We start from the raw sequence: 72,089 nt of genomic DNA, 5'->3' as shown, positions 1-72,089 counted from the left end.
TTTCTTACCACCTATAACACCCAACTTGTAGGTTACCTTTATGGAAGCTTGATGTTCTTTTCAAAATGACTAAGTGAACCGAATGGTGCACCAGTTATATTTGGAAAATATTTCAAAACTTACCTTACATATCTTCTTGTTAAAACATTTAAACATTATAATGAGTTTGACAGAAATAAACATAAATTATACCATATGAAAATTGGTTGGAATAAATTGTGAGAAACACACATTGTATGAACTTCATACATTGGAAACCAAGAGGCATTCTATGAGGAAAACATTAGCCAGAGAGTTATGCTATAGAGTGTATATATCCTGTGTTTATTTTAACTTCTAAAAACCTTAAACATATTTTCCTTATTCATGTAAGGAAACTGAAGTAAAAGAGGATTAAAATATTAATGATTATAAGAGTCCATATACACACAAATACACATGTATACACATAAATCTATAATGGTAAAAGTTTATATAATCTTCTTATACAAATGGTATAAATGATTACATGATCAAGTAAATATTTACTGAATTTTATAAAAATTGGATTCCTTGAATATTAAAAATCAATGATCATAAAATATGCTAATGTAATAATATTTTTCTAGAGGCCAGCATTCAATAGGGGGGTCTCATTATTTGGAAATTAATTTATAAAGTCTATAGTCTGCTGTTTTTGAAATAATATTTCAATAACCCAGATTTTCATATTTTCAAATGTGAAACAACTTATTTATGCATTTTCAAATGATAGCTTGGGGGCACCTGAGTGGCTTAGTCAGTTGAGCATCTGACCTTTGATCTCAGCTCAGGTCATGATCATGGCTGGTGAGATGGAGACCCACATCGGGCTCTGCACTGACAGCACAAAGCCTGCTTGGGATTCTCTCTCTCCCTCTGTCTCTGCCCCTCCCCCTGCTCTCTCTCTCTCTCTCTCTCTCTCTCTGTCAAAATAAATAAATAAACTTAAATAAAATGATAACTTGGAAATAATCTGAACTCTTTTATAAATAGTAAAAACATGATTTCATTAAGATTGTTAAAATAGAGGTGAAGAGATTAAGTTTACTTTTACAGATACTGTGCCAAGTTGTTTACATACATTATATTATTTAATTCTTATAACAACCTGGTGAAGTAAATATTATTACAAATATTACAGAAAATAACAAAGAAAAATAAAAAGAAAATAAAACAATTAAGTTTCAAGTCAAGATGGAGGGGAAAAAAGGACCAGATTTACCTTTCTGCTGTAAACAACTAAAAGCATGGAAAAAATATAAAACATTTGTTTTCAGATGTTGGACAACACCAAGCACAGGAAAATGATCTGTGAAAGAGGGGAAAGAAATGAAGTGAGTTTTATGATCGTCCAGAATAATACCTGGAGAGAGTTTTCAGACTGGAGCACAGAGTAGTGAAAGCCAAGGTGAGTGCAGCAGTGTCCCTGAATTGAAGAGATGAACTTGGGAATTTGGGAAGATCAAAGTATCTAGAGTTCACAGGGAAGAGTAAAGGAGAAAGAGAGTTGCAGAGAGAGACAGAGCTGAAATCTGCAGAAGTCCCCTCTCTCTGAGTCTTCATCTGAGTATTTATCAGAACAGTCATGTGAGGAAGCTACCTGAAGCCAAGGAAAGAATATCCTGAAAGAAACAGGCATAAATATCTCCAGGGCTCAAATGGAGCAGTAATTATTGGTGGCCTCACCAACCTAAGTAGAAAACAATAATGTGTGAAGAATCAGGTGCATTGTGCAGAAGGGTATTGGCTCACATTAGAAGCAAGTACTGAAATAACAATCAACCTTGAATGGTATAACCAGTAAAAATATATTTCAATAATAAAAGTGAAACATTTATTCAAATATTTACAAAAAGTGAAGTAATTCGTCACCAGCAGATACGCAATTTTAAAAGAAGTCCTTCAGGTAGAGTGAAGTAAACCACATAGAAATTTCCGTCTATATGAAGGAATGAAACACCAGAAATGAGGAATAGGTGAATAAATACAAAATGATTTTCTCATATGTTCTAAATTACATTAGAAGATAATTGAAGGTTTAAATAAAAATAGTAACTGTTTTGTGATATTTATAACAGATGTAAAAATAAACTGTATGACAACAATACACAAAGAACAGAAGGGAAGTAAATTGTACTATTTTAAGGTTCTACTATAAGTGAAGATATAATATTACTTGAGAGTAGACTGTTAGAAGTTATCTATACTAGAAACAAAGCAATATTTGACCAAAGAAGGTATATGGTTTGCAAATAGGTACATGAGTAGATATCAACATCATTAATCATCAGAGAAATTTAAATTAAAACAACAGTGAAATACCATTATACACTTATTAAAATGGCTAAAATAAAAATAATAAACTGACAATATTAAATGCTGGCAAAGATGTGTAGCAACTAGAATTCTTATTCATTGCTGTGGGAATGCAAAATGGTACAGCCACCTTTGAAAAGAGTTTGGCAGTTTCTCATAAAGTTGAATATACATTTGTCATATGACCCACAAACTCCACTTTTAGATATTTGCCTAAGTGAAATGATTATATTTCTGAATGTGTACAGGAACTTTATTTATCCTCCCCAAATTTGGAAATGATGAAAATGTCCTTAACCTGGTGAATGGATAAACATAATGTGGTGTATGCATACAATGGGATACTACTCAGCAGTACAAATTAATGAAATACTGACATTTGCAAGAAGGTGGATAAATGTCAAACGCATGTTGGGAAGTGAAAGGAGCCAGGCCACAAATTCTACACACACTATATTGATTCATTTATATAACCTTCTGGAAAAGGTAAAACTATAGGGACAGAAGTTGATGAGGGATTGCCAATGGCCAGGAGCGTGGGAGGTGATGAATCCAGAAAAACAAAAAGAAAAAAAAAGCCCAAGAATTCCTATCTCAAACCTAGGCATAAACCTATGCTTGTTCAGTATATAAGCTCCTGTATTCTTAATCATAATCCTATGGTTACACATTCAAAGTTAATTAAAGAGAGGAAAGTATGAGAGCAATTATTTAGGTAACTCATATTCTAAAAATCTGCCTTTCTGCTATTACTTTTTTGGTTCTCCAAGTGTGTTACTCAGACCAGCAACATCAGCTGCACCTGGGAGCTTGTTAGAAATACAAATTCTCAGGCTCCCTTCCCAGACCTACTGAATCAGAAACTCTGGGGGTTGGAGTGGATCCAGTAACTTGTGTCTAAACAAGCCTTGCAGATGATTCTGACGTGCGCTAAAGTTTGAAAACTAGAGATATACATTAACTCATTAGCCCTCATTACGTCAAGCAATAAATGCAAATGAATTGGGTTACTCTCAGTTAATCTGCATAGGAACACTAATCACCTATAAAGTCCCTTATGAAATGCCAACTCTTTGTGAAATCTCCCATTCCTCCCTACCCCTACACAATACATTGTTTACACCTTTATCAAACACTCATTTCCTTTCACCTTGTGTTATATTTCATTGCTGACATGTCTACAACCTTCACTAGAGTGCCAGTTCCATGGGGCATGGATTCTCATTTTTCAAGATTTATAAAACTCATTGCCAGTATAATCAGAGTAAGGGCAAATTCAGTTGGTCATGAAGGTTAAAATAATTGGGAGGTGTCAGTTTCCAAGGTACATAAAGTTTCAGGCTCAGTTCAAGTAAATCATTTACATTTAGTAGTCATCCTATTTTCAGACTGATCAAAATAAGGGTGGAGGTGTGGCAGCCATGAAAACATTGCTTACAGATCTCTTACTGCAGGGAGTATAACTGATCAGTGGCCCAGCTGTTGAGTTCTGAATCCATCACTGTGCTTCCCACAGGTTGCTTCTAGCCAATGATGGCCTATAGCAGGGATACTAGGGATATTCCTGCAAGGTATGGGACATATGTAATGAGCCACTTTGGCTCAAGGACTACCCATCGGCCTTGCTGAAAGTTTCTTTAAATTGAAATGCATCCAAGATTTTTCCTACTCAATCTTCCATCCTTCCATCTCTCCTCCAGAGGAGTTGAAATTGCATAGTGGTCTGATAGTTCTCCAAGCCTCTTTCTAAATTTTTTTTAACGTTTTTTATTTATTTTTGAGACAGGGAGAGACAGAGCATGAACAGGGGAGGGTCAGAGAGAGGGAGACACAGAATCTGTAACAGGCTCCAGGCTCTGAGCTATCAGCACAGAGCCCGACACGGGGCTCGAACCCACGGACCGAGAGATCAAGACCTGAGCCGAAGTCGGCCGCCTAACTGACTGAGCCACCCAGGTGCCCCTCCAAGCCTCTTTCAATTCTCTCCCCAAATAGATCTCTGCCCCAAAGAGATCATTTTCCCCAAATAGATCTCTGCCTTGTTTAATCTGTCTCAGTCTCTGTTTGTCTCAGGATATGAACGAACAATGCAGGGATCATGTCTAGTTTGAGTTCCATGAAGTTTTGCTTCCTATAAGCAATTGTTTTGGTTTTAATACATGGACATTGTTGCCTGGGTAAATGACCACTTCCCCTTTGCAGATTGGGTGCTAGAAAACTGAGAACAAAATAATTACTCTATTTGATGGAGCTAATCATCTTTTCTTTAAATTGTGAGTCTATTTTATTCACAGGGTTTTTTTTTTAATTTAATTTTGAATTAAATTAGATAAATATTTGTAAACAACCTGAAATAATTTATAAAGAACCATGTAGAAATAATTCAAATAGTGATTGAATATTAAGGGCTGGTGTCAGGATCGCCATGTTCAGCTAGTCTCATAGGCCATGTACTTTATGGGTTGTAATTGAATGCTCAGTGTGATTGGTGCCGTCTGAAGTTGTGAGTTGGTCCTGGGTGGCTTATGCCCAAAGATGGAAAGAACTTGCTAGTGGCAAACCCAGACAATGACATGGGGAAATCCAGTGAAGCAGACAATTTTACTGGGTACCAATATATAGCTGGATAATGATATTCTGATAAAATATTAAAAGTGGAGCCCCATTCCTCAAAGTTAAGCTAGAGTGCTCTTTAGACCTCTGGAATAGGGACCCCATAATGGAGAAAATTTAGAAACCCTGAATGCTAATAAGAACTCTTTAGGTCAAAATCAACAGATTTATTTGAAACAAACTGGCTTAGGCCAAAAGGTCAATCTAATAAGTCATGTAATCACACTGTTCAGAAGAAAACAGCTTTAGGTGAGGCTGTACATGTGTCTTATCAGGAAGGAAAATTTTTTTCCTCTACTCTGTTAGGTTCTGCACCTGGCGCCTTATTAATCAAACCAATAAAAGACTAATAGAATAAAAGGTGCATAATTTTTATTAATATTTACATGCACAGGAGTTCAGAGAAAAGAAGTAAAATGCAGAGAAGCAGACTTGGGGGCTTACATATCCTTTTAACAATGGAAAGATGGTTAGATTTCAAGGGAAAATGAATTATGGGGAAGTTACTAGGAAATATATGAGTGATATAATGGATGATAAAGACTATTCTAGTAAGGTCTGTTTATGTAAACTCATCTTAATGTCAACTCCAGTCTTTGATGATAAGAGTCCCTCTTCTTTCCCCAACCCTGGGGCTGTAGGAGGAAATGCCTTCATCCAAGGGAAATTCGTGTCTTGCTTTTAGGGAGATAAAGGGAGGGTAGAGAACTCTTCCTGTATTTGTTGATCGTGAGTTCCCCTCAGCTCAAAATAATCTTTATGCCAAAGTGGCATATTTGGGGGCAAGATATTCTGATAGCCTTCAGTTTCAAACAGTATGAATGGGACCTTGCAGAATGTACATTTGCCATTCGTCATTTTTGGCTCCTCAGAAAGTGAAGAGCCTTTCTAATTTTGGGGAACCCTACTCTGCTTTTCAGGAGGTGATAGAGCATCTCTCAATAACAGAGGCTTAGAGGCAAAATCTACTGTCTTCCCACCTCCTAGTGGCCAGAGGACAGGAATCAACACTCAGATTCTGTCATCCAGGATTATGTATCTTGAGCTAGTGACCTGAAGTGAAAAAGTTTCATTATTTATTTGTCTACATCTAGCTAGGGTGGCTGTGCATTGTGAAGGAGATGGTAAACAGTATCATCGGATACATTTGAAGATCAGATTTTTTTTTCCGCAGTATTCCTCAACTCTTTCCTTCCTATTCTTATTCCTTCTTATTTCCTGAGCATGGTTCTCCAGTTCTCCCTTTAATTCTTTGAACTATTAATATTCTTCCAATTATTTTCTCCTCTATTTAATTTCATAGAAGTGATTTTAGGCACATGCGGCCCACCTGATCTAGCTGGTATCTCTGTACCTATTTGTCAGTTCCTTTTCTTTAATCTGAGGACCAGAATAGCTGCCAGCACCTCTTGGGGCTACATGCTTCCTCATTCAGGTTCAGCAGGAGAACGTGTCTGATTTTCCAAGGAGTTACATTAATGAATGAATAAACATGCCATGCCACTTTTCTTTTTTTATATCTTTGGATTATTTTGAGATAATTTTCTAGTAGCTAAATGTTAGTAATTAAGTTGCAATAGTAGTGGCTTTTTGGTTATAATAAAATGGGGTTAATAATAAATTATCTTTATAAAATAAAATCTTTAAGGGTCAAAGGAACATGTTTTCTTAACATGGAGAATGGACCATGAACACAGATGAGGTGTAAGGCCCCAGCTGTCTAAATTAATTTATTTCAGGATTAGTGTTTTCATGCAACACAGTTCATTAGGAAAATAAAATATCTCAAACACCCCGTGTTTCCACTGACATTAATAGAAGTTGCTTGCATACATCAGGTGTTGACTATTATCCAGAAATATTAAGATAATACTTCAAAAAGTATCACTTTCAGTATGAAACATTGCTGATAGAAGAATTTTATTTTTCTAGTGTTAAATGTGAAAGTAGATTGGCCAGTTGAATGAATGAATGTGGAATTTCCAGGAAACAAGGTGTTTGTTACATTCTTGAGTTTCTCAATGCCAGTGAAAAAACTACTTGACTCTTCTGTGTCTCAGCTTCCTCATGTCCTACTAGCATCTATTTCATAGGGTTGGTTTACAAGAAAACATTATATTGAGTAGAGCGACTAGCACAGCTCTTGAAACTGATGAAAGATGACTATCAACACAGCTCCTTAAGCATGATACTTTCAGGTTATCATGAATTCCTGGGCATGTACTAGGAGGCAATCATTAGAGATGTTGATTGTTTCATTAAAAAGATAATTCAGGGGGCGCCTGGGTGGCGCAGTCGGTTAAGCGTCCGACTTCAGCCAGGTCACGATCTCGCGGTCCGTGAGTTCGAGCCCCGCGTCGGGCTCTGGGCTGATGGCTCAGAGCCTAGAGCCTGTTTCCGATTCTGTGTCTCCCTCTCTCTCTGCCCCTCCCCCGTTCATGCTCTGTCTCTCTCTGTCCCAAAAATAAACGTTGAAAAAAAAATTAAAAAAAAAAAGATAATTCAGTTTATGTATTCAGTCATTGTAAAAAACATTTACTGTGCTCTTTTGAATATTCAGCACTGTTGTAGATCCAGCTGATGACTGAGTGAAAGTGTCTGATCTCAGTGAGTTCATGGTTTGGTCAAGAGGCAAAAATAATTAAAAATCTGTGTTGATGAGGGCACCTGTTGGGATGAGCACTGGGTGTTGTATGGAAACCAATTTGACAATAAATTTCATATATTAAAATAAATAAATAAATAAAACACTTATGACTATTTTAAAAAAATCTGTGTTAAAAATCTAAAAAACAAAAACAAAAACACACCCCAAAACCCGAACTCACAGATGGAACAGGTTGGAGTTGCCAGAGGCAGAGCGTAGGAGGTGGGCAAAATGAGTGAGGGTGATGAAAAGGTACAGACTTCCAGTTATAAAATAAATAAGCCCCAGGGATGTAATGTGGTGACTGTAATTAATAATACTGTATTGTATATTTGAAACTTGCTAAGAGAGTAGACCTTAAAACTCATCGCAAGAAAAAGATTGATTTGTAATTGTGTGTGGTGATGGATGTTAACTAGACGTACTGTGGTGATCCTTTCACAAATATATACATACATAATATCTATGTTGTACACTTAAAACTAATATGTTATATGACAATTATATCTTAATAAATCAATGTTAAACAGCAATAAAAATTATGTACTAATCTCTGCTGAAGGGAACAATGCCAGCATACCTACTATACTGCTAATAAAATCTGACATCTATGTACTACTTGTAATGAGACAGGTACTATTCTAAACTCTTTACATGTATTAATTTATTTAGTCCTTACAACCCTATGAAATAGATGCTATTATTTTGTTTACTTTACAGTTGAGGAAACTGAGGTGCAGAGAGGTTAAAAAAACTTTCCTTAGGTTATGCAACTAGTAAAGAGGCAAAATTAACCAATGCCAGCCATCTGATTTCAGAGTCTGAGCTCTTAACCATGAAGTTACAGTCCCACTCTGAGGCATCAGAGGGGCCTTTGTAGAGGAGCTAATGCATGAATTGAATCTGGAAGGATGTGCAGGAGTGAGCCAGGCAGATATGGGTGAAAGGCATTCCAGGGATAGGAAATAGCATATATGTTGGTAGGTAGGACAGGTTATATTCATGCTAGTTACAAGTAATTTGCTGTCTGTAGCTGAAGTCAGTTAATGCAGAAACCATGAGGTGAGGAGACTAGAGAAGAAGAATATAGCTCTAGTCCAGGTAAGAGATATTGAGGGATGAGGCTGTGTTGGTGCTACCTGGAATGGAGCACCCGTTGTGTGCTAAATTCTGTAGGGAATACAAAAATGAAGGTGACATAACCTTGTCCTCAAAAGGTTTATACTCATCTGAGAGTAGAGATGAGATATAGTAGATAGTAAATTTTGCTGGAAATAGCAGCTTTGACAAAGTTTGTGAAATAGCCTTTCCAACAAGAAGGAGAATTGACCTTCACAAGTAGAAGGAGAGAAAAACATGCTAATTTTAACATTGATAAGTATAGGATAATTTTAAGGATAAAACATGATTTCCATGACTACACAATCAGAAATAACCAGCTCTGAAGCAGTTGCCAGAAAAATATTCCAAGGCTTATTATGGGCTCAAAGTTAAATTTGTCAGTAATAGAATTCTTTTAAGAAAGGAGGGATGAAAATGGGATGTGTACACTGAAGCAGAGTCTCTAAAAACAGCAAGTTTTTCTCCCAGAGCTGTCAGCAGTGGTCAAGTTTTATGAGAATACTAGATCTGCTTTGGCGTTTTGAAATCAATATCAGCAACTTAGGGTGCAGAATGTGATAATGGGTTTAGGAAATAGGCACGCCGAGCAAAGGTTAAAGGTGTTCTGACTGTGTATTCTGAGCAACATCGACCCATGCAAGTGTGCCAAGAGCAGTCTCACATCTAGAAAAGGAATAGTCTCTTTTTAAAAAGACACAGGCTGACATTTTAATTTTTTTTTCCAACGTTTATTTATTTTTGGGACAGAGAGAGATAGAGCATGAACGGGGGAGGGGCAGAGAGAGAGGGAGACACAGAATCGGAAACAGGCTCCAGGCTCCCAGCCATCAGCCCAGAGCCCGACGCGGGGCTCGAACTCACCGACCGCGAGATCGTGACCTGGCTGAAGTCTGACGCTTAACCGACTGCGCCACCCAGGCGCCCCCAGGCTAACATTTTAAAAGTTTCAACTAGTTTAACTGGAAATTGCTTTGAATACACATACTTCTTTTATGCTCTGAAATTTCCTGGAAAATTAAATATAACATGCATTTTAAGGAAGTGCTGTAAGTATTAAAATTAAAGATGTAAGGACTTGGGCATCAAGAAAATTAGAATTTTCTCTAATAACATTATCTCAGCCCAATTGAACACATGTAGGATTTTCTATCACGATTAAAGCACTCTAAAACAAATTAACATTTACTAAAGAAACTTTATGACCTTTCATTTAAGAAATTATGACATGACAATTTTCATGTTACATCGACAAATATATTTACTCACAAAAGTTTAATTCTTTAAAATCATTCCATATATATTAGCCATAGATACATACTGTGATCAATAAACATTTGCTAATATATTTAATATACTTTTATAAGTATTTATTGTATGTTAGGCACTTGTCCAGATGTTTGGGGTTATTAGTGAACAAAACAGGCAACATTTGCTGCCTTCCTGGAGTTTATATTCTACTGGAGGAAAGTAAACAGTGAAAAATAAACTAGTAAATAAGTAAATGCTCTAGTATGTTAAGGCTGATGAGTAGAAAAAGGGAAACCAGGAAGAACAAGTTTAGGGAAATCAGGAGTTCTGGGAGGTACTGAGGACAGGGGACAGAATTAAATAGAGTAGTCAGAGGAAGAGGAAGGAGACAGTCATGGAGAATATAGACAGTATTTACGCTGAAGAATGTTGGAGGCAAAGGAAACAGCACATGCAAAGGCCCGAAGGCCAGAGGGTGCCTCATGTTTGTGAGTAACAGCAAAGAATGTGGCTCCGGCAGAGTGAACAGGGGGAGGAAAATGAAGGTAAGATCAGAGAAATGGCAAGCAGAGACCATGTAGGGCCTCAAAGTCCATTGCAAACTTTGACTTTAACTCTGATTAAAATAGAGTCGCTAGCAAAATGACACGATCTAACTCTTGGTTTTGTTGTTGATTCAATTTTATTTTATTTTAGAGAGAGAGAGAGCACGCTAGTGGAGGAGAAGGGCAGAGGGGGAGACAGGTTGAGAGAGAGAGGAGAGAGAGAGAGAGATGGAGGGAGAGAGAGAATCTTAAGCAGGCTCCACACTCAACGCAGAGCCCATCGCAGGGCTTGATCCCACAACCCTGAGATCATGACCTGAGCTGAAATCAAGAGTCAGATGCTCAACCAACTGAGCCACCCAGATGCCCCCTAACTTATGTTTTAAAATATCACACTAGCCACAGTGTTGAGAAGAGACTATAAGGAGGGAAGGATAGAAACAGAACACCAGTTCAGGGATAATTGCAATAATCCAGGCAAGAAATGATGATTCCAAAATGGCAGCAGTGGACATGGTGAGAAGTGGCTGAGCCTGAATGAATGAAAATGAATGGAATGAATGGAAAAAGCAACTTCTATATTTTAGTTTCATTTTGCTTTGAGTTTCCCACTATAGGTTTTAATGGAGTGTTCTGGATTCTTCGAAATGCTGTTAGAATAGTAAGTGCCGTTTATTTAGTCCCCAGTTTTTATCATAGCTTCCTAGCAGACACTAAAGGAAATATAATAGCTAACAATTGCCCATCTTAGCCCTAGAGGTGTCTGCTCTATAATTCTAAGTAGAATTCTAAATAAAATAACTATCAATTTAGAGGTTCAAAAATATGTGGAAAATTTGGGTGTGAACTCACCAGGGATAATTTAGCTATTCTGATTGGTAGAAAAGAATCGCTCATTGCTCCCAAACTGTCCTTCTTGAAGTTACTCATTGTGGAGGGAAAACATTTTTCCATCAAGTTTGAACAATGACATTTCTCTGTGCTGCCCCAAAATTTACTCATTTGTTCTTTGTGCTATTTAAATTTAAATGAAAAGTAATTAAATTTAAACCACAGTTGAAATTTAGGTCCTCAGTCATGATAGCCACATTTCAAGTGCTTAATAGCCACACGTGGCCAGTGGCTACTGTGCTGGAACAGATACAGAATTACTCTGTAATCCCATAAAGTTCTATTGGATAGCCCTGGCTAGGTACTTGTAAGGAAAATTATGTATAAAATGTATGCCAGATGTTTCTGATATCCCCCCTCTTTCTAGATTTTATCAGTATGGATAATAACGAAAAAAGGATAAGAAAACAAACTTTGTATCACTTATGTATACTAATGAAATACCAGCCCCATATTTTCCCCATTTTTTTTTCATTTGTCTTTCACAGCTTCTTTCTTTTTTTTATTTTTTTTGTCTTGAATTTCCTGATGCTATCTATTTTTTTCTACCACCTAGAATTAGAAATCAATTCTTTTGTTTCAAATGTGAATTCCCCCCTCTAATTATAAGCTGCTACTTTATATAACAAAAGAATTGATTTCTGAAAGCACTATTGAGACAGTAGCAAAACCAACAATTGGAATTATCATTCAAATCAATGTCCCTTGTGAACATTAACAGGCAATGCTAAGATATAGCCTTATTTTTAGACTCTTCTCATTCGTCTACTTCATGCCTTTTAATCAATCCTGTGTGATAGTAGGCATCTTTCTTTGCTTGTTACATTTCAACTTGCTTTATCATTCCTTTTTGTGCAGTGCTATTTAGATTTCTTACTAACTGAAACAGCAAGTGTGGATGTATTCAAGTAACAAGATGATTTATTTTCTTGGGAAACAGAATACATATTGCATATTAAATTAATTATTCTAACAGAAGCCTGTTTGGCTACTTTAGGTAATTTCTATTCACAATCTCCTCTTGGGGCTTGGTTAATTTGAGGTAAGCTAGAAAGCTAACCTTGTGATGTGACAATTTACCTCCTTATTCAGACCACCTCTCCCATTTTTCTCTGCTCTCCTCTATATCACACATCACAACCAAAGACTTCTGCAAACTACATTTTCTACATTCTTGCCAAATTGGTTCTTTTTAGTCTCCACCAATGGGAGGCAGTGGCTAGAGACTGGAGGTGAGAAGCCAAGTTTTGTCTTCCTGTCTCTCTTTGCTTCTGGATGTATCTTTTTTTTTTTAAGTTTATTTATTTATTTTGAGAGAGACAGAGACAGAGACAGAAAGGGAGATAGAGAATCCCAAGCAGGCTGTGTGCTGTCAGTGCAGAGCCCGACACAGGGCTCATTCCCACAACCCTGAGATCATGACCTGAGCAGAAACCAAGAGTCGGACATTCAACTGACTGAGTCACCCAGGTACCCTGCTTCTGGAGGTATCTTTATCAGTGTCTATAGCAACTCTGTGGTTGCAGCTCCTTCAAGGCCACACTTTCCTCTGCAGTCCCAGCTCCCACTTTGCACCTCATTCTATGACTCCAGCTCTGCTGGGTGAGCATTCTTCCAGGTTGCCAGATTCCGCTTGGTAGCCAGCTGTGCGGCTCTTCAGACAGCCCCTTCCCCAGCTTCTGTCAAAGGAAGTCAGATCCTGGGCTCTGGTAACCTCAGCTCCTTCTATTGTCCCTCTAGCCCTAGTAATTGTAGCAGCTTCTTGTATCTGATAACCTCTGGGCAATCTCCCCTTTCCCCTTTGTTTTGTCAGCATTTCTAACAACCTGAGGCTAGCTTCCCATATAAAACTACATTTTTGCACTAAATGACAGGACTTCTGTTTTCCTAATTCTACTGTGACTGATAAACCCTGATAACACGGTATCTAAAGGTGGCAGGTAGATGCAAAAACAAATGGTCTTAGGGTTAAAAGAACTGTTTACAATCTGAACTTTCCAATTCCTTAGTGTACAAGAAGAAACTTGTACTTTGAGTTTCAATATCTTCAACTGTAAGGTTTAGAAAATAATTCTAATTCCACTGGTTGATTATAAATATTGAATGAGATAACTTAAGTGGATGCACATAGAAAACAGTTAGCAGAAGATGCTTCAATATTCAAATTACTGTAAAAGCGTTTTCTTCATTTTAGGAAGCTATTTCACCCTTGTAACTTTAGCTTTTGATTTTTATCTAATTGGCAGACCTCAAACAAGATTGGTCTGAGAGAAAATCTAATTCTCTCAGGTTCATGTATGTTTAAATCAGCATTGCTATTTTCTCAGAGGTTGTGTAAGAGATGTATGTATTCTTAGTATTAAAAGCAAGACTGCGACTAATTCATCATAAAAGAAATCATACTCAGACTGCTGTGCAATCTTTTACACTACAACGTATATTCTAGGGTTCCTGAGTTTTTCTGTCCCTGAAGGTCAATGGGAGAAATCTGTCCACAGTTTTATTAAAACCCTCCCTTCCTATTGGCACTAAGATATCCATTTCTGGCAGCCCAAAACAAAACTAAGTAATGTGAAATGTAGACCATAATATGAGCAAAAATATTCTAGCAGTGATCATAATTTTCAGCCACCAGTCACTGAGGCCTATCTCTTGTCATTGGCAAATACTTCCTTATTCTAGGCAGAAGTGTTTCCCTATAATTAGAGCAATTCCAAATATTAGAGGATTATGCTTTAACCATCTATTTTGCATTTTAATCACATTTTATTGTGAACTATAATATACATAGAGGAAAACGTATAAACTAGGAATTTACAGCTCAATTTTTTTCTTATATAGTGAACTGTTCAATGACCTTCAAGATCAAGGGATAAAATCAAGCCATCAACCTAAAAACCTCATTCAGACACTGTCATGATCTCTACTTCTCTTCTCCAAAGATAATCTCAATTTTACAGTAGCTATTTCCTTCTTTCCTTTATAGTTTTACCACCTAACAATGTATCCTTAAGCAGTATGATTTATGTGTACCTGATGTTTTTATGTTATTTGAATGGAATAATCTAGAAGTCGTCTAGCATTATATTCATGGGAAACATACAGCTGGCATTAATTCATTCATGTTTATGTTTCATACTATTTCATTGTTTGACTTAGCCCAATTTATTTATTTTACTTTTCAGTGAGTTTGGGTTTTTTTTTTCCAGTTTGAGATACTACAAATAATGGCACCAAGCATATTTTTGTACATGTCTCTTGCTATATATATGTGCCGACACTTCTTTTGGGTAGAGATATAAAAGTACAGTTGCTGAGTCACAGAGCAAGACTGACTTCATCTTTGGTTGATAATATCAAACTGTATTTGAAAGTGCTTTAAACAATTCATACTCTTGCCAACATCTTAATAGAATTCCCGCTGTATACATCCTTGATGACATCTGGTATTGTGTGTGTGTGTGTGTGTGTGTGTGTGTGTGTGTGTGTATGCACATGCATGCATATATGTTTCTTAAATGTTAGTAGTATCTCATTATAATTTTAATTTTAATTTGGCTAATCACTAACTAATTGAGCATATTTTATATGTTTACAGACCATTTGGACATCCCTTCTGGAGGGAGCAGAGATTTAAAGTGCTGGTCCAGTTTTCTCCTATTTACTATTTGGTTGTCAGGATTTTTGTTGTTGATTTTTAGAAGTTCATTATTTATTCAGTAAGCCAGTCTTCTATCAGCTATATGTATTATAAATGTCTTATACAGCTCTAGCCTTTATGCCACTCTCATAATGGCATCTTTTGATAAACAACAACAAAGTAACCCAATTAAAAACTGGGCAAAGAATTTGAATAGACATATCTCCAAAGAAGATATATAAATAACCAATAAGCACAAGAAAAGATGCTCAGCATCTGTAGTCATTAGGAAAATGTAACACAAAGTGACAATGAGAGACCATGTCATACCTACTAGGTTGGCTATAAATTTTTTTTCAGAATTTAAATAACATGTGCTTGTGAGGATGTGAAGAAATTAGAACCCAAGTGCATTGTTGGTGGGAAAGTAAAATGGCACAGACAATGTGGAAAACAGTTTGTCAATTCCTTAAAAAGTTAATAATGGAACTACCATAAGACCCAACAATTCCACTCCTAGGTATATATCCAAATAATTCAAAGCAGGAACACAAACAGATATTTGTACACCAATGTTCATAGCAGCATTATTCTTATTTAAATTTTTTTTGATGTTTGTTTATTTTTGAGAGAGACAGAGACAGAATGCAAGTGGGTTGGGTCAGAGAGAGAGGGATGCACAGAATCTGAAGCAGGCTGCAGGCTCCAAGCTGTCAGCAGAGAGCCTGACACGGGGCTCAAACTCATGAGCTGTGAGATCATGACCTGGGCCGAAGTCGGACGCTCAACTGACTGAGCAACCCAGGCGCCCCATAGCAGCATTATTATTAATAGCCAAAAGGAGAGAACAACCCAAGTAAGTGTCCATCAACAGATGAGTGCATAAACAAAAGTTGTACATATATAATGGAATATTATTCAGCCATTAAAAAGAATGAAATTTTGATATATGACACAACATGGATGTAACTTGAAAACATTTTGATGAGTGCAAGAATATTTACTTAGACCTACATGCATACTCCATCCCTGGCACTATGGTTATTCTGTTTATGGACCCATTGTGCAAACACTGAGGTGGCTTAGGGCAGAGACTAGCTGAATGCCACTGAATGGGTGACATTAACCACATGGTTTTTCAGTGTCTCTGTAATGTTGCATGCTTTCTTGTGGACATGAACATGAGAAAAAGATCTGTGACTTTGTGACTACCCCAATATGCCCATTCACATGCTTATGTCTTAGAACTCCTTGACCATGATCATTTGTTTATGTTCCTTCTAGACACCTTTCCAACCCACTAACAGATTCATCACTGCACAGGATTCTATGAATATTCTAAACTTAGGCTACTTATACTTTCACATCAAGTTGATGACCAGATATACTGTTTGAGACTCTGTTCTTTGGGATGGTTTCCCCTCAGCAGTGTCTTTAAGGGCCACCCTTGAGTGAGGCTGTAATATAATGTAGTAGTAGTAAACTTTCAACTTGCACCAGCATATTGAGCCAACTCATCTGTGTACCAGGCCTGTAGGGAATTCCCCATAATTCCATTGGTGTGAATTGAAGGAGAATATTCAGTGCAGCACCAGTAGGTCTAAAGTAGGTCTGTGCTACCTGAATGGGTACTTTGTATTTAACCTTTCAGATTGGCCTAGGTCCATTATGAATATATAATTTTTATCATTTGATGGATTCCTGCTATGCTTTATTCTGCAATTTTTTGACTTGGTGGATCAGAAAATACCCAGCTTATGATAAGCAACTCTGGTTCCTTGATGCCCCATGGTTAGATATATCATTTCCACCCAGGGCCCAGTAACATGCCAAGAGTCGCTTTTTGAATGGTGAATAGTTCTCTGCTGCAAATGGCATATCTTTATTCCAGACCCTTAGGGACATAAACTGTGAATATATATGGCATCTTTATGTATTGGTACCTCTATCACCTTGGTATCTGCCCTGTATCATAGTCTAAACTTGTTCCAGAATAGTCTCTTGCTCTGGGCCCTACTCAAAACTAGTAGCCTTCTAAGATCAGAGTAGTATTTTCACATGTGTTATATTCTGTCTGCAAAGTCAGCAAAGACCTTTTTTTAATGATAAGATGTTCAAGGTACAATAACCTGTCTTTACCTGGGGTTTCCTGGCATATACCAGATCCCTAGATTCATTAAATTCATTAAAGTGGCAGTCTCAGGAATCTTTTAGAGGTTACTTTCTACCTTCTTGCATATGTCTTACCATTGCATCCACATTATTTGCAATTTCTTGTTTCAAATTCTATTAACTTGATGTTATCTCCCACAATTTTGTGACTTGGTGGATCAGACAGCATCTTGTAGTGGAAAATCATTGTTGCCTCTATGATGTAAGGAGTCTACAGTATTATCATCTTGGGCCAGTATTATGTTCTACAGAATATACAAATGATTGAAGTCTCTTGGAATTGCACTGTGACAGAGAGCAGATGAATGAAGATAACTCTGGAGCAATATTGTGAATGCACACTGCTTCAAGTGAAGGCAGATCACTTCTGCTCCTTTTTCCTGATGGAGTTGAAATGAATGCATTTGCCATTATCAGTAGCCACATACAAAGCACAGGGGATGTGTTGACCTATACTGGTAAATATACCATATTGGACAATATAACTGTGATTAGCATTACTGTTTCTTTTTTTAAATTTTTTTAATGTTTATTTTTGAGAGAGAGAGAGAGACAGAGTGTGAGTGGGGGAGGGGCAGAGAGCGAAGGAGACCCAGAGCCTGAAGCAGGCTCCAGGCTCTGAGTGGTCAGTGCAGAGTCCGACACGGGGCTCGATCCCATGAACTGTGAGGTCATGACCTGAGCTGAAGTCAGATGCTCAACAGACTGAGCCACCCAGGCGCTCCGATGTTTACTATTTCTTGAAGTTTATGATAGTCCAATGATATCCATCATATTGCATTAGTTTGTTTGCAAGGGACAGGCTAATGACTCTGCTTCCTTTAATTATCTGAGTATGTCCTAATTTCTGCTAGTTCATCTGAGTTGTGGTATGTATTACTTCTAAATTGCTATTCTATCTGGATAAGACCATGTCAGGCATTAGACTTACTACCATTATAACTCTTAAAGTGAGTGTTCTAACAAGTAATAAGTGTATTCATCCAAATTATGCCCTCAAGGACTGGGGAGATAACCACAGAGTTGTGACATAGACCCATCAGATCCACAGTGGAATAGTCTTGGGCCAGAACTCCATCTATCATCTGGCGTCTGTAGCCTTCACTCTAACAAGGGGCCAGAGTGAAAACAGAGGCTCTGTTTTCAGTATAACCTCATCCAATAGCTTTTGGAAGTTCAGAGCATTCTCCTTTCCTCAGTGTACCAATGGGTAATGGCAATCTTTTTGTGCAATGCCTAGGGAAATTGCTATTGTATATATTTACTATGATATATTCTCCCCTTCGAACACTCAGCTCTGGGTATAAGAACTGTCTCAGTTTGGGAAACTGGGAGAGGGATTATCAGGATTTTGCATGCAGCAGCTGACATCATCCTTTTGTTCTCCTGCTTTCTTTTTGTTGGCAATCATTTAAATGTTACTTTGGACATTGTACATTTTTTGCCCTTAAATGTTTCACAGTGTGTTCCCTAAGAACAAGAGTCTTATTTCCCACAGCCATAGTTGTGGAATTTAATATTGATTCACTACTGTTATCTAATCCAGAGTTCATATTCAAATTTAATCAACTGTCCTAATAATGTCCTTTATAGCTCTACTTTTTTTTTCTTTCCTGGTTCAAGATTCAATTCAGTCAAGAATCACATACTGCATTTAGTTAAATTTTCATGTCTTAGTTCCTCAGTGTTTTGTTTTTGTTTCTTACATGGGCTTGACATTTCTGAAGAACACAGGCCAGCTATTCTATTGGATGACCCTCATTTTAGGTTTGCCTAACTTTTGTACTATTAGATTCATGTAACACATGTTGGACAGGAGCATCACAGAAGTGGTTCTGTGTCCCTCTTGGTACTGCATATCAAGAATCACATAATGTCTGCTAACCCTATCATTGTTGGTGATGAGAACATTGGTCATTTAAGTGTTGTCTGTGAGCTTCTCCACTGCTAAGATAATATTTTCCCCTTAGTCATTAATAAATAATGTATGCAGAGATACTTTGAGACTATGTAAATATCCTTTTCCTCATCAAACTTTTACCCACCATTATTAGTATCTGCATTTGATTCTTGCTTGAATCAATTCTTACTAAAATAATGATTTTCTAATTTAATCATCTTTGTACATTTACTAGTTGGCATTCCACTGTTAGGAAAACTTTTAGCTCTCCTACACTGATTTGTTTTTACGATTATTATTCACAGCATTAAGGGCCCATAGATTACTATTTTATTCAATGGTTTATATTCAGCTAGTATTATAATTATTACTTTTGATGCTAAAATTGTCCCAGATGTGGCCAGAACAAGCCCTTTTGAACTCATTTATGTGCTCTTCAGACATGTCTTAGTCACTCATTGTGGACCTCCTCCTTTCTATCACAAAAAAAATGCTCCTGGCTCATTTTGTACATTCCCTGAAACACAGCTAGATTCGCCATTTCTCCAGAAAGCCCAAAGTCCTCTTAGTAGATAATGCTATTTAAAAACCACTATTTGGGCTCTAAGTGTGCTCCTTGTTGCTTTGAGTTCCCATGCTTTCATCTCCCCTCAGCTATCTATGTCTATATTTATATGTATACCTCTACCTATATGTGTAGGCATATCTATGCCTGTATTTGTATTCACATCTGTATCCACATCAATCTTCACAGACCTGTACCAGTACCTGTACCTATACCAGCCTCTCTGTCTCTGTCTCTATCTCCATCTACGTGTTTAAACCATGAATTCAAACTGTAGTTCCAATTTCAGTTCAATACTACAATTTTTAATTCTCTCCCTTTACATACTTGTAACTCCCTTTTCCAATAGTGATAAACATGGCTTTAATTAACTTCAATATATTGGCTGATGTGCTCAATCCTAGAACATGCAGAATATAGTTTCAGAATTATACCACTGCAAACGTCTAACCACTAACTAGAATTCAGTAAGTGTTTGAAGTTAGTAGTCATAGTAGTCTTAATAGTTAGTACTTTATTCAAAAGTTATGTTACTAATTTGAAATATACTAGAGTCATTTATTTCTATTTAGATTCTATTTTAAAATTTCCCATATCCTTGTTTGTTTTATTTTTTCACTCATTTTATATTTCAAGTACTTAAAATCTCAACATGGTTTCAAGAATCAAAACCATACAAAAGGTATTACTTAAAGAAGTTTTACTCACCCCTGCTCCCTCAACTCTTCCATCACTTTTTCCTCCCTTGTAGCTGATCAATCTCAGCAGTTTTGGCTTCACTTTTCTCTTGTCTTTTTCTCTTCCTTTTCCCCCCTTTTTCTTCTCTTCTTTGTACGTGAAAGGGAACATGCAATGCATAAGTTTTCGGATTCGCTTCTTCCCCCTGATGTGTATCCTGGAAGCCGCTCCATATCTTAAAATAAACCTTGCAATTAAGAGTTCCACTGTGTGTATGTACCATATATCATTTATTTAATGTTCTCTGTATGGACAGTTGCATCATTTCCAATATTGTTCGAGAAGAAACCAATGCTATCGTCAATAGACACACAGTTTTCTTTTTCCTTTCCTTTTCTCCTCCTCCTCTTTCTCCTCCTGGCATTTTTGGAGCATACCCTCTGGCTAGGTTTCTGAAAGTAGTACTGCTGAGTCAAAGAGTAAAGGCATAAGTACATTTGTTAAATTTTACCAAATTCCCTTCCATAAAGGTTGTACTATTATGCATTCCCACTAACAGTATAGAGTGCCTGTTCTCCACAGTGTTGCCAACAGAGGATGTGGTCAAGCTCCAATTTTTGACAATGTGATATGTGAGAAATTGCCAGTGTAGTTTTAAATTACATTTTCCTTGTTATGTGCAATATTAACATCTTTGCACAAGTATGAGAACCTTTTTATGCCTGTTTAAAGTTGTTTTTAAATATAAAATTGTTCATGCTTTTCCCATTTTTTTCTATAATTTTAGCTGTGGTTATTCTTTTTTTTAATATGAAATTTATTGTCACATTGGTTTCCATACAACACCCAGTGCTCATATCAACAGGTGCCTTCCTCAATACCCATCACCCACCCTCCTCTTCCTCCCACCCCCCATCAACCCTCACTTTATTCTGTTTTTAAGAGTCTCTTATGGTTTGGGGGGTGGTTATTCTTAAACTTCATTGTTTAAATTTCTTTATTAGGATATTAATCATTTATCTGTCAATGTGTTACAATTTTTTCCTCCCAGATAGTCATTTTTTTTACTTTGCCTGTATTTCATTTTTTTTTCTTCTTTTTTCTTATTGCTGTGAAATTTTTCTTTAATTTTAAGCACTATGATTTGTCTTATCTTTTATTGTATCTGGACTTGAAGTTAGAGTTGAGAAAGTTGTTTTTTCAGGAGTTACTAGTGAATCCTTTCCTCAAGAATTTTTTTGGAGAGTGGAAGGGAAGCAGTAGCCATTTTGTAGATTTCACATGTTGTTGCTGATCTGCTGACTCACTTCACTGGGAGGAAGCAGAATCTAGACCTGTTCTAGCTTCCTTGAATTTTCCTTCATTTTCTTCTGACTCCTGGGCCAGCTTGTGCTCATGGGCTTTCCACACTACTTATGATCTTCCCTCCCTGACTGTCCTCCCTGTGAACTTCACATTCTAGCATGAGATGTGGACATACAGCCTTAAAAGGATTGTTAACGGTTCCCACAATTGGGAAAGCCAATTCCCTATAATAAATCTGCCTGCCTATCTATCTATCCGTCCATATGTGATCTATCATCTATCTAATATACTAGTTCTGCTTCTCTGGTTGAACTCTCACTGATTCTAAATGGTTTCCATTTTAAGTTATTTGGGAGAAATGTTGCAAGATTTATCCCTGTTTGGAGATTCACAGTAGATGTTATCATTTTATTTTATTATATTTTATTTTATTTTTTTACATTTTTTATAATGTTTATTTATTTATTTATTTATTTATTTATTTATTTATTTATTTTATAATATATGAAATTTATTGTCCAAATTGGTTTCCATAAAACACCCAGTGCTCATCCCAAAAGGTGCCCTCCTCTATACCCATCACCCACCCTCTCCTCCCTCCCACCCCCCATCAACCCTCAGTTTGTTCTCAGTTTTTAACAGTCTCTTATGCTTTGGCTCTCTCCCACTCTAAACTCTTTTTTTTTTTTTTTTTCTTTTTTCCTCCCCCTCCCCCATGGGTTCCTGTTACGTTTCTCAGGATCCACATAAGAGTGAAACCATATGGTATCTGTCTTTCTCTGTATGGTTTATTTCACTTAGCATCACACTCTCCAGTTCCATCCACGTTGCTACAAAAGGCCATATTTCATTTTTTCTCATTGCCACGTAGTATTCCATTGTGTATATAAACCACAATTTCTTTATCCATTCATCAGTTGATGGACATTTAGGCTCTTTCCATAATTTGGCTATTGTTGAGAGTGCTGCTATGAACATTGGGGTACAAGTGCCCCTATGCATCAGTACTCCTGTATCCCTTGGGTAAATTCCTAGCATTGCTATTGCTGGGTCATAGGGTAGGTCTATTTTTAATTTTCTGAGGAACCTCCACACTGCTTTCCAGAGCGGCTGCACCAATTTGCATTCCCACCAACAGTGCAAGAGGGTTCCCGTTTCTCCACATCCTCGCCAGCATCTATAGTCTCCTGATTTGTTCATTTTGGCCACTCTGACTGGCGTGAGGTGATACCTGAGTGTGGTTTTGATTTGTATTTCCCTGATAAGGAGCGACGCTGAACATCTTTTCATGTGCCTGTTGGCCATCCGGATGTCTTCTTTAGAGAAGTGTCTATTCATGTTTTCTGCCCATTTCTTCACTGGGTTATTTGTTTTTCGGGTGTGGAGTTTGGTGAGCTCTTTATAGATTCTGGATACTAGCCCTTTGTCCGATATGTCATTTGCAAATATCTTTTCCCATTCCGTTGGTTGCCTTTTAGTTTTGTTGGTTGTTTCCTTTGCTGTGCAGAAGCTTTTTATCTTCATAAGGTCCCAGTAATTCACTTTTGCTTTTAATTCCCTTGCCTTTGGGGATGTGTCGAGTAAGAGATTGCTACGGCTGAGGTCAGAGAGGTCTTTTCCTGCTTTCTCCTCTAAGGTTTTGATGGTTTCCTGTCTCACATTCAGGTCCTTGATCCATTTTGAGTTTATTTTTGTGAATGGTGTGAGAAAGTGTTCTAGTTTCAACCTTCTGCATGTTGCTGTCCAGTTCTCCCAGCACCATTTGTTAAAGAGACTGTCTTTTTTCCATTGGATGTTCTTTCCTGCTTTGTCAAAGATGAGTTGGCCATACGTTTGTGGGTCTAGTTCTGGGGTTTCTATTCTATTCCATTGGTCTATGTGTCTGTTTTTGTGCCAATACCATGCTGTCTTGATAATGACAGCTTTGTAGTAGAGGCTAAAGTCTGGGATTGTGATGCCTCCTGCTTTGGTCTTCTTCTTCAAAATTCCTTTGGCTATTCGGGGCCTTTTGTGGTTCCATATAAATTTTAGGATTGCTTGTTCTAGTTTCGAGAAGAATTCTGGTGCAATTTTGATCGGGATTGCATTGAATGTGTAGATCGCTTTGGGTAGTATTGACATTTTGACAATATTTATTTTTCCAATCCATGAGCAGGGAATGTCTTTCCATTTCTTTAAATCTTCTTCAATTTCCTTCATAAGCTTTCTATAGTTTTCAGCATACAGATCCTTTACATCTTTGGTTAGATTTATTCCTAGGTATTTTATGCTTCTTGGTGCAATTGTGAATGGGATCAGTTTCTTTATTTGTCTTTCTGTTGCTTCATTGTTAGTGTATAAGAATGCAACTGATTTCTGTACACTGATTTTGTATCCTGCGACTTTGCTGAATTCATGTATCAGTTCTAGCAGACTTTTGGTGGAGTCTATCGGATTTTCCATGTATAATATCATGTCATCTGCAAAAAGCGAAAGCTTGACTTCATCTTTGCCAATTTTGATGCCTTTGATTTCCTTTTGTTGTCTGATTGCTGATGCTAGAACTTCCAGCACTATGTTAAACAACAGCAGTGAGAGTGGGCATCCCTGTCGTGTTCCTGATCTCAGGGAAAAAGCTCTCAGTTTTTCCCCGTTGAGGATGATGTTAGCTGTGGGCTTTTCATAAATGGCTTTTATGATCTTTAAGTATGTTCCTTCTATCCCGACTTTCTCAAGGGTTTTTATTAAGAAAGGGTGCTGGATTTTGTCAAAGGCCTTTTCTGCATCGATTGACAGGATCATATGGTTCTTCTCTTTTTTTTTTGTTAATGTGATGTATCACGTTGATTGATTTGCGAATGTTGAACCAGCCCTGCATCCCAGGAATGAATCCCACTTGATCATGGTGAATAATTCTTTTTATATGCCGTTGAATTCGATTTGCTAGTATCTTATTGAGAATTTATGCATCCATATTCATCAGGGATATTGGCCGGTAGTTCTCTTTTTTTACTGGGTCTCTGTCTGGTTTAGGGATCAAAGTAATACTGGCTTCATAGAATGAGTCTGGAAGTTTTCCTTCCTTTTCTATTTCTTGGAATAGCTTGAGAAGGATAGGTATTATCTCTGCTTTAAACGTCTGGTAGAACTCCCCTGGGAAGCCATCTGGTCCTGGACTCTTATTTGTTGGGAGATTTTTGATAACCGATTCAATTTCTTCGCTGGTTATGGGTCTGTTCAAGCTTTCTATTTCCTCCTGATTGAGTTTTGGAAGAGTGTGGGTGTTCAGGAATTTGTCCATTTCTTCCAGGTTGTCCAATTTGTTGGCATATAATTTTTCATAGTATTCCCTGATAATTGTTTGTATCTCTGAGGGATTGGTTGTAATAATTCCATTTTCATTCATGATTTTATCTATTTGGGTCATCTCCCTTTTCTTTTTGAGAAGCCTGGCTAGAGGTTTGTCAATTTTGTTTATTTTTTCAAAAAACCAACTCTTGGTTTCGTTGATCTGCTCTACAGTTTTTTTAGACTCTATATTGTTTATTTCTGCTCTGATCTTTATTATTTCTCTTCTTCTGCTGGGTTTAGGCTGCCTTTGCTGTTCTGCTTCTATTTCCTTTAGGTGTGCTGTTAGATTTTGTATTTGGGATTTTTCTTGTTTCTTGAGATAGGCCTGGATTGCAATGTATTTTCCTCTCAGGACTGCCTTCGCTGCGTCCCAAAGCATTTGGATTGTTGTATTTTCATTTTTGTTTGTTTCCATATATTTTTTAATTTCTTCTCTAATTGCCTGGTTGACCCACTCATTTGTTAGTAGGGTGTTCTTTAACCTCCATGCTTTTGGAGGTTTTCCAGACTTTTTTCTGTGGTTGATTTCAAGCTTCATAGCATTGTGGTCTGAAAGTATGCATGGTATAATTTCAATTCTGGTAAACTTATGGAGGGCTGTTTTGTGACCCAGTATATGATCTATCTTGGAGAATGTTCCATGTGCACTCGAGAAGAACGTATATTCTGTTGCTTTGGGATGCAGAGTTCTAAATATATCTGTCAAGTCCATCTGATCCAATGTCTCATTCAGGGCCCTTGTTTCTTTATTGATCGTGTGTCTAGATGATCTATCCATTTCTGTAAGTGGGGTGTTAAAGTCCCCTGCAATTACCACATTCTTATCAATAAGGTTGCTTATGTTTATGAGTAGTTGTTTTATATATTTGGGGGCTCCGGTATTCGGCGCATAGACATTTATAATTGTTAGCTCTTCCTGATGGATAGACCCTGTAACTATTATATAATGTCCTTCTTCATCTCTTGTTACAGCCTTTAATTTAAAGTCTAGTTTGTCTGATATAAGTATGGCTACTCCAGCTTTCTTTTGGCTTCCAGTAGCATGATAAATAGTTCTCCATCCCCTCACTCTCAATCTAAAGGTGTCCTCAGGTCTAAAATGAGTCTCTTGTAGACAGCAAATAGATGGGTCTTGTTTTTTTATCCATTCTGATACCCTATGTCTTTTGGTTGGCGCATTTAATCCATTTACATTCAGTGTTATTATAGAAAGATACGGGTTTAGAGTCATTGTGATGTCTGTATGTTTTATGCTTGTAGTGATGTCTCTGGTATTTTGTCTCACAGGGTCCCCCTTAGGATCTCTTGTAGGGCTGGTTTAGTGGTGACAAATTCCTTCAGTTTTTGTTTGTTTGGGAAGACCTTTATCTCTCCTTCTATTCTAAATGACAGACTTGCTGGATAAAGGATTCTCGGCTGCATATTTTTTCTGTCTAGCACACTGAAAATCTCGTGCCAATTCTTTCTGGCCTGCCAAGTTTCAAAAGAGAGATCAGTCACCAGTCTTATTGGTCTCCCTTTATATGTGAGGGCACGTTTACCCCTTGCTGCTTTCAGAATTTTCTCTTTATCCTTGTATTTTGCCAGTTTCACTATGATATGTCATGCAGAAGATCGATTCAAGTTCCGTCTGAAGGGAGTTCTCTGTGTCTCTTGGATTTCAATGCCTTTTTCCTTCCCCAGTTCAGGGAAGTTCTCAGCTATGATTTCTTCAAGTACCCCTTCAGCACCTTTCCCTCTCTCTTCCTCCTCTGGGATACCAATTATGCGTATATTATTTCTTTTTAGTGTATCACTTAGTTCTCTAATTTTCCCCTCATACTCCTGGATTTTTTTTATCTCTCTTTCTCTCAGCTTCCTCTTTTTCCATAACTTTATCTTCTAGTTCACCTATTCTCTCCTCTGCCTCTTCAATCCGAGCCGTGGTGGTTTCCATTTTGTTTTGCATTTCATTTAAAGCGTTTTTCAGCTCCTCATGACTGTTCCTTAGTCCCTTGATCTCTGTAGCAAGGGATTCTCTGCTGTCCTGTATACTGTTTTCAAGCCTGGCGATTAATTTTATGACTATTATTCTAAATTCACTTTCTGTTATATTATTTAAATCCTTTTTGATCAGCTCATTAGCTGTTGTTATTTCCTGGAGATTCTTCTGAGGGGAATTCTTCCGCTTGGTCATTTTGGATAGTCCCTGGCGTGGTGAGGACCTGCAGGGCACTTCCCCTGTGCTGTGGTGTATAACTGGAGTTGGTGGGCGGGGCCGCAGTCCGACCTGATGTCTGCCCCCAGCCCACCGCTGGGGCCACAGTCAAACTGGTGTGTGCCTTCTCTTCCCCTCTCCTGGGGGGGGATTCACTGTGGGGTGGCGTGGCCCGTCTGGGCTACTTGCACACTGCCAGGCTTGTGATGCTGGGGATCTGGCGTATTAGCTGGGGTGGGTAGGCAAGGTGCACAGGGGCAGGAGGGGCAGGCTTAGCTCGCTTCTCCTTAGGTGATCCACTTCAGGAGGGGCCCTGTGGCAGCGGGAGGGAGTCAGATCCGCTGCCGGAGGTTTGGCTCCGCAGAAGCACAGAGTTGGGTGTTTGCGCGGAGCGAGCAAGTTCCCTGGCAGGAACTGGTTCCCTTTGGGATTTTGGCTGGGGGATGGGCGGGGGAGATGGCGCTGGGGAGCGCCTTTGTTCCCCACCAAACTGAGCTCTGTAGTCCGGGGGCTCAGCAGCTCTCCCTCCCTTTGTCCTCCAGCCTTCCCGCTTTCCGAGCAGAGCTATTAACTTATGACCTCCCAGACGCTAAGTCGCGCTTGCTGTCGGAACACAGTCCGCCAGGCCCCTCCGCTTTTGCAAGCCAGACTCCGGGGCTCTGCTTGGCCGGCGAGCCGCCCCTCCACCCCAGCTCCCTCCCGCCAGTCCGTGGAGCGTGCACCGCCTCGCCGCCCCTCCTACCCTCTTCCGTGGGCCTCTCGTCTGCGCTTGGCTCCGGCAACTCCGTTCTGCTAATCCTCTGGCGGTTTTCTGGGTTATTTAGGCAGGTGTAGGTGGAATCCAATTGATCAGCAGGATGCGTGGTGAGCCCAGCGTCCTCCTACGCCGCCATCTTCCCTCCCCCCAATCAGATGTTATCATTTTAAAGTCTCTAAGACGATCTGGAATAAAGAAACCTCACTCTGTTCATCACAGATTTGCCACACTACTTGGCTTACTATCAAAACCACTTACGTGAAATTGATTCATATTTCATAGACCTAGTCTTCCAAATAAAATTTGAAATTTGTGTGGAATAGATAGATAGGTAAATAGATAGCTATATCTTGATATATATATATATATATATATATATATATATATATATATATTATCTTTTTTAAGTTTATTTGAGAGGGATAAACAGAGCGAGTGGGAGAGGGGCAGGGGGAGACGGGAGAGAGAGAATTGCAAGTAGGCTCCACATTGTCAGCTCAGAGCCCTATGTGGGTCTGGAACTCATGAACCGTGAGATCATGACCTGAGCCAGAACTGAGTCGGACGTTTAACTGACAAAGCCACCCTGGCACTATATATATATACCCTATGATATACATATCTTAAAACAATATCCCGATCAAGATGAGATGGGTTTAGTCATAAAAGAGTTATTTTCAGTCTTTCTCAACACTGAAACAAAAAGACCATAAATTTTGGATAGTCTTATTTAAAAAAAGAAAAGAAAACTAAGGCTTTTTTTTTTAAGGTTTATTCCTTTTGGTCTAAAATCAATAGAGCTGAAAAGCAAATAACTATTAATTTGCCTCTCACTTTTCCATTAGTATTAATGGGACCCACAATAACCAGGAGGGCTGGGCTCTGAACACGTGTTCCAATTATTCATTTTACATAGAAAACCAGCCAAGAGGGCAAGTGGTGGTTGAAATAAATTCCAAGCTCTTCTAAACATCATTTGCTTCATGGGGGCAGAGCTGCATCTGCCTGGAATAAGGGCTATCTTTCCTAATTAACAAAGAAGCCCCATCTGCACTCAAAAATGTAACTGTAGGGATGCGCACATCTGGAGACACGTCTGTATCTAATCCAAACAAAGATGCCATATTTATGCATCTAATGCACCTAAAAAGTCTATGTGTCTAATGCACCGAAAAAGTCTATGAAAGTTTATTATTATTTCCATTTGCCAGCAAGAAAATTGTGTTTTGAAGAGGATAAGTATTCTGCATGCAGTCCCACAGCTAATAACCTGAGTCCAAGCTGCATTTATTTCTTTTCTACACTAATAGACTGTCTTCTTACCCTGTAGTGCCTCCATGAGCTATACTTCTTCATGTGTCACATCTTGAAATGCTTTGTAACTTCATTCTTTCTTGTGTATCCCCTTTAAAATCTAGATTTTGATCTCACAGTGACAAATGGGAAATTAATGTCTTTCATCCTACTGTGTATTGTTCAGATGCTCACAATATCTGTGTCTTTCAAAGTTAATTCTGAAATTTTATTTTAAAAATTCATTCTGCATGTTTTATTGAGTTTTCTCCAAGGTCCTGTGTTTTTCTAGCCACTTTTATAAATATGTGCCACTAATCACAGGATAGAAAAATGCACCTAAGCATCCTCTATGAAGTTTCTAAACCATATGATATTATAACATGGAATATGGCCATATGTTAGAACTATAAATAACAGAAGATGTGCACAAAAAAATGTTTTATTTTTGAAATAATACCTATTTATATTTCTCATAAAGTAGCATTATACTTTTTAATAAACCTATCTTGACATAATTATTTAGTTTCCTTCTCCCAAAGAAGGTGATGATCCCTTTATTCATTGTCGTATACCATGAAAAGGCAATACTTTTTTTAAAAGACTGTAAGTAGAAGATATTTAATAAATGAGCAGTTAACAAATGTGTGGAGTAGTCACTAGATGGCAGACAACTGGATATTTGAGGAATATGAGAACATCAGTAGATAGTTTGTGATAGTAACAAATAGAAACCTGCAAAAAGGCATAATACTAATAAAAGAGGTAGAATAATGGAAGGTTCTTTTTCAGCATGTTTTTATTTTCCCAAATATATCATGATACTCAGTAAGCAAATTAAGAAACTATGTTAATTGCTATGTGAAAATATTAAATTATGTGGCTCAATTCATAACTTTTAAAACTACATGAAAGAAAATGTTTAAACCATGTTAGGCAAAGCATCATGTGGTACAGATATAAAACAGGATTTATTGGGACAAAACTTACAAGAAGAGAACTGTAGAGCACACACGTTTCCCTGAACTCTCCCTATCTCCCAGTGAAGACTGGGCATAGGTCTGCACACATCATGTTGTACTGGACAGGAGGAATCTTCCTTTCAGATCTCTAACTAGCTGTAACTAACAGAGGAATCCTCTGATCAGGAAAGTGGCCTTGTTAGAAATGAGAAATTTCTGTAGCCCCATGACTGTTATCAGCCCGTTAATTCTGATGAGCTAACTCAGACTAGTAACACCACTCTTCTTTTTTTTTTTTTTTAACATTTTACAACGTTTATTTATTTTTGGGACAGAGAGAGACAGAGCATGACCGGGGGAGGGGCAGAGAGAGAGGGAGACACAGAATCGGAAACAGGCTCCAGGTTCTGAGCCATCAGCCCAGAGCCCGACGCGGGGCTCGAACTCACGGACCGCGAGATCGTGACCTGGCTGAAGTCGGAAGCTTAACCGACTGCGCCACCCAGGCGCCCCAATAACACCACTCTTCTAAATTATGAGGGAAAGAGATGAGCTCACCCAAACCCTCCAGATATGTTGCTTCATATGTATTGAATCAGTATAGCTTCAGTAGAATATTTCTATGGATTACAAATAAAATGGTGTACTCATAATTGTAGTATATAAATTGTATAATTTTCTGTTGTTGCTTTTTCCCCCACCTCTCCAAGATTTTATCTTTCTTCATGGAGAATGCTTTTTTTTTGCCTTCGGGAAATAATTTTACGTGATTTTTAATTGTTTTTAATGTTTATTTATTTTTGAGAGACAGAGCACAAGCAGGGGAGGGGCAGAGAGAGACACACACACCGAATCTGAAGCAGGCTCCAGGCTCTGAGCTGTCAGCATAGAGCCTGGTGTGGGGCTTGAACCCATGAACCATGAGATCATGACTTGGGGCGAAGTTGGATGCTTAACCAACTGAGCCACCCAGGCGCCCCTTATGTGATTTTGATAAGACTAATTCTGCCTTCAACGTTTTCTTCCTCCACCTCCTGGGCAACAGTGATTGAGCAAGCGGTTGTCCAATCCAGTTGTTTTTTTCCAGGACAGTTTTCCCCATAGCCATGATGGACAAAGATCCTCTTTTTGACGGGGATGTTAGAATGTGGATTATGCATCAGGGCTTCCAGCAGCAATTCCTTCCTTCTAACAGAAGGAATCAAAATAACAAGATAAGCATTGGCAAGAGTTGGGGGAAAGAGGACAAAGAACTAGTGACATTATTTAAGCTTTGTATTCAGTTCCTACTAAACCTGAGTCCAGTTTCATTTTAAGGTAAATAAACTCCCATATTAGATTAAATTAATTTGAGTTGAATTACTCTTTCTTGTACATGAACAAGCCATAACTGGAATGATTATTTAAAAAAACTATCTTCTGCTTTCATTTTTGCTAGTAGAATTATTCAAATTCTCATAGAGTATGAGATCTATATTTCCAATCTTTAGGTAATTGATGTATTTTTTATTATACTAACATTATGACTGACAAATGATATTTTGGAAGTCAAAAAACTTAATGTACTTTCTAAGAGAGGATGATTTACTCTTGGGAAGGCCAGAAAGAACACTATATTGCAACCCTTGAAGAGAATATTTTAAAACAAAACTGAGAGAATACTAATAATGTAATACTACCAGAAATACCAGCAACAGTATCATCAATCGCAGAATCTTTTATAGAAATTCCATATGTACCTTTTGATTTAGAAAATATTGTATAAAGCAATCTTTCAATCTTTTATGTCCGTATGAAGGGAAAAGGATATTAATAATGTACTGTTTACTTTTACAATATATTCCAGCTGAAAACTTAAAACAATTTTCTTAGACAGTGATGTGGCTGCTCTTTATTCCAAAATTTAAGATAGATATCATCTATCTATCTACATTATTATCTTTCTATATAGTTTTTTTAAAAATGTTAAAGGAACACTGTTAGACATGGGATATGAAAGAAAGCTTCTGGTGGCATTTATTTTATTATTTATTTCTAAGTTCATAAACTTTAAGGGGTTTTAATGACATTGTAGATCTTCGAATATTGCAGACTTAAGCAAATTAGGAACTTAATATTTTAATATTCTCTTTTGATCTATTTTTCAGTCATTCTATTCAGAGTTAATTAGAAAAAGCTTAAAAGTGGTAATGAACAAAAGTTTTATTTTTATTAGAGTTATGCTGAAGAGTTAGCATATAGTTCAGACTTCTTAAATTGCAAAGTCGGGGATCAGTGAATCTACTTCTTAGTCACTTTTTTCAAATTAAAGATAATAATTGGATTGTGATCTGCTATGAAATATTTTACTTTATTTCTGGGTTTAATCACAATGCAGGGAAAAATTTCAAAAATATATATATTTTTGATAAACATTCCAATTTTTATTATATCTTCGATAAAATATTTCAACGCATCAAAATTTTGAAAGCATTCACATGTCATGTAGTCATTTCTTTTTTAAAACATTATTAGCCTGTGGATAAACAAAGCTTTTAAAATTATGTTAATTATGTTCAGATATGTTCTAAAGTTTCAAAAGTGTTCACTAGGAAAAAAATTGTCCTTTTTAGATATAAGCCACTCAAGAATACAAAGTCTTCAAAAACACTGCAGTGACTACAATAGAGATTAACTGGATATCTGTTTGTTCTTTCATGTTAAGCATTCATTTATTCTTCTTTTAAAAAAATTTTTAATATGAAATTTATTGTCAAATTGGTTTTCACACAACACCCAGTGCTCAGCCCAAAAGGTGCCCTCCTCAATACCCATTTATTCTTTTTAAGGTAACAGTACTTCAGTTTCCTTTTGAGGGATGATATCTTTCTTCTCTCTCACATGCCATCTTTTCCCACCATTGATGCTTCCAACATCATAGAGTCTATCCACACTGCCCCCAAAACACAGATGCTCACACTAGAGCTTGGACTTGCTGCAGAACATGTGTCTTCTTCGTTTGTTTGTTTTTGTTTTTTGTGGAGTTTTTTTGTTTTAGTTTCGTTTGCTTTGTTTTGGTTTCGTTTTGGTTTACTCTGGGCCCCACTCAAAGCTGGCAGTCTTTTGTGTCACATAGTAGATGGGCTCATACAGTGTCCCTAGGTATGGATGTTTGCTACAGAACCTGAATAAGTTCACCAAGCATTACACTTCCTTTTTCATGGGAGGAAGTCCACAGGGTAATGATTTCTCTTTTACTTTAGAAGATATGTCCTAGCATTGGATCCATAAAAAATTTTTAGATCTTGTAGACCCCTGAATCTTCCTCAGATTTATATCCTATCCCCTGGATTGCCATATGTCTTGCCAAAGTCTTCACTGTGATAGTCACCTCTTGATTATCCTGCTTGATCAACATTATATCATTGATGAATGAATCGATGTGATGTTCTGTGGGATGTCCAGATAGTCTAGAGTTTTTTAGACCTTGTTTTAATAGAAAGAGCAGTAGAGTTAACCTAACCCTGAGGCAAAACTGCTAATGAATTCATTTGTGTGTTCCACATGAATTCAAACTGTTACTGATCTTTTTCTCATATTAAAATAGAAAAAAAAACCTTTTCCAAATCAATGGTCGCATACCATGTACCCGAGGCCATATTAATCTGCTCTAACAATGATACCATGTCCGCACAGCAGCTGTAATTGAAGCCACTACTTGTTGAAATATGCATTAGTCCATAGTCATCCCCTTGGATCCATCCCATTTCTGCAGGGTCCAGACTGGGCCAGACAGAAATATAATGGGACCACCATCCTTGTAGCCTCTAGATCCTTAAAGGTAGCACTACTTTTCGGCATCCCCTCCAGATATATTAGAGTTTTTGATGTGTTGTCTTGGCCAGAGAGGAGAGGCAGTTTTAGAAGCTTCCACTTGGTTTTTCCTACTATGATAGCACTTGCCTCATAAATGTGCTAAACTCAAACTAACACAATATGGACAAATCCCATAAAAAGAAAGATATCATTATAAATAAATAAATAAATAAATAAATCATGAAGCTTAGATTATTTAATGTGAAAATCTAGTGCTGCAATTTTTTATTTGCAATGATATCTTCCTTTTTATGGGATTTGTATGGGAAAGATATATATATATATATATATATATATATATATATATATATATCTTGCTATGACACCATGACACCAAGTTTACACAAACAATATTGAGTACTTATTCATGTAATTTCCAATCCCACATTTAGGCATATAGGTGTAGGTTCTTATAGATTTTTTTTTCAAAATTTTCATCTTAAGAGTGTATACTTATTGTGCATTTTTTTTCTTATTCGATAATTTCAGAATACTTGGAATAACTTCATGAAGCCTAGAGGTGTTCAATGAATAGTTTTGAATAGTATGCATGACTTGAGACAGTTTCAGAATGCCTGGTCTATGCTATCCACCCAAACACTTTAATTCATATGGCTTAACAATATTGCAAGCCTGATTTCATTTTAATGCTGCATTAGCTGGGTGAGCATGATTTATTGTGACAGAGTGTAAATTCAACTATTGAGTCTTTAACAATAAATAATGAACGGGGTTTGTGATAGGGAACAATAAAACATTATGTTGATAGAGACAGAATTGAAATGATGACAAAATATAGCAATCTAATATCAGACAATATAATTAAAGTTTAGCTATGGGGTGCCTGAATTCTATTATTTTAAGGTGGTTTGGGTGTGTGAGTGTGTAAGCTGGAAACAATGATTCTCTACTGGACAACAGTGATTTGATTTCTTACTATCAAAGAGTGGCTGTATGAATTTTGTTTAAAAGCATCATATATATATATATATATATATATATATATATATATATATATATTGAGCTTTAGCACTAAAAGGAAGAGTCATTTGGCATAGAATCCAGTGACCTGAGAAGGGAAGTCCTGATGATGGACCATGAGCATTTGAGGGGCCTGCTGGGAGACACACCTGGAAAACTAGCTTTGTTTCACCTGAGCTTGCACCGTTCACACGGGAATTCATCTGGGTTGTTTCATACCAGCTGTTTTCTAGCTAATGAACAGGTTGGCATGTGGCTAGAGTTTGCAGAATAGTCCATTGTTGCCAAGGGACTTAAAGGGTATAAAATTGCTATGACACTGACAATGTTAATTCCAGTGGCATCTCCCACAGCTATTCCTCCGTATCAAGAACTCTGGGAGATCTGTGAGGTAAAATCCTCCCTGGGATCTTGTACTGCCCTCTGCTTTACATAAGCATCTATTTGTTCTCCAGTAAAGAAATTTATATCCTATAAGCCTGTGGCAGCTTTTCACACCCTTCTGAGCATTCAGGCATAATATTTTGTGACTATTAATTTTTAGTTTCTTCATAGATAAAATGAAGATAAGGACCTTCTCAAGAAAAAATGAAATAATGGATGGGAAGCTTTGCCCATAGTTCCCGGTACATGGTAGGAACACAACATCTTTGAATATTCAGTATCATTAGTTCTTCTGATTAAAAACTGTAACAATATAGCTATAGTAGTAACTTCGGGGATGTCAGCTCAGTTTAAGAGAATCCCCTTTATCAATGAAGTATTGCCCCAGCCCCTATAGCTAGTAGTGTGGGCAGCTGAAACCACAGTAATGATACAAGATGTCATTCTATGCACTATTGATTGAGCCAGCGTTGGACACCAGGTCTGAGCTGAGTTAATCAGATACTCTCTCCTAGGGATGTGAAATTGACATTCAGTTAGGATCTATAGATGCTGGAACTGAGGGACTCATAAATCTTAGAGGAGGAGCTTTCTTCTGTCATATTTGCAAAAAGTAGCAGAGAAAAATGATGTTCAAGATAAGAACGAAGCAGATAGAGAAGCAGAAAAAATAGAATGGAAGAGAGTAACCTACCTGCCTTTAACTGTTTAAATTCCTTGTTCTGGTCTTCCCTTAGGGGATGGATCCCTTTAAATTTTAGGGTAAACCCCAGTGTCCATCCTATAAAGACATATAATTGCTTAAGTTAACTGAAGGTATTCCCAATATGTGCATTCAAAACAAATTTAACTAAAGCAAAAAGTGAAATAATGTTTACCATATAGTTTAATTTCTACCATAAATTATAAATTATACTAACATTAATATTTGAAATTTTTCTATTTTATTTTATTACAATATAATATCAAGGGCTACATGATTGGTATGTAAAAGACTTACATAAAACGTTTAGGTAGCATTACCTAATTAATTGGTTATATTTTATATCTAAGAAAATAACAGCCTTGAAAGAATTTTTCTGAAGAGAAAAATTGTTCAATTCTGAGATCAAAATATTATTTACTTGAAATGAAAATGAAAAGTCAATTAGAATTGCTTCAAAAATATGTTAGTACTCTTGTTAAGATAAAAATGACTTTATATGTTTAATAATGGAAAAATAAAGAAGGTTTAAATTAAATCACTATCTGTAAAATACATTGTAGAAGCTATTTTTTCCTTTAAAAACAAAGACCTTCTGGAATGCCTGGGTGGCTCAGTCGGTTAAGCATCCAACTCTTGATTTTCTCAACTCATGATCCCAGGGTTGTGAAATCGAGCCCTGCATCAGGCTCCACACTGAAAGTGCAGCCTGTTTGAGATTCTCTCCCTCTCTTTCCCTCTCTCTCTTTCTCTTTCTCCCCCCACACCGTCCCTCGTCCCTTCCCCCACTCAAATTAAAAAAAAGAACACACACAAAGATCTTCTTCGTCATATTAATTTCAGAGCTGAATTATTTCCTCAACTTCTAACACACTTTTCTAAATTGTATTTCATATCATATCCATTATCTTGGTATAGTTACTAAAGTATTTAAATGGTGGTTAACACAAATGAAAGAAAAGGGAACCAAAACTAAAAATAATGCAGTGAAAGAAATATTGGAATAGGGCTTCAAAAGAAAATTAAATTCAGTGTAGCAAAGAAAATCATGATTATCTGTGAAAATACATGCAGAGGACAACATCCACTGAGTTAAACATCATGGCTCACATGTAGCAAGAGTGCAGAATCTTGCCTCTGTCATGGTAGGTTAGTATTCAAAGTGAAAATGCTGTGAAGCCCAGTTGGAGATTAAATAATTCTCTGTTAAATAATCATAGATCTTGTTCAAGAGACTCAGCCCATCTTAGAAGACTATGAAAAATAATGACAACCACTGAGACCACTGAAACTCTGTTCTAGAAAATAACAGAGCAAATCTCATAGGAAATTGAGTATCCTGTACAGAAAAGGATTCATGAAAAAAAATTACTTGACAATAATTAATACTTCATTATTGCTGGTATCATGCAGTGATTCAGGCCATACAACACTGCATTTTTAGAATTATTTAAGTTTACTTTTCTCCAAAACATAAAACCAACCCACATTATTTGTTGACTATTCTGATGTAAGTTCTTCTGAAATTTTTAATTCCTCTCTTTGCCTTCATAAACAGCATAGTAAGCAAGAGTACTTTGTTATAATTTAAAACGCTATCATTTGTATTGATTTTACATTACTCTATTTTTCAAGCTCCTAATCTCTTCTTTCCAGTATTATTGAGATATAATTGACATATAACATTATATAAGTTTGAGGTGTACCACAAAATGATTTCACATATATAGATATTGCAAACTTATTACCACAATAGCTTCATTAACATCCATCGTCTCATATAGTTACAGATTATTTTTGCTTGTGATGATAATTTTGAAGATCTACTCTCTAGCAGCTTTCAAATGTGCAATACAGCGATGTTAACTATAGTCATAATGCTGTACATTATATCGTCAGACCTTATTTATCTTATAAGTGGAAGTTTTTACCTTTTGACTACCTTAAGCCAGTTATGTCATGCTCCACTTTCTGCCTCTGGTAATCACCAGTCTGTTCTCTGTTTCTATGAGTTGTGGGTTTTTTTTGTGTGTGTTTTTGTTAGTGTTTTTTTTTTTTTTTGATTCCACATATAAGTGATATCCTGCAATATTTGTCTTTCTCTGTCTGACTTGCTTTGCTTAGCATAATACCCTCAAGGTCCATTCATGTTGATGCAAATGTCATGATTTCCTTCTTTTTATGGCTAAATAATACTCCATTATATACCACATTTTATACCACATTATATACCATATTTTCTTTATCCATTTATATGTCAATGGACATTTAGGTTGTTTTGTGTCTTGATTATTGTAAATAATGCTCGAATGAACAACTCAAAAGCAAAAAGAACCCCAAATAATCTAACAAAAAATGGGTAGAGAGCCTGAATAGACATTTCTCCAAAGAAGATATTCAAATTTTTTTTTTCCAACGTTTATTTATTTTTGGGACAGAGAGAGACAGAGCATGAACGGGGGAGGGGCAGAGAGAGAGGGAGACACAGAATCAGAAACAGGCTCCAGGCTCTGAGCCATCAGCCCAGAGCCTGATGCGGGGCTCGAACTCACGGACCGCGAGATCGTGACCTGGCTGAAGTCGGACGCTTAACCGACTGCGCCACCCAGGCGCCCCTCCAAAGAAGATATTCAAATGGCCAACCGGTACATAAGAAAGTGCTCAACATCACTAATACCAGGGAAATGCAAAGCCAAGCCACATTGAGATATCACCTCACACCTGTTAGAATGGCTGTCATCAAAAAGATAAGAGATAACAAGTGCTGGCAAGTGAAGAAGAGTGAACCTATACACATTTTTGGTGGGAATGTAACTGGTACAGCCACTATGAAAAACAGTATGTATATTTCTCAAAAACTTAAAAATAAAATTACCACATGAGCCAGCAATTTCACTTTTGGGTATATATCATAATGTCTTTTTAAATACGTTTCTATTCTCCATCCCAGATTTAATATTGCCAGATGCCATAATTTTTACACATGTGTTTCTACTGCTAAAACTCCCTTCATTCTCTAATTTTGATGTTTCTAATATACTGTAGTTTGGGGAGTCAGAAAACTAAACCACTGTAATTAGACTGTTGAGTAGATATGGATAAATGGACCCTCTACAGCATTTGAGAGGTTTTCTAGACTTAAAGTGCATGAAAACAAGTAAAAAGGCTGTATTTTGACATCTCACAGAGAAATTTTTAAATATAATTTACCTATCATTGCTTGATTAGGAATAGTTTGCCCCCCAAAAAATCACTAGAGAAATAAATGATGTACTAGTGTAAGAAATAATTTACCAAAATCTAGAGAAGAAAGTCACATAAAACATTCAAACTTGGAAAAATATATCACTGGGAATTGAAATAGTGTGCAGTTCTTATCTGTGAACTTTTTTTAATTTTATTTTTCAGTTTTTAACATTTACATCCAAATTAGTAAGCATATAGTGCAACAATGGTTTCAGGAGTAGATTCCTTAATGCCCCTTACCCATTTAGCCCATCCCCCCTCCCACAACCCCTGCAGTAACCCTCAGTTTGTTCTCCATATTTATGAGTCTGTTCTGTTTTGTCCCCTCCCTGTTTTTGTATAATTTTTATTTCCCTTCCCTTATGTTCATCTGTTTTGTCTCTTAAAGTCCTCAGATGAGTAAAGTCATATGATTTTTGTCTTTCTCTGACTAATTTCACTTAGCATAATACCCTCCGGTTCCATCCATGTAGTTGCAAATGGCAAGATTTCATTCTTTTTGATTGCCGAGTAATACTCCATTGTGTGTGTGTGTGTGTGTGTGTGTGTGTGTGTGTGTGTGTGTATATAACATCTTCTTTATTCATTCATCCATCCATTCATCCATCGATGGACATTTGGGCTCCTTCCATATTTTGGCTATTGTGGACAGTGCTGCTATAAACATGGGGGTGCATGTGTCCCTTCGAAACAGCACACATGTATCCTGTGGATTAATGCTTAGTAGTGCAATTGCTGGGTCATATGGTAGTTCTATTTTTAATTTTTGGAGGAACCTCCATACTGTTTCCCAGAGTGGCTGCACCAGCTTGCATTACCACCAACAATGCAAAAGAGATCCTTTTTGTCCACATCCTTGCCAACATCTGTTGTTGCCTGAGTTGTTCATGTTAGCCATTCTGACATGTGTAAGGTGGTATCTCATGGTGGTTTTGATATGTATTTCCCTGATGATGAGTGATATTGAGCATTTTTTCATGTGTCGGTTGGCCATCTGGATGTCTTTCTTTGGAGAAGTGTCTAGTCATGTCTTTTGCCCATTTCTTCACTAGATTATTTTTTTTGGGGGGGGTGTGGAGTTTGATAAGTTCTTTATAGATTTTATATACTAACCCTTTATCTGATATGTCATTTGCAAATATCTTCTCCCATTCTGTCTGTTGCCCTTTAGTTTTGCTGATTGTTTCCTTCTCTGGGCAGAAGCTTTTTATTTTGATGAGGTCCCAGTGTGAACTTCTTAAAGATTATCTTCCACACCATAATAATGCATGTAATAAACATGACCTCATTAAAATTTAAGGACAGTTAATGCTTCTGTATCTTTTCCAAAAGAAGAGCATACTGTCTTTCTGACTTTGTTTATATCAAGCCCATTCTTGCTTTTCTTCATCTGTTAGGCAGAGATGTTTCCTCAAGGAGTTCAGGAAATGCTGCCAAAGTCAGTCAGTCTGTGCCCATCAATGTTAATTTTACCAAATCTAAGAGATCAGTAAGAGTGTTGGAAAATTCACCTTACTCCAGCCCCCTGCAACTCCAAACAGTTTGAAGAGTTTGAGATAGATGTGTAACATCTTCCATACCTACGTCTACCCTATCATCTCAGTGTTTGCTTATCAGAGCACTACTACTCTAGTCTCTTTTATTCTTTATTTTTGATTAGCTCACCAATGGTGAGAATTAAGGTATGTCCCTCTTGTTTGGAATGAAGTGAAGATTATTCAGTAAGTCTTCACTGTAAAACATATCAATAGGAACCTGGTCCCTTAGAACCCCTTTCTAATGCCCCATGGCACATGTCTTACTGTAATAGTTTTTCTGATCCGAATAGATAAGGGCAGCACTTTTACTATGTTGGTATATGTACAAGGATGCATTTTACTAACAAATTCCAGCTTCAGTTAGGATGTTCCTGGAAAAAGAGATATGGTTTAATGTTGCCAGTCTGTAGTATTCCATACCCCCACATCTCAAAACACTAGTGCAATAGACAACCTAACAAAATTGTATATGGTATATAATATATATAGTATATTTATATACTAGTACAGAATATAAAATTATACACAGATACACACTATATATATATATATATATATATGTGTGTGTATATATGTATATATAGAGAGAGATTAAATATCACTTTAAGAAGAAAAAGAACTAATTTTCAATTTCCTGAAGGTATTCACCAAAGCTTTTTAAATTTAGTAGCCTCCATGTAGCTAAAATTTGTCATCTAGGACCAAACATTGTCCTCTATCAGCTACACAATATCTTTAACATACTGGTTGTCTGCTATGAAACATAATATTCCAAGTCTGATGAATACCAGTCTTACAATAGTTTCCTTGCAAGAATGGAATTGTAGGAATGAATAATGTGGGAGCCTATGTGCTGTGGGTCTCCAGGACAGTTTTCTTACATTGCAGAATAGAGCCTTCATTTTCTGGATGATGTCCATGTGGGTTTTTCTCTGCTTTCTCAGGTTCACACTTGTGGCTCAATGAGCCCATAAGAGTCCAAACCCTAGGACAAATCCAAGGGAACTTGCCTGTGCTTACAGTATAGGACAATTTCGTTCCAATACCCCAATCTTTTATAATATCTGCAAGCCACCCAGCCCTTGGGCACACAGCTGCCACCACATGTCACCTAGCTGTGTGTTCTCAGCCACGGTAGTGCAATGTGCCTAGCCACGCCCAATCATTGTAGTGCAGCCCTCCCAGCCTTGTACTCCTCGCCACCCCTACGTGCAGTCCCCAGCTACCATAACACTTTGGGGGATCCAGCATAGGGCTGGATCAAAGAAAATTTTGTTAACACTGCCACCCCACTCTCAAATTCTCTAATGGGCACATCCCCTTAGAGCTGGCCTGCCTGGGTCCCGATAACACCACAGAAGAGCAAGCACAGCCCACAACAGGCAAAGAGTCAGTGCAGATGACTGCACTCAAAGGAAAAGTGACACAGACACAACAGCAGGGTGTAAGCAACAAACATAGGATACTCTCCTGAAGTCCCAGGTTCTAGTGAACAGGACACTCCAGGACCTCTACTTCATAAAGTCACTACTTTCAAAAGCAGAAGACATTCTTAACACAGAGAGGCAGACAAAGTGAGACAGAAATTTATCCCAAATGAAAGAACAGGGCAAGGTCACAGCCAGAGATCTAAGTGAAACAGATATAAGTAATTTGTATGGAAACACAAAAGACCTCAAATAGCCAAAGCAATCATGAAAAAGCAGAGCAAAGCTGGAGGCATCACAATTCTGGACTTCAAGTTCGATTACAAAGCTGTAGTAAGCAAAATAGTACGGTACTGGCACAAAAAATAGATACATAGATTAATATAACAGAATAGAAAACCCAGAAATGGGGGTGCCTGGGTGGCTCAGTCAGTTGAGCGTCCGACTTTGGCTCAGGTCAAGATCTCACAGTTCATGGGTTCGAGCCCTATGTCAGGCTCTGTGCTGACACTTCTGAGCCTGGAGCCTGGTTTGGATTCTGGGTCTCCTTCTCTCTCTGCCCCTCCGCTGCTCATGCTCTGTCTCTCTCTGTTGCTCAAAACTAAATAAATGTAAAAAAAGAAAAATAAAAAGAAAACGCAGAAATGAACCCACAATTATATGGTCAATTAATCTTCAACAAAGCAGGAAAGAATATCCAGTGGGAAAGGACAGTCTCTATAACAAATGGTGTTGAGAAAACTGGACAGCAACATCCAAAAGAAACAAACTAGACCACTTTCTTACACCATACACAAAAATAAATTCAAAAAGGATTATAGACATAAATGTGAGACTTAAAACCATAAAAATCCTAGAAGAGAACACAGGCGGTAACCTCTTTGACATCCACCATAGTCACATTTTTCTAGACATGTCTCCTGAGGCAAGAGAAATAAAAGTAAAATAAACTATTGGGACTACATCAAAATAAAAAGCTTCTGCACAGCAAAGAAAACAATCAACAAAACTAAAGGCAACCTACAGAGTGGGAGAAGATATTTGCAAATGGCATATCCAATAAAGGGTTAGTATCCAAGATATGTAAAGAAATGATACAACCTTTGGGGCGCCTGGGTGGCGCAGTCGGTTAAGCGTCCGACTTCAGCCAGGTCACGATCTCGCGGTCCGTGAGTTCGAGCCCCGCGTCGGGCTCTGGGCTGATGGCTCAGAGCCTGGAGCCTGTTTCCGATTCTGTGTCTCCCTCTCTCTCTGCCCCTCCCCCGTTCATGCTCTGTCTCTCTCTGTCCCAAAAATAAATAAAAACGTTGAAAAAAAAAATTAAAAAAAAAAAAAAAAAAAAGAAATGATACAACCTTAAAACAAATAACCCAATTAAAAAGTGGGCAAAAAACATGACCAGACATGTCTCCAAAGAAGACATCCAGATGGCCAAGAGACACATGAAAATATGTTGATCATCACTTACCATCAGGCAAATGCAAATCAAAACTACAATGAGATATCACCTCATACCTGTCAGAATGGCTAATATCCACAACACAAGAAACAACAGGTATTGGTGAGGATGTGGAGAAAAAGGAAGCCTCGTGCATTGTTGGTGGGAATGCAAATTCGTGCAGCCACTGTTGAAAACTTATGGAGATTCCTCAAGAAGTTAAAAATAGAACTACCCTAAGATCCAGTAATTGCACTACTGAGTATTTACCCAAAGAATACAAGAACACTAATTCAAAGGGATTTTTGCACCCCTATGTTTATTTATGTTCGTAGCATCATTATTTTCATTAGCAAGATACGGAACCAGCCCAAGTGTCCATCAATTGATCAATGGATAAAGAAGATGTGATACACACACACACACACACACACACTGGAATATTATTCGGCCATAAAAAAGAATGAAATTGTGCCATTTGCAAAGACTTGAATGGAACTAGAATATAATGCTAAGTGAAATCATTCAGTCAGAGAAAAACAAATACCATAAGATTTCATTTATATGTGGAATTTAAGAAACAAAACAAATGAGCAAAGGGAAAAAAGAGAGAGAGAAATCAAGAAACAAGCTCTTAGTTATAGAGAACAAACTGATGGTTACCAGAAGGGAGGTGGGTGGGAGGGATGGATTAAATAGGTGATAGAGATAAGGAGTGCACTTGTCATGATGAGCACTGAGTGTTGTATAGAGGTGTAGAATCACTATATTGTACGCCTGAAACTAATATAACACTGTAAAAAAATAAAAATAAAGTAAGGCCTCCAAAAAAAAAAAAAAAAAAAAGAATGACTAATGTGGTCTTGGCTAATTTCAATGATTTTTATGTCCATATGTACAATGACATTTTGCAGATTATGTAGAAAATTCCAGATGAGAGGGGCACCTGGGTGGCTCAGTCGGTTAAGCGTCCGACTTCGGCTCAGGTCATGATCTTGAGGTCCGTAAGTTCAAGCCCCGTGTCGGGCTCTGTGCTGACAGCTCAGAGCCTGGAGCCTGTTTCATATTCTGTGTCTCCCTCTCTCTCTGACCCTCCCCCGTTCATGCTCTCTCCCTCTCTCTGTCTCAAAAATAAATAAACGTTAAAAATTTTTTTTAAAGTAGTGTAGAGGTTCCCACAGTGCTTCACAAACAAAATCTCCTACAAATATTGGTTAAACAATGTTTCCTCTCCCTAAATTTCTACTCATTGAAGTTGCCAAGACAAATGAACAGAACCTCTTTACTCTAGAATCTACTCTTCAACATTCTCCACTAAATTTGTTCACCATCATAATGCTTCTTATTTCTTCCTCCATTATCTAGTGTCTCACAGAAACACATCTAGACTTTCTACCTCTGCTCACCAGGCATGTTGGAATGAACATTTGTTGAAGGAAGCAAGGGTAGGCCCCTGCACTCCCTTTGCCACTCTTTTAATTAATATTCATGGGAAAACTGGTGAATAGAATGCTCCACTTTGTTATATCACTTGGAGACAAAGATTTTTGTTAAGTAATTTTTCTTGTGTTTCTCAAACATATCACACATCAAGCATCCTTAACGAATTCATTCACAAGTTATTTCTAGAACTTCTGCAATGTACATACCTCAATGCTAGGCACCAAAGAAGATAGATATAATAAAATGGAAAAGGAGTGGTTTGCATCTGTTAGGAATATATTGGTGAGATCAAGAAACAGTGCTAAATATCTTGGGTAATGATAATTGAAATGGGCAGTTCAGGTTATGAACATGACATAAAATCAGTAAACGATCTGCTACTGTAAGTATGCACTTGGAAAGTTTTCTACTTGACTAACACCTTAATGCCCTAACCTGTGCAAATTATTATTTTGCATTGAATTTCATTTCCAAATGTAGAATGGAAGAATAGTCCACTATGCATGGCAATTAAAGATACAAGGTCATGAAAGATCAGATACCCGAAACCAGTATCTTCACAGTTGATGTGATTGTGAGACCCTGAAAAGGAGAGTGTAGAAGGGTGTGTTGCCTGTGTATGAAAGCAAAAAACAGTATGCTTGAATCTCTTCTGGAAGGGTTCAGTAAAACTATTATTGCTGTCAAACACAAGATATTAGATAGTATCATAAAACATCACCATGTATAGTTATTCAAAGATTTTACCAACTAATGGAAAGTTGAGAAATATCAACATTCTATAGCTTTGTGTAAAGTTGTGAAATGCTAGTAAACACCTGCTTCGTTGTTTTTATGTTATGGTATGAAAAAGATTTCAAGGTCAATATCCCAATATGGTAACAAATCTAACAAATAAATTGCAAATGGCCACAGAGTGCCTTTAAATTCCTATAGCCTTTACAGCTATCTTACCCTCCAAGCCCCTAGCTGATAACAGCACACATTTCATGTTCACTTGCAACAAAATTAAAACATGTACCTATGGCTATCAGCGTTGATTGATACACAGTTCAAATAGTTGTGTTCTAGCATACTGTACTTCAGAAATATGCTTTATACATGTTTTAAGTCGGTGATATCACTTCTTGTTCATGGTTTCTGCTTCTAGCTCTATACAGACTTCTTGGCTAAATCTCCCCTAAATGATATATGACCGGTATCCTATTGCTTGAATTAAAGCCTCCAAATATATTTTTTGTGATTTTAAATCATTTTGAACTTCATAATGGAGGCTATGAATAATTCACTTCGGTTGAATAAAAAGTATCTAAAGGCGAATAAGTGAATAACTAGAATGATGCATTTTAAACATGATCCCTGGGCACTGTAAATTCCTTGGCTGTCTTGTAGGCCAAAAATAAAGTGTAAAATGGTACTCTAAGGTTTGAAAGGCTGTCATCCAGATTTAGAAAATAAGCACAAAAGTTTTAAAGCAAAGCAGTTAAACAGGAAGTGACCACTCCAATGGAAAATGTACAAAATAATAAATGTAAGTAAATTAAAATGTTAAAATTCACTAATGATAACATAAAAATTAAAACAAAAGGACTGAATTTCCCTTAAAGCAAGTAAGGAGTACTGCTGCCCTGGGCTCTACAGAGTTGCAAACCTCACAAAAGAAAAATTTCTTAGAGGACACTGAAGGGTCTCTGTCAGATGCAATTTTGTTATTACAAAAAATACTGTATAAAGTGTAATTCTGTTTTCAAAATGAACATAAAATTTTAGGTGTTTTAATAATTTTGAGTTTCATTAAATATTAAGTATATATCTTTCAATTTAATAGATAATTTTGAAAATATTAGGACAAATATACTCTTAAATTGTAAGAAAATAACTTTAATTAAAAAAATTTACATTTCCTAGCATTCATGTTTTCAGTGAAAGTATTTCAATGTACACTTTGAATGCAATTACATTTTTAATCCTTTTAGGTCATTTAATGTAATACAAACTGTGAAAATTCAGATATAACGACACAACTTGTAATTTTCCTGATATAAAGGCAAGAATACATATTTTATGGAATAGGTATATAAATAATTTATGAAATAGTATGTCTTTATTTCATACTGAGATAATCATGACTAAACTATCCACATCCAATGGTAATAATTTTTTTTTCCTATTTTGTGACTTTTAGTCATATGAAATGCAGAGCCTAACACCGATTTTTGTTTTGTTTGTTTTCAAAGTCAAGAGGCTAGCACAATTTAACCGTTCTTTTAGATTGAATATTAACTTCAGAACATTAGAACATATCACATTTTATTTGTAACCTTGCCCAGGACCTCACAAATGATAAGAGTTGGACTGCAGAAAGACAACACGTCTCTTCTAGAAAATGGCAAGACTACAGCATGCTCTTGGAAGAAACTGATAGTATCTTCTTGTCTGGCAATTTGGAAATACAGTAAAACCTTGGATTGTGAGTAACCTGTTCTATGAGTGTTCCCCAAGATGAGCAAACATTTCTAATAAATTTTAACTTGATAAATGAGCAATGTCTTACAATGCGAATAGTATATGACACTAAACGTTACATGATCACAACTGAGCCAATGGCTCTTGAAATTAGCTTTGATATACAAGTGCTTTGGATTATAAGCATGTTTCCTGAATGAATTATGCTCGCAAACCAAGGTTTTACTGTATATAATTTGCATTTTAAAAATGTGAAGAAAATTTTCAAAATAGTTAAGAAACTGGAAGGATAGACATATGACAAAATGTTTACAACTGTACTATCAGTTTTTATTTATGAAATTACTACCATATTTAACTTTCTGTATATACCTTTATTTTCCACATTTCTGGATATTCACCAATAATTATAAAGGATTCTATTAATAGGGGTGCCTGACTGGCTCAGTCAGTTAAGCAACCGACTCTTGATTTCAGATCAAGTCATGATCTCACAATTCAGAGGATGGAACCCTGCATTGGGCTCTGTGCAGACAGTGTGGATGCTAATTGGTTCTCTCTCTCTCTCTCTCTCTCTCTCTCTCTCCCTCTCCAGGTCCCTCTTGCCCCTCTCAAAAATAAACTCTAAAAAAAGAATAGTAGGAGTGCCTGGGAGGCTCAGTTAGTTAAACATCCGACTCCTGGTTTTAGCTCAGGTCATGATCTTACAGTGGGCCTCTGCAGTGACAGTGAGAAGCCTGCTTGGGATTCTGTCTCCCTCTGTCTCTGCCCCTGTGCTGCTCACTTTGTATTTCACTCTCTCAAAAATAAATAAATAAAACATTTTAATAAATAAATAACTAAAATAATTTTATTAATAAATGAGAACATAATTTAAACATGCCTCTATTATATTGCCAATATTTACATAAATTTAAATATTTCCATTTCCATGACCCTAATAGTCTTTAATTCAGTTATTTGGGCAATACACTTCCTTAAGTAACATAATTAAAACAAAAACAGTACTTTAAACTGTGATTATATAAAACTGTATGTTCTTTGGGGCGCCTGGGTGGCGCAGTCGGTTAAGCGTCCGACTTCAGCTCAGGTCACGATCTCGCGGTCCGTGAGTTCGAGCCCCGCATCGGGCTCTGGGCTAATGGCTCAGAGCCTGGAGCCTGTTTCGGATTCTGTGTCTCCCTCTCTCTCTTCCCCTCCCCCGTTCATGCTCTGTCTCTGTCTCAAAAATAAATAAACGTTTAAAAAAAAAATTTTAAAAACTGTATGTTCTTCTTCCATTCATATTAATTTATCATAAAGAGTATTTGAACGAATTGAATGGAGAAACATCCTTACCTTTATGTTGTCCTTTTCTCCTTTGTCTCTTCTTGTCTGCTCTCCTTTCCTGTCTCTGTTCAATGTATACTAGGAAGTCTTCAACAAATTGGTCACAACCCCTTTCTTGGCTTTCCTAGGGTAAAAAAAAAAAAAATCTATATAAAATATATGTCAAGTCTTGGTGACAATAGGAGTCTGATAAAGTAAAAGTACATGAAGAAATGAGGTGATTAACAAAGATTTTACTGGGGCACCTGGGTGGTTAAGCTGGTTAAGGGTCCACCTCTTGATTTCAGCTAGCGTTCTGATTTCACAGTCATGGGATCCAGCCCCGGTCAGTCTCCATTTTGAGCATGGAGACTGCTTGGGATTCGCTCTCTCTGTCTCTCTCATTCTCTCTCACTCACTCTCTCTGCCCCTCCCCTGCTCATGCCATCTGTGTCTCTCAAAATAAATAAACATATTTTAAAAATGATTTTACAAATTTCTATGATATTTGGAATCATGTTAGGTGCTCCAAATATATTTTCAAGGATGCTTCTTTAGCTTTAATATTAGAAAATGTAAAGTTCAAGTTTCTCAGAAGCTTTCATTCTCAAAGAGCTTTCAATATCACTCATAACAAAAGATCAACATATGTTATCAACAATACAGAATTGAACTGAAACTTTGTCATGCCTGTCTAATCACAAGCCTTCATGATCAAATATTGTGATATTTTTGTCCATGCCCTTCTTGGGTTATTTATGCACACAATTAAAAATAAATTGTAAAAGTAAGAAATAATAAAACCAGTTAGCTAATGATAATGGTGATGATGATGCCTATACTGACATTTAGTATGCTAGTATGGAGGAGGAAATTGGAGGTGGTGTGGTAACAGTAGTACATGTGTTTGTGTAGGATGACTGACCATTAGTAACCAGAAGCCCAATCAAAGCAGATTAGTACAGAATATATGAGTAAGAAATGAGTGTTTAGTTGGCATAGTAGAACTGGAAGGAAAAGTAATCACCTAACCATGACATTTTGTTTATACTGCTGGATCTTTTACCATAACAAAACAGAGCTATATGTGCAGTATAGAAATTAAGGAAACTGCTGGGGAAAAAAGAATAAAGGAAAAAATTACATATAATTATATCATCTAAAATTATTGTTAATATTTTAATCTAGATTTTTCTTTTTCTGTGTGTGTACGAATGTTTCTTTAAGGAAGGGCCAAAATGAGTATTTTTATATATGCATTTGTCTTACATGTATATAATTGTGTATATATTATTTTAAAATATGACCTTTAGATTTTTGTTGTGCACACATTCTTATAATGGACATTTTTATTACCCAGCATTTATTTCAGTTGTAAGGGTTCATTTGCCCTAATAAAAATGTTTGCAGCCAATGGTGATTACTGAATAAAGAGGCCTATACAATTTACTATATGAAGTTAATAGGTCCTTGATACTGAAACCAGCAAAGAACAACATATACAATAATAATAAATTATTGGTGAAACTCCCTTATGTGATACAACAAAATCGGTAACACTGCAAAAATCATGACCTGATAGGGTTTATTTCAGAAAGGCAAAGGGAATTCAATGTTTAAAAGCCCATCACTGATCTCGCGGTCCGTGAGTTGGAGCCCCGCGTCGGGCTCTGGGCTGATGGCTCAGAGCCTGGAGCCTGTTTCCGATTCTGTGTCTCCCTCTCTCTCTGCCCCTCCCCCGTTCATGCTCTGTCTCTCTCTGTCCCAAAAATAAATAAACGTTGAAAAAAAAAAAAAAAAAAAAAGCCCATCACTGTGATTCACTGTATTAACATATGAAGGAGAAAATCCAAGTAATCTTTTAATTGAAGAAAAAAAAAACCTTCTGATAGCATTACCACATGTATGTTAATGCACTTAGTAAACTAGAATTATGGCAATTTCCTTAGACTGACAAGGCACTTAAAAGATTAGAAAGGCAGTTAAAAGATTAGAGGCATTCTCATTAAACACAGGGCTAAATTCAGATAAGTTCCATTACTGGTAGAATCCATCATTATTCTGGATGTCCTATGTTATATAATAACGAAACAAACAAAAATCAGTGTCTTAATATGTCATATTTGCCAATAAAATTAAAGAAAATCAATGGAGACATAATTAGAACAAATCAATTGGTTCAGCAATAGTGCTTATATTCAAGATCAACTTAAAAATCAATAGCATTAAAAAAAATCAATAGCATTACTTTATATCAACAATAGCCAACTAGAATTTGTGGTAGGAAAATAAAATCCTTTATGAAAACAATATGATTTGGGGCACCTGGGTGTCTCAGTCGGTTAAGCATCTGACTTCCTCTCAGGTCATGATCTCACTGCTCTGAGTTCGAGTGCCCTGTCAGGCTGTGTGCTAGCAGCTCAGAGCCTGGAGCCTGCTTCAGATTCTGTCTCTGTCTCTCTGCCCCTTCCCTGCTTGTGCTCTGTCCCTCTGTCTCTCTCTCTCTCTCTCAAATATAAAATAAAACATAAAAAATATTTTAAAAGGCAATATGATTTAAGAATTCTCAGGAATTAGGGCCGCCTGCGTGGCTCAGTCGGTTGGGTGTCCGACTTCAGCTCAGGTCATGATCTCACGGTCCGTGAGTTCAAGACCCACGTTCGTGCTCTGTGCTGTCAGTTCACAGCCTGGAGCCTGTTTCTGATTCTGTGTCTCCCTCTTTCTCTGCCCCTCCCCCACTCATGCTCTGTCTCCATCAAAAAATAAATAAACGTTAAGAAAATTAAAAAAAAAAATTCTCAGGAATTACATTAATCTAAAGTCTGTGAAACTTTTATAGAGAAAATTATATAACATATCTAACATGTTATGCAATAAACATAACATTTATTGCATAAAAAAAGGCCTGAATAAATGGAAAGATAGACGATTTTCCTGGATAAAAGGTATACTACATTTATATATTTTTTAAATGTCATTACTTTCTAAAAAAAATTTTTATTCATTTATTTTCAGAGAGGGTGGGGAGGGGGAGAAGAAGAGAGAGAGAATCCTTAGCAGGTTCTGCACTGTCAGCCTGGAGCCCAATGCAGGGCTAGATCTCACAAACCATGAGATCATGACCTGAGCTGAAACCTGGAGTCAGATGCTTAACTGACTGAGCCACCCAGGTGTTCCAAGGCATACTGTTTTACAATGACGCTTATCTCTTACTTTCTTTAAAATTCTATGTACACCCAATGATAATCCCAACAGAGTACTTGGTGAACAGAGTAAATTTATATGGAAGAGTAAAACTGTATGTTTAAATATTTTTTTAGTAAAATAAGAACAAATAGGGGGATTCACCCTGCAGATGGAAAAGTATGTATAAAACCATAGAAATTAAAATAATATTGTATTTAGTAGACCATTTAAAGAGAATTAATTATTATATGCATATATTGACATTTGACATGTTACAAAGGTGGCATCATAAACATCACAGAAAGCAAACATTACTTAATAAAGATGGAAAAGCTGGCTTTCCATTTAGGAATAAGAGGCCCTACATTCTAGATGGATAAAAAGTTTAAAATATTTAAAACAATTCGATGAAAAAATGTGAAAGTACTTTGTATTAGGGAAGGCTTTTTTTATTTTATATAACAACACATGCACTCATACAAGTATATTTGAAAAAACAGATAGAATGTAGGTCATTATTTTAAAGATAAAAACCTAGGCTCTCTTCTGAACTGCAAATTCATGTAGAAGTCCCCCTGCCGCACCTCTGCTTGAAACTCTCCAATGTTTCCCATCTCTCACACAGTAAAAGCCAGAGTACAGTGACCTTTTGGCCTTTTGTTATATGGCTCCCTGGTACCTCCCTGATTTCATCTCTTACTAGTCCCCTGCCCCCCCACTTTCCATTCCAGGCACACTAGAATCCACATCAGACACATTCTTGCCTCAATGTTGTTGCGCCTCATGTCCTCTCTCTCCTTCTCCTTCTCTCCCACTGCCCTTTGCCCAGTTATCCATAGGACTTTTTTTTCCCTATCTCTTTCAGATATTTGACATGCATGACATTTGTCCTTCATCAATTGCCTTTCTTAGCAACTCGATTTAAAATCCCTCTTGGTCCTCTTCCCTCTTGTGTTTTGTGTGTGAATAATGCTGCAATGAACATGGGTATGCAGACATCTCTTCAAGACACTGATTTCAATTCCTTTGGGTATATTCCCAGAAATGCGATTGCTAGATTATATTTATGGTAGTTCCATTTTTAATTTTTTGTGCTATACTGTTTCCTGTAATGGCTATCCCATCTTAGATTCCCACCAACAGTATACAAGGGTTCCTTTTTCTCTTCATCCTTGCCAACATTTGTTATCTCTTGTCTTTTTGATAATAGCCATCCTAACAAGGCTGGGGAGGGGGTAGTGGTTAAGTTGACATAGGTCAAAAGGTACAAATTATCAGTTATAATAGGTATAAGTTCTGAGGATCAGAATGCTCCTATAGCATGTTGACTATAGTTAATAATACTGTGTTGTATACTTAAAAGTTGCTGACAGTAGCTCTTAAACATTCTCACCACACACAAAAAAGAGTTAACTATGTTAACTATGTGGGGTGATGGATGTGTTAATTATTTGATTTTCATAATAATTCTACAACATGTATGTATATCAAATCATGATGCTGTATACCTAAATATATACAATTATATTTGTCAATTATCCCTCAATCAAATTTTAAAATAGACAATCCTCCTAACTCTCCCTATCACTTGCTGTATTATCCCTAAGCAACTTTCACAATCTGACATTTTATATATTTTATTTTTTATGTTTTTATTTTTTCCATCCAAACCTCCCCTGGCATGCCGCTAGAATATAATCAGTTTTACAACAGCACATATTTTATATGTTGTTTATTTCCATGTCTCCAGCACCAGATATGGAGACTGGCAGTGCCTCAATACATTTTTTAAATGAAGAAACAAACAGATTTCATTGGTGAAATACGGAGAGAAATGGTCAGGATATAATGATTCAATGGAACTTTTTCTATAAATTGATTGTCTTATTGCATGAAAAAAGCAGGCAGAGTGAACATTGGAAATTGTAATTAGTGGTTAATTTTGTATAGTAAGAAAATGGGCTTCTTGTATTTTGCTATACTTATAAAATGCATTAAAATAGAAAGTGAGAATAACTCAAAAAATGAGATAAAAATCATTACTTTTACCAAGGATATACACACACTTGAGATTCTTAACCTAATTGTCAGATTTTTAAAAATGGACATAACCTTGTATTCAATAATAAGTTAACACTTTAAAAAGACAGTACGTTAAATCTGATGAAATTTCATACAACCATTAAGAAGCATTCATTAAGATATTCATTAAGAATATCTAATGACACGGGGCGCCTGGGTGGCGCAGTCGGTTAAGCGTCCGACTTCAGCCAGGTCACGATCTCGCGGTCCGTGAGTTCGAGCCCCGCGTCGGGCTCTGGGCTGATGGCTCAGAGCCTGGAGCCTGTTTCCGATTCTGTGTCTCCCTCTCTCTCTGCCCCTCCCCCGTTCATGCTCTGTCTCTCTCTGTCCCAAAAATAAATAAATGTTGAAAAAAAAAATTTAAAAATAAAATAAAAAAAAAGAATATCTAATGACAAAAAAAGAATAATGACATGGGAAATGTTCAAGACAAAATTTTAAGTGAAAGAAGTAGGTTATGAAATGGTGTACACAGCAAGATCTTAAATTTGTTGTATGTGTGCCAGTGTGTGTATATATAGGTGTATTACATGAACAGTAAAGAAAAATAAACATCATTCTAACATGATTTCTAAGAAGTGATATTATCAGAGGTAATTTTTATGCTTTTTCATGCTTCTAAAATTCTGATACAAAATGTTATAATCAGAAAAAAGAAAATCTCTTAGAGATAAAATTTACTTTGTTGTATTTGAATTTGGTCTCTTAATAAAGCCACATGATATTTAAGAATATTTCTGGTTTTGGGGCGCCTGGGTGGCGCAGTCGGTTAAGCGTCTGACTTCAGCCAGGTCACGATCTCGCGGTCCGTGAGTTCGAGCCCCGCGTCAGGCTCTGGGCTGATGGCTCAGAGCCTGGAGCCTGCTTCCAATTCTGTGTCTCCCTCTCTCTCTGCCCCTCCCCCGTTCATGCTCTGTCTCTCTCTGTCCCCAAAATAAATAAACGTTGAAAAAAATTTTTTTTAAAAAGAATATTTCTGGTTTTGTTCCAGAGATTGGCTTTATAATCATACATTTATGTAATTAGCCTTAGTCTTCTATTTCTTTATAAAAGTTTAGTATTTCCTCCTGTGGACAGTGATATTATTTACATGTCTTTTTCCTCCATTTCCTTCCCATTCTCTGTTAACCACCGATTTTAGTTAATATTATTATCTTTGTTGATTTTTACCTTTACCTTGTTATATTTTAATGCCTCATTTTTTATGCAAACTAACTCACTGAATGCTATAAATTTTTTGAGCATCAAAACATAGATATGATGGTCATTGCATAATGACCACTATAGCCGTTATCTGGCTCTATGCTAGTGCTCCAAAGCCTGTGGGGCAAGAGCTTCTCAGACTTCTCATATTTGTGACTGACAGACCTCTAGAATTCCAGACAAACTTTATTATTATTATTATTATTATTATTATTACTGCATTCTCAATACTTTACATTAAAAATTGACATACTGGAGTTTCTGGGTGGCTCAGTCAGTTAAGTGTGTGGCTGTTGATTTTAGCTCAGGTCATGATCTCTTGTGGTTCAAATGAAGGGACATTATCAGATAAAAGTCTCCTTAAGGAGGTGTGAAAAGATTTAGTGGATCAAGCAAGGGATAGAGACAGCAGCAACAGAGGAAAGCTTTTATCACCCCAAAGGAAGTTTTTATCACTCCAAAGTCTGGAGCAGAAAGGGAGGGAAATAGTGTTACTGGGTCCCAGAGAGACCTAGAGCCAAGGAGAAGTCACTCATTCGAAACTGTGGTTGTGGAGGAGGCAGCAAAACCTATCACCAAAGTCAGTATAGAGAAGGAAAAAGTGTCCTCCATCTTTCTAGTCCCCATCATTGAGATCATGCCTCTCAATGACTAAATGCAATCAATATGCAGCTGGTAGGAGAGCTTGCACGATTCGGTCAACAAGGCTCAGCCTCTCAGGCCACTAACCAGGGCAGAAAAGGGCAGGGCAAGTATCTGGGATTGGTGATGGAGAATAACTTGCATCTATCTGTCTGGTACTGGCATTTTCCGCAGACCAGTCTTTAAACCAGACCTACGACGTGTTTTTCCTCTTTTGTTTTCTGCGCGTAAGGAGTGCTCCATGAAGCCATAGATTGGTTGACAGTGAGTTAGGAAAGTGGCAGGAATAGTCCGTAGAAACAGATCCTGTCTCCTCTTGCCCTGTAATTTCTTGCTGGTGTCTTGCATTAGCCAAACCATACCAGAATACAGATGGCCAGGGAGCCCGCGTGATGAAGTCTGCAGGCATCAGCCTGACAGACAAGGGTGGAGCTTTGCAATGGCCATGGGAGACAAGCCTAAATAACTATCACAAATTGAATCTGTTGAAATTGGGTCTTATATGGACTCAATTCTTGAAACTCCATTAATACAAAATTAGAGATGTAATATTTTAAATGGGCAATATTTAAATAATTGTGTTCTTCAATCTATAGTGTGCAAAAGTTTTCCATTTATTCAAAAATAACTGGCATGTCTGAGGAAGGGTGTGAATTTGAGAGTAAGAGGAGTGGAAAAAGAGCAGTGAGTTCACTGTTTTCAGCTAAGTGTTGCCAAAGATTCTTAGAAAATTATAAATAAGTACCATGTTAAAGTTTCCAGAGCCCTGTAAGCTGGATGACTGATTCATTAGGTTTCTCAAAGAACAATGAACTTTCCTCTTTTGATGTTATCACAGGAGATGATACATCCCTGCACCATTTTGTTAACTACCTGGTCAAAAATACTTAGAGCTTTTGGATTTCCATACACTCTAGAAGTAATTTTTAGAGCACCATAGCTTTTGTAATTGATAACGAATTATTTTCTGCAATTCTCACGATGTTAAATAAACTTCCTTTTTACGCAGAAGAGTCTGAACAAATAAAACTCTGCACTCTTACCTTTTGTGACCATTTATCTTGCTTTACACTTTCTAGAAAAATCCCTTATGTCATAAACTCTCCTTTTGAACATAGTGTTTTCAGAACATGCTCCAGAGATACTTGCTTTAAATCGACTCGTCTTGATGTCATATCTATAGTGGGACATTTTTTGTTTCACACAAATTAAATCTCTCATGCTATAGTTTATGAAATTCTGAGATGGTCATATTTATCTGATAAAACTCAAACAAATTTTGAAGCAACTTTCACTTGGTAACTATAGCCTTGACTTGAAAAGTCGGTTTCTAGAAAGAAGGAACTAAATTTTATCTAATATTGCACATTGGAAAAATAAATAACTTCTTTTTATCCAGTACATTCTTTGGTATTCACACATCTTCTTGTCCATTTATTTTATTTTACTTTACTTTAAACTTGTTATTCTGAAATATATATATATATATATATATATATATAATGAAGAATGAAGAAATAAAATACAGTAATTCATTATTAAGACAACAACCCTCTGTAAATACTGACCTAGATAAAAAAAAAAAAAACATTGCAGAAATATAACAGTCTCTTTTTTGCTACCTTATTATTACAATATCCTCCCTCATAAAAATAATCATGCTCTTAAGGAAGACACTGGTTGGGATGAGCACTAGGTGTTATACATAGGGGATGAATCACCGGAATCTACTCCTGAAATCATTATTGCACTATATGCTAACTTGGATGTAAATTTAAAAATAAATAAATTAATTTAAAAAATAACCATTCTCATGTCATTTACAGTAATCATCTGCACACTTTCCTGCATAATTTTATCACATAAGTAAACATTCTTAAATTTAATTTTACATTTTCTTTTTGTAAAGATAGTATTGTGAGGGATCCTTAGTTTAATATTATATTTCTGAGATGTGTCTGTGTTACAGCATGCGGCTCTGTTTATCCATTTTCATTGTTGTAGAGTTTTCTTTGTAAAATGTAGAGTAATGTTTTTCCATATGACTCTCAATTTGAAATTTGTGTTAGCTATAGTTTGGGTATTATATTTATATGTTGTTAAGATGATTCTTTTACACGTCTCCGGGCATGGGAGTTGCAAATTTAAGCAATGAACCTTCCAAACCTCTAATTTTATAGATCAAGATACTAATTACTTACGTAATTATGTAAGAAAGTCAGGCTTACTTTTTGATCATTGAACTTTGCTATATTTTAAAAGGAAATATTTTTTCATTCAAAATATATTGTTTTTCAGCCATCTTTGCCTTCCCTATATTCCACATGTGTCATATTTTCCCGTTCTTTTTCTCCTCTGTAGGGAGAATATTTTGTTTATTTTCCTTTGATTATATCTTGTAGAATTATTGTAGCCATTGATAATATAATTGATAATTTATATCAAAACGATATTTATATTTTGAAGCAAATTAAATAGTTTTTATTTTCTTTAGATTCAGGTAGATGGCCTTAATTCCAAGCTTTGAGAAAGAGCCACATAAACATCCCATAATGCACGAGTGATATACATAATGTCAAAGGAGAGAACATTACTTTCTGACCTTCACACAAATTCTCCTCTGCCCTGTTGCTGGAAGGCTGAGAGCCCTTTAAACTTAGTGACCTACTTAGCATGGCTGTAAATGTCATTCTTATTCATGGCAACATTTAATGCTTTCCTGGATTTTGCTAAACTATTTACCACAATGATATATTGCAGAATTGAATTCCACAGTTTGATTGTGTGCTGCATAAAGAATTGCATTGTTCATCAGTCTAAAGTGGAATGCGATTCATTCTCATTGAGAGTCTGCTGGTTTCTGTGGTATGAGAACGGGAGGAGAAAACACCTTATGTTTTCACTAAAACATTCATTACTTTTATAGCTGTTTTTCCTTTTCATCGTTTACTTCTCTCCATTACTAAGTAAATCACACTATCATGCCTTCCAGACATAATTTTTTATATTTATTTTGGCCTTTTTACCCAGCATTCACATTTGGCCTGATTTTAATCTGTCACATTTTACATAATCTTCATTATAAATTGACTACTGAGTGAAACTGATGCTCCAAAGAAATCTACAAGCACTGCAAGGAAAAGGCATCAACATTATACAGTTAGAAATAAATCAGAAATGAAAACTCAGAATTTTTAAGTTCAGTTCTTATGAATGCTCCATGTTGCCTTTTGTTTTCTTATATCTGCTAGAAAATTTAGAAATGCTTTTCTCTACTAGTTAAATTACATTCAAAAATTTTCTTACTTAAAACAAATATTTATTTACAATCAACATTGAAATAAATTCTTATATATTTTTTTACATACGTGAAAATCAACACAAATATGTCCGCGGTAACTCTAAATGGCCTCATACTGAGTGTCCTTTGCAAAGACATTCAGAGTTAACACTTCTACTCATGAAAATTTTCAAGAGTATCCTTCTTATCCCAACAGAAAAGGAATACAATTATTTTAGCTACCCAGAAAAAGTGTTTGCAACAATACTTCTTACATGCTGATTGTAGGATCAATGGTTTATGTAAATCCTACAGTACTTCCAATATGCAATGCTAACAGTTTTTTAAAAGGGTTGAAAATAAGAGACAAAACACAATTGAATAGTACCTACAGTTATAGTGATACTCCAAAGAACAAAATGGCAATACGATTTTTGTGAAAATTAACTTGAATAAGTTTTACACATAACTTTTGATGATATTGAGAGTTTATTACTTTGTCTATAGCTCTTCCTTGTGGGATTCATTTCATGTTACTTCAGACATGCTTGCCTTAATCTTAGTTATAATAGACGATTCTAGGACTGTTAAAATTAGAAGACTGCTAGGTGAACTTTTCATAACAAATATATTGCCTTTCATCTATTAAAAAATGTAATTGCTTAAACAAATCAAATGTGTGTATATTAATAATCATATCAAGATCTATAACCCCTCTAGACTACAATGATATAGTAATTTAACAAGAATTGCTTTGTTCCTCTACAAGCCTGTCAGATCTAGGTTTTAATTATCTTCTCACCACCTCTAGGCCTTTTCATATTCAGACGGTATGTAAATTAATGTAGTCTCTCATTTTGAAAGAGTTAAGGGATAAGAATATCTTTAGAATATTTCTCTCTTACCTCTATTAACCACAGATCTGCTTGCCTGTGGAGTGTAATTCAAAAAGAAAATACAGAAACTTAATTCTGGAGAGTAAGAGCAGTAGAAAAACGATCCTTGCTCTTAACAAAATAAATACAAAGAATCCTTAGGGTCATCAAAATATAATTGAAGGAAAATTAGTTGAAAACATTTCTTTACAAATTTCTAAAACAAAACAAAATCTGTGTTCATGAAAATAGATTTCTTTGTTCAACAAACATTTTTTAAGCACCTCCTTATATATTAGGTACTGTTCTAAACTTGGAGCTATAATATTGAACTAAAAAGACAAAACCCCTGCCTTTGTCTAACTACATCTTGCATGTTAGGGAGAGAAACAGAAAGTAAATAAATTAAATATATGATAGGTACTATATCAGGTAGTGGTTAGTGCTATAAAGAAAAAAGAACTGGGGTAATGGGAAGGAATGAAAAAGGGAAAAAATCTAGGGTTATCATAAAAGGCTTCTCTTAGATGGAAGTTGAGTAGCAATCAGTAGCAAGGGAGTAAAACATGGATATCTGTGGGAACAACAATAGAGATGGTCAAAGTTGATTCCAAGTTTTAGAATCTGATCAGTTAAAATGATGAAGTTATCATTAACTGAGATGAGGAAGACTAGAGGAGAAGAGCATTGGCAAAAATCAGGAGTAGAGATTTGGGCATGTTACTTTTGAAGTACCTATTAGATGTGCAAAGGGAAATAACATAGACAGTTTGATATTACACTAGAATTCTAGTGAGAAGCCTATATTGGATTATAAATTTGATAGTTATCAACATACAGATAGTATTTGAAGCCATGTGGTTTGATATGATAATGAGAGACTGAGTAAAGATGGACAAGGTCTGAAGACTAAGCCCTGGAACTTTCCAGTTGTTGGGAGTAAATTCGAGGAGAAGGATATAGCAATAAAAAATCAGAAAGAGCACTCATGTGATAGAGTGCATCTTACTGGAAACTAAGTGAAGAAAAGATTTAAACTAAGAAGGGGCAAACAGTGGTGTCAGATCCTGTTTACTGGTCAAGTATAGTAAGACTGTGAATTGACCATTGGAATTCACAAAATGGAGGCCATGACAGAATGTCACTAAAGCTGCATTGATATAGTTGTTAGCGTAAAAGCTTGATTGGAGTGGGTTCAAGAGAAGAAAATAGGAAATGATTGGAGACACAGTGTGTAAATAGCTTTTATGAAGATTTTAATATAAAGAGGGGCAAAGAAATAGAAAACTATACAAGGATATGATGTTGAAGTTTTATTGGGAGCAGGGAATACTACAGCCTATTCATGTGCTGAGAAATACCCACAAGAGAGGGAAACTCAAAAAGAGGAGAAAAAAAGAGCTGTGTCTTTGAGTAGACAAGAGAGAATGGGATCCAGTTCACATGTGCAAGGGTTAGCCTTGGATATCATTAGTAACCATTCTTTGATAGCAACAGGAAGGAAAGGAAAAGATATAAATCCAGACAAAAATAAATTGGTAGACGTAGTGGTAAAAGTAGAATCTCTTATCAGTTAGATTTTATATTGTCAACGAATAAGAAAGATCATGAGCTAAAAGTAAATAAGGAGAAGGAAATATTCATACTTTGTGAAGAGAGAAGGTAGGAAATAGTTACCTAAGAAAGGAAGGGAACAAATGCATTAGGGAAATACGCTATGATTCCATTAGGACTCATGCATTTACAATGAGATCCTTTTAGCACCTTTATATGTTTTTCCATTCAAGTTTAGTTGCTTCGTTGCAGGTATGAAATAGGCAGAGAATTATATTTAGCTATGGTTGGGGTTTTACCAGACAAGTAACATGAACAGAGAAGAGACAAGGAAATTGAGTGTATATGAGGGCAGCTGGCCTGGGTAAGGTTGAAAGTGATGATTGAGGGATTGGGAGATAGGGAAAACATGAAAGGCAGTTGATTGGTGGTCCCAGGCAACTGGATATTAAAGGTTGGTTTACACAATGGAAGGAATTGGAAAGAAAGGAGGCAGTGGTTGATGAGGTTTTTGGGGTGACAGTGGGGTTCGTGGGGTCTGAAGCCAACGACCAAGAAAATTGTTGAAGACATCTTTGGTGAAAAAGGTGGCTTTATTAAAGCACAGGGACAGGACCTGTGGGCAGGAAATGCTGCCCCAGGATCATGAGGAAAGACTGGTTGTATACTATGGAGTTGGGGGAGGTAAAGTTGGAGGAATTTTTTTTTTAATGTTTATTTATTTTTTGATAGAGAGGGAGAGAGCATGAGTGGGGGAGGGGCAGAGAGAGAGGGAGACACAGAATCCGAAGCAGACTCCAGGCTCTAAGCTGTCAACACAGAGCCTGACGTGGGGCTCAAACCCACAGACTGTGAGATCATGACCTGAGCTGTAGTCAGGAAGCTTAACCAACTAAGGTAAGGTTGTTTTCCCTCTAACAAAGCTAATATTAGCATTAAGACAGTAGGTGGTTCCTGGAGAAGCATTTTACTCTGCCAGCCTCAAGTATTTGTCAATCGGCTGCAGGTTATAAGGAAATTTAGTTCTGTCTACCATTTCCTTCTGCCTTTGTTTCCCACATCATTAATGAAAGGTGATGTTGAGGCTCGAGGAAATGGAGTCTATAGGTTTCTGGAGATTAGGCTATTGATAAGATTGCCTTTTTCTTGTAATTTACTAAGATATTTGTAAATAAATGGAGACTCAGGTCCAGCAGGACTATGATCTCTATCAGTTAACCCTTTGTTTTTCCCCTTTCCTTTCTTCTTGGGCAGCTGGGAGTGCCGGAGGAATATCACACATATCCCACCTGGTGCGGGGGCGCTGTTTGTGGCCTGTCAGCTTGCCTTATGCTCCCTCATCAGTGGTCAGAATGGATGCCTGGAGATGAGACTGTAGAGTGAGTTATATCAGATATCAGAGAGAAAACACAGGCAGACTGACTTTTGGATCTTAATATTTGAGCCAGGAGATCGTTGGGTCATGGTTCAGCATTGGATTCATTGGTCCAGAGACCTCTTGTTCCAGGCACCACAAGACTCCATAAAACAGTGCCAATCCTCCCTGCTTTTCAGTCCTGCCTTGGTTGTCATTTTCTCAGGAAAACTGGGGTAGGGGGAACTGTTAGGCTGAGTGAATTATCACTGTATTTTGTCCTTTCTGCTAACACCTTGACCAGTAGCTCCATACCCAAACTCAGCATTTGCCTTCAGGTAGCATCCTTGGCTCATTGTTATTTGAAGGGCTCTTTTCTCTAGAAACTGGCTCATTTAGGCTTGAGGCCTCCACTGCTCTTTGATAGTCCTTTAGAAAAGTATGGGCTTTGTTTTATCTGGATTTATCTTGATGTACTATGGGAACAAAGTTATTCTGCATTCTTTTACATCCTGTGTGCAGTGGAGTTCACCGTCTGACTTTTCAACTTCTTGATGCATGCATGCCCCCACAATAATGAAAATCTGTTGGGATGAGCTTAATTGATGACTGATTGACGAAACCAAGGATATCTTTTACTTAGGCTTCTAAATGATCATGATCACTTTTCTTTCCTGAAACTCCATAGTGTTCAGCATATTTTTGACACAATATTTGGGCAATAGTAATCAGATTTCTAGATTCTTCGTCATCATACTTTTCATATGAATGCATTCATGTTTGTTAATGCTTCTGTAATGTGGCATCCACAGCTGGAAAATTTTCTCCATGTTCAAGCATCATGCGATCATATTTAATCCCTTTACCTGGTCATTCCAATTTATGATGTCTAACTTTAATTAAGTTTAAATTGCAATGAGAGATTTTGGTTTGGTTTCATATTGAGCTTCTAGTCAAATAAAGCCCTTGGGTCATCTCCATGCAGAAAAGAGAGCAGCCATCCCCCTTTCTGTTCCAGGGTGATAAACCAGTTAAACAACAGGTCAAGATTTTATCCGTATTGCAATTTTCTTTGTTACAAACCATAATTACAGCCCATGTTATCCTATTAATTATTATGAATTTTTATCTAATATATTAACTACTGACACATTTTTTAATTGAGCGTTTCTTAAGCGTATTTTATGTGCTGTGAGACTTCATTCTTTCTACCTCATTTGTCTCTGTCCCTTTAGCACAAATAAACAAAGATATTTTAAAATCCTACCTTTGTTCATCATGGTTGTACATCTCATAAAAGAATGACTGATTAGAAAGTTTATAGGTCTGACCTGGTCCTTTTAAAAATTGAAGATTAATGGGGCACCTGGGTGGCTCAGTCAGTTAAGCATCCAACTTTGGCTCAGGTCATGATCTCACGGTTCATGGGTTAAAGCCCCGCATCAGGCTCTGTGCTGACAGCTCAGAGCCTGGAGCCTGCTTCGGATTCTGTGTTTCCCTCTTGCTCCCTCTCTCTCTCTGTCTCCCCCTCTGCCCCTCCCCCACTTGCGCTCTATCAAAAATGAATAAACATTAATTTTTTTTAAATTTGAAGGCTATTGATATCCCTTCATAAAATATTGTACAAACAAGCACAATCATTAAGCATGTGTATTCTACACTCAGATCAAGGCCTAAGTGGGCATAACTGATTGCCATATACTCATGGTCCTAGAAGCCATAAATCAGTTGTAGATGATAAGTAAATACATAGGGTAGCTTATCATTATAATGTTGTATGGCATGTCATGTTAATCACAATTGTGAGTTTAGGGTGCTTTGTATCTGACTTTGAAATAGGCCTAAATATTTAAATTAAAAATGCCTGCTCCTGGGGCGCCTGGGTGGTGCAGTCGGTTAAGCGTCCGACTTCAGCCAGGTCACGATCTCGCGGTCCGTGAGTTTGAGCCCCGCGTCAGGCTCTGGGCTGATGGCTCAGAGCCTGGAGCCTGTTTCCGATACTGTGTCTCCCTCTCTCTCTGCCCCTCCCCCGTTCATGCTGTGTCTCTCTCTGTCCCAAAAATAAATAAACGTTGAAAAAAAAATTAAAAAAAAAAATGCCTGCTCCTGATACTAATGTGAGAAATAAAGCCAGAAAGAAATGTAGAGAAAATTAAATTTCCTTATAACCTGCAGCCCACTTACAAATAGTTGAGGCAGTCAAAGTAGGACATTCCTCCAGGAACTCCCAACTGTCTTAATGTTATTTCTTTGCTAGAGGTGAAAAAACCTTAGCTTGACAATAGCTAGGCCTCCAGGATCCTGTGAGTCTTCTGTAACCTATGAAAGTCCTTTGGGAAACTTGCCTTTGTCTTTACCTCCCTCAACTCCCTCGCAGGTGTATAATCAGTCATACTTCACAACCCCAGTGCAGCTCTTTCTGCCCACTGGTCCTATCTCTGTGCTTTAATAAAACTACTTTTTTGCACTGAAGATGTCTCAAGACTTTCTTGGCTACCAGCTCTGAATCCCAACATTTCCACATCAATACCATATTATGATGTTGGATCAATCTAGTGACCAAATAGAAGCACAAATTAAATTATAGTTTCGATGATCAAAGCAAGATAAATTTGACTTTTTGGAAATTGTTATCAACTGTTAACAGTAACTGGTAATTAAACTTCCTCATATTCTTTACAATGAAATTGTTATGTATCTCATAAGGTTCCAAGGTACATTTCAAAATTTTCTGCCAAGAAAGACTTTAGTTGGTTTAGAAACTTAATTGATAAAGTTAAACTGTATCTAATCAGAGGATATGCTCAGATGTTAGCCATTAATATATGTGTATATGTGCATGTGTATATATAGTATGTGTATATAAACATATACATATATACATATTCTTACTATTCTTTCAATATTCTGAATAAGTTAAATAATGTATTGAAATTTAAAGATAAGTGATGAAATGACTGATATAATTAGCAATGTCTTATATATATGAATTTTCTTCTCTTGAGGTTGTGTAACAGAAATAAAACACAGAAATAAAGGTAAATTATGAAGTTAAAATGGTAAACTGACTGCAATTGCCCATCATTATGCCAATTTTATGTTATGTTCATCAAAACAACCCCATATGTTATTGCCTGACTTTTTAAAAACATTTTTTTAACATTTATTCATTTTTGAGAGACAGAGAGAGACAGAGCATGACCAGGGGAAGGGCAGAGAGAGAGGGAGACACAGAATCAGAAGTAGGCTCCAAGCTGTCAGCACAGAGCCCGACGCGGGGCTCGAACTCACAAACCGCGAGTTCATGACCTGAGCTGAAGTTGGGCGCTCAACCGACTAAGCCACCCAGGCGCCCCTGCCTGACTTTTTAATAATAAAATACTATAGATGTGAACTTGTAAGATGCATTAATAATTTAAAAAGTGATTTTTTTAAACATTGTGGATAAGCATGTGATTTCTTTACAATAAAAGATATTTCAAACTAGTCCTTTTCCATTTCCCCTTCTCCCTCTGACAAATCTGGGACCTTATAGATTGGTGTTTTGTTTTTGTTTAAACCGTGAGAGTATTTCTTTTTTTATTTTTAAGTTTACTTGTTTATTTTGAGAGAGAGAGAGAGGTGGAGAGAGAGAGAGAGAATGTGCAGGTGTGCTCAAGGGCATGTGCATGAAGGGGCAAAGAGAGGAGAGAGAGAGAATCCCAAGCAGGCTCTGTGCTGTCAGCACAGAGCCCTAGCGATGCAGGACTCATCCCCTGACCCTGGGATCCCGACCTAAGCTGAAATCAAAAGTCAGAGGCTTAACTTGCTGAGCCATACAGGTGCTCCATAGCTTCGTATTTTGAATGCACTTTGTTTATTATAGAAACCGTTTAAAGTTATTTCTTATGTGCAGTAATGTCTGCATCAAGCTTAGCACGAAGCAAATCTTAGGCTTCCATTTTTTATGAATAAATGTTAAAAACAGGTTACTCATTTTTTGTCTTTAACAATTACTTATTATTAAACCATTAACATTTTTTGTAGGCAGGGTGTGAATTAGCCTATATTGTGAAATTCATGATTTATGTTGATTGGTATTTTCTCCCCATTTAAATTATTGTCTTCTAGAGATGCTTGGATGACTCAGTCGGTTAAGCTTCTGACTCCTGATCTTGGCTCAGGTCATGATCTCGAGATCCTGAGGTAGAGCCCCGTTACAGGAGGGTAGGATAGAAGCTGATCCTTGTCTCACCGAGTTGAAGACTGAATCTCACGGATGAAAACAGGGAGTGAGCAAAGCAATAGAGTTTATTGGGAGAAAGTATAAAGCTTTCAAGAGTGAGAGGGTTCCCAAATGGGTAGGATTTTTGTCCCTGACTTTTTATTGGTACCTTATCAGAAAGTCTGTGAGACTCTATGCATGGCACCTAGCCCAGGTAGGTCTGGAGTAAGTAATCCTTTTTTGTTTGTTTGTTTGTTTGTTTGTTTTCTGAACCCTGCTGCTGCTTCGGCCTCCCACTTGCAGCTGCCTGCCTGGTTCCCTCAGGGTCCCTTATCTCTCCCTGCCTGATGTTAACCCTTTCCCTACTCATTCCTCCCCCTGGAATAGGGTCCCTTAACTGCCATTAGGGAACAAGGATGATATCTGGTCTGGCTTCTTCAAGCTGGCAAGGAATGGTGTGAGGATACGGCAGTCAGAGCCTACCCAAGGGTTGGTCGAGTACTCCACAATATGGTTCTACAGGAAGGCTGGCAGGTATGTGGCGGCCCAAACATCAGCAGACACAAAGAGAAAAACACAAAGTAAACATTATACTGACCAACCAGATGGCATCTCTGAGATAATGTCCCCAGTTCCCAAACCACTCAAACAATCCAGGAGAGACCCTGACTTTGTCTAGTTGTGCCCAAATGTCATCTATCAGTTGTGAGACTCCATGGGAATTATCGGTTATATTGAAATGACACAGGTGAGAGCCTCACTCACAGCCCAGGTGATGGAAGAGCAGTAAATAATAAATGGTGGCTCGATTTTCCAAGAGTCGGGCCTTAACTTCACTTAATTCTTGATTTAAAGCATCTAATGCTTGTGAGGTGTCATTTAGAGTTCTGCTGAGTAAGAACTCTATTGCTTTATTTTGCAGTGTAAAACTTTTCCAAAAACCAGGAGTCCTACCAAAGAGCCAACACAGCTGTTTATCATTATTACTTTGCAAATTTTTAAGTAAAGCCAAACCTGGGTATTATTCGTAAAGTAGAGCTTTTATTACTTTTTTGCAAAATGGAAAGCCTCTACCCAACTAGTAAAAGTATCAACCCATACCAACAGATGTTGGAACCCCTTTGACCTTGGCATAAGAGTGAAATCTAATTGCCAGTCTTCCCCTGGATAGCTTCCAGTTCCTTGATTGCCTGAGAGAGCAAGTTTGTGGTTGAGAGGGTTGTTTCTAAGACAGACTTCACAGGCTGATACTACTTGCTGAACTGTCCTTGACAAATTTTTCCCAGTAAATATCTTTTGGGCCATTTGATAAGTTTTATCCCTCCCTAAATGAAAGAAGGGCCTGATGCAGTGCTTTAATGATCTTCCAGCTCTGTGAGCTAGGCAATAGTAATTGCCTCTGCTCTGTTTGTAACTATCCCGAGGGCTGGAGACAGTGTCCATGAGTCAGACCCCAGTTCATTTCCTCAGGGGAGTAGGTGGGTCTAAATTGAGCAAGGGAGTTATCCCAAATAAGTGAAGTCTCAATAATATCTTTTTGTTGAATAGACTGCTTGGTGGTGACTTTTGCAGCCATATATGCAGAATTATTACTGACAGCCGTCTCATCGGTCCCTTTTGTATGCCCTTTACAATGCATAACAGCTACCTCCTAGAGCAACAGGATAGATTTGGAAAGTTATTGATCACTTTATGATAGGGGAACCATTTGCAGTCAGAAAATACTATTAGAAGTCTTAATGCAAAAGGCAGGAACTTCTAAGAGCAAAGCCTGGGAAGATGGCGGCATAGGAGGACACTGGGCTCACTGCATCCTGCTGATCACTTAGATTCCACCTACACCTGCGTAAATAACCCAGAAAACCACCAGAAGACTAGAAGAACGGATTCTCTGGAGCCAAGCGCAGACGAGAGGCCCATGGCAGAGGGTAGGAAGGGCGGAGAGGAGAGGCAGTGCCTGTTACACCGAGGACTGGCGGGAGGGAGCCGAGGCAGAGGGGCAGCCCAACGGCCAAGCAGAGGCCCCAAGTCTGGCTTCCAAAAGCGGAGGGGCTGGACGGAGTGTATTCGGACAGCAAGCGGGACTTATCATCTGGAAGGTTATAAGCTAACAGCTCTGCTGGGAGAGCGGGAGGGCAGGAGCACAACGGGAGGGAGAGTTGTTGAGCCCCAGATGACAGAGGCGCTTGCCAGCACCATCTCCCTCGCCCATCCCCCAGCCAAAATCACAAAGGGAACCAGTTCTGTGCTTCTGTGGATCCATCCCTCTGGTGGCGGGTCTGACTCCCTCCAGGTGCCCCAGGGCCCCTACTGAAGCGGATCACCGAAGGATAAGTGAGCTGAGCCTGCCCCTCCCGCCCCTGTGCACCTTGCCAATCCACCCCAACTAATACGCCAGATCCCCAGCACCACAAGCCTGGCAGTATGCAAGTAGCCCAGACGGGCCACACCACCCCACAGTGAATCCCGTCCCTAGGAGAGGGGAAGAGAAGGCACACACCAGTCTGACTGCCACCCCAGCGGTGGGCCGGGGGCAGACATCAGGTCTGACTGCGGCCCCGCCCACCAACTCCAGTTATTCAAGACAGCACAGGGGAAGTGCCCCGCAGTCCCGCACCACTCCAGGGACTATCCAAAATGACGCAATGGAAGAATTCCCCTCAAAAGAATCTCCAGGAAATAACAACAGCTACCGAACTGATCAAAAAGGATTTAAACAATATAACAGAAAGTGAATTTAGAATAATAGTCATAAAATTAATCACTGGGCTTGAAAACAGTATAGAGGACAGCAGAGAATCTATTGCTACAGAGATCAAGGGACTAAGGAACAGCCAGGAGGAGCTAAAAAATGCTATAAATGAGCTGCAAAATAAAACGGAGACAACCACAGCTCGGGTTGAAGAGGGAGAGGAGAGAATAGGTGAACTAGAAGATAAAATTATGTAAAAAGAGGAAGCTGAGAAAAAGAGAGATAAAAAATCCAGGAGTATGAGGGGAAAATTAGAGAGCTGATGCACTAACGAGAAATAATATATGCATAATTGGTATTCCAGAGGAGGAAGAGAGAGGGAAAGGTGCTGAAGGGGTACTTGAAGAAATCATAGCTGAGAACTTCCCTGATCTGGGGAAGGAAAAAGGCATTGAAATCCAAGAGGCACAGAGAACTCCCTTCAGACGTCACTTGAATCGATCTTCTGCACGACATATCATAGTGAAACTGGCAAAATACAACAATAAAGAGAAAATTCTGAAAGCAGCTAGGAATAAACATGCTCTAACATATAAAGGGAGACCGATAAGACTCGTGACCGATCTCTCTACTGAAACTTGCCAGGGCAGAAAGGAATGGCAGGAGATCTTCAATGTGATGAACAGAAAAAATATGCAGCTGAGAATCCTTTATCCAGCAAGTCTGTCATTTAGAATAGAAGGAGAGATAAAGGTCTTCCCAAACAAACAAAACTGAAGGAATTCGTCACCACTAAACCAGCCCTACAAGAGATCCTAAGGGGGATCCTGTGAGACAAGGTACCAGAGGCATCCCTACAAGCATGAAACCTACAGACATCACAATGACTCTAAACCCATATCTTTCTATAATAACACTGAACGTAAATGGACTAAATGCGCCAACCAAAAGACATAGGGTATCAGAATGGATAAAAAAACAAGACCCATCTATTTACTGTCTACAAGAGACTCATTTTAGACCTGAGGACACCTTCAGATTGAGAGTGAGGGGATGGAGAACTATTTATCATGCCACTGGAAGTCAAAAGAAAGCTGGAGTAGCCATACTTATATCAGACAAACTAGACTTTAAATTAAAGGCTGTAACAAGAGATGAAGAAGGGCATTATATAATAATTACAGGGTCTATCCATCATGGAGAGCTAACAATTATAAATGTCTATGTGCCGAATACGGGAGCCCCCAAATATATAAAACAATTCATCACAAACATAAGCAACCTTATTGATAAGAATGTGGTAATTGCAGGGGACTTTAACAGCCCACTTACAGAAATGGATAGATCATCTAGATACACAGTCAATAAAGAAACAAGGGCCCTGAATGATACATTGGATCAGATGGATTTGACAGATATATTTAGAACTCTGCATCCCAAAGAAACAGAATATACTTTATTCTCGAGTGCACATGGAACATTCTCCAACATAGATCACATACTGGGTCACAAAACAGCCCTTTATAAGTATAAAAGAATTGAGATCATACCATGCATACGTTCAGACCACAATGCTATGAAGCTTGAAATCAACCACAGGAAAAAGTCTGGAAAACCTCCAAAAGCATGGAGGTTAAAGAACACCCTCCTAAAGAATGAGTGGGTCAACCAGGCAATTAGAGAAGAAATTAAAAAATATATGGAAACAAACGAAAATGAAAATACAACAATCCAAATGCTTTGGGATGCAGTGAAGGCAGTCCTGAGAGGAAAATACATTGCAATCCAAGCCTATCTCCAGAAACAAGAAAAATCCCAAATACAAAATTTAACAGCACACCTAAAGGAAATAGAAGCAGAACAGCAAAGACAGCCTAAACCCAGCAGAAGAAGAGAAATAATAAAGATCAGAGCAGAAATAAACAATATACAATCTAAAAAAAACTGTAGAGCAGATGAAGGAAACCAAGAGTTGGTTTTTTGAAAAAATAAACAAAATTGATAAACCTCTAGCCAGGCTTCTCAA

This window comes from Leopardus geoffroyi, chromosome X, assembly GCF_018350155.1.
Source record: "Leopardus geoffroyi isolate Oge1 chromosome X, O.geoffroyi_Oge1_pat1.0, whole genome shotgun sequence".
In the NCBI taxonomy this organism is placed as follows: domain Eukaryota; kingdom Metazoa; phylum Chordata; class Mammalia; order Carnivora; family Felidae; genus Leopardus; species Leopardus geoffroyi.
Note: the sequence above shows the minus strand (reverse complement) of the source record.